General features: G+C 37.6%; 1 protein-coding gene across 2 annotated transcripts; it reads right to left on the bottom strand.

The window, feature by feature from the left end:
* Positions 1 to 34,211: 34,211 nt before the first annotated feature.
* Positions 34,212 to 61,875, bottom strand: LOC117377353 (solute carrier family 4 member 11-like). 2 transcript variants are annotated; one of them, XM_055224579.1, is made up of 20 exons: positions 58,209 to 58,305; positions 53,199 to 53,249; positions 51,690 to 51,749; positions 51,525 to 51,568; positions 51,222 to 51,441; positions 50,612 to 50,693; positions 50,416 to 50,539; positions 49,223 to 49,432; positions 44,830 to 44,914; positions 44,622 to 44,747; positions 44,428 to 44,541; positions 43,853 to 43,985; positions 42,519 to 42,592; positions 41,645 to 41,873; positions 40,823 to 40,929; positions 40,023 to 40,188; positions 38,299 to 38,472; positions 36,602 to 36,797; positions 34,660 to 34,829; positions 34,212 to 34,500 (listed from the first exon to the last, which is right to left on the bottom strand). In XM_055224579.1, the coding sequence occupies exons 1-20, from the start codon at positions 58,252 to 58,254 to the stop codon at positions 34,434 to 34,436; spliced, it is 2,478 nt and encodes an 825-aa protein (XP_055080554.1). In that variant the 5' UTR covers positions 58,255 to 58,305; the 3' UTR covers positions 34,212 to 34,433. The 2 variants fall into 2 exon arrangements, with proteins under 2 accessions (XP_055080554.1, XP_033829624.2); XM_033973733.2 differs by lacking the exon at positions 58,209 to 58,305 and adding an exon at positions 61,731 to 61,875 and having other exon boundaries at positions 34,218 to 34,500.
* Positions 61,876 to 72,089: the final 10,214 nt, after the last annotated feature.

Genomic DNA, 72,089 nt, shown 5'->3' with positions numbered 1-72,089 from the left:
CATTTATGTAGTTGCATCACTATTTCTTGGAGCTGCTGAACATATGAGTGATGTTGTTTGTCCCATTCTATAAATGGTGTATCTTCAGTGAATGAGCCTTCTGGTTTATGCATTTCTCTGCCTGTTAATAGGAGATGAGGAGAATATGACGTGGTTTTGTTCACGCTATTTCTGATGTCCATCAAAACAAAAGGTAAGGCAGTGACCCAATCAAGTTTGGTGGTTTTCCAAACCTTTGCAAGTTTTCTTTTGACAGTGGCATTCATCCTTTCACATACCCCTTGACTGGCCGCATGATAGACAGTACCAAAACGTTGGGTGATATTAAGAGCCTTTAGCACATCACGGACTATTTTAGCAGTAAAATGTGTCCCGTTATCTGACCTTATGACGTGTGGAATGCCAAATCGTGGGAAGACATCAGTAGTTAGGTGCTTAACTACTTCCTTGGCAGTTTCCGTCTTGCAGGGGAACGCTTCAACCCATCTTGTATACTCACAGACTATGACCAGTCATAGTGTTCATCCAAGGATCCATGAACATCTCTTCCTCCTTGATAGTAAGCTCCGACGTTCATGAGTCTTCCATTTGGAGGTGGGGGCATTGGACCGGCTGTCTGCTGTGGCATCATTGGTGGCTGCTGTTGTCGGTTGTATCTCTGCATTGGTTGCCTGTATTGTTGAAAATTGTGTGGCTCTTGCCTTTGTCCTTGAGATGCTAAGGGACAACTTCTTCTCCAGTGTCCTATTCCATGACATAGGTGGCACTGATCACGTCTTGGATTGTTCATGTAGCCAGTACCTTTGTTTCTTCTGGGGTCTCCAAAACCTCCTTGGTTCCTTGATTGAGGACCGTTGTAAATCATCACTGGCACATTTGGTATTGACATAGGCTGACCTGTTTGGGAGTTGGGTGTCACTGCTGTTGCTTGTGGTTGCTGTGTGTTCATCACCATCTTGATTGCAGTTGTTAGTTGTTTTGTGACAGATAACATGTCTTCTTCAGCAGGGTCTGACTGTATACTCATCACATTTGTGTTCTTATCTTTCTTCTTCTCTTTAACTTCAGTTTGGTATTTCTGCAATTGCAACTTCACAGTAGCCAGTTCCAACTCCTTCTTCTGGTCCTCAAACGCCTTCCTGTTTCTCTGCCACTTGTTTATTTCATGATTGCAATGTGCATCAAAGTCGTCTTCAGTCTTACGGTACAGCCCCATCACATTTTGCAAAGCCTCTTGAACCTGGTTAGGCATCCCCTTGACCAGAACAGACCTGAACATGACTGACATACCAGTTCCTGGCTCAATTGGTTCTCCAGTGACATCATGATATAGGCTTGTGGCACGTTGCTTGAAGCTGTAATAATCTTCAGTATCTCTCATCTGCATGGATAACAACTCTTCTGTCACAATGCATGGATATCGTGTCCTGAGTTCTTCTTCCAGGATGTCTCGGAAGATGTGAATGGCATTGTTATTCTGTAGCCGCATTCTCAATCTTCTTTCTATGGCTTTTCTGATGTTATCAGCGACTGTTTCATCGGCAGCTTTGATTAGGGCAGCTTGCATGTCTCCCCAACATAGTTTATCTCCAGCCGTCTGCTTCAGGAGAGCTCTCATCCATGGCACGCCTCCTTTGGTCAGCTTTGGTAGGGTGAGCATCAGGGCACTCCAGTCCTTTAATGTGAATGGCTGGTAGACCACTTGTCGGCCATCCGTCCTTATTGGAAAGACAGTTGCAGGTTCTCTTTGTTGGATGGGATTGATGGTACCGTTGATGTATGCCTCTTCGTATCGAGTCTCTTCAACAGTTCCGCTGAACGATCCATCAACTGAAAAGGGTTCATCATTTTGTTTCATTGAGACTTCAGCCATAGCACCTCTAGTTTCATCTTCTTCAGTCCTTGAGAGCAAACTTCCGCTTGTCTTCGTTGTCATCTCTTGGTCAGGCATCATTTCTTGTCTTTGCATGCGTCTCTCGTCATCACTTCGCTTCAGCTTTTTCTCAGTTTCAATAATATGAGCCAGTGCAGCTACTTGGTTTTGGACAGAGTCAATTTTTTCTTCTATTTCTCTTGAGCATGCTCCAACAGATGTTAATGCCAACTCTCCTCCAACTACCTTGTGAGTTATCTTCGGGGTCAAGCATGCAGCCAGGTCTGATGTCATCATGGAAGCAGAAGATTTCCTCAGCACTGGGTTTTTGCTGGTGGTACCTGAATATGGTGGGGGCAGAGCAGCTTTTCTGGACATCTCATACCAGCATTCTTCATCATGTGGGGATGGACTGGTTGCATACCGTAAAGTACTGTCGAGACGTGGAACATCATCATCTGTGTTGTCTTCATCCCATCTTTGTGATCTTTGATTTTTCTTTAGTACTTTACTGCCAGTCACTTCTTCTTCTTCATCAGAATTTTCAGGTTCTTCCCAGGACTTTCTGTGCTTAGAGCGTGTGGCATATTTGTGTGATGTTTTATTTTCTTCAAGGGTTGGATATACGCCTGCTGCAGGTTCGTTCGGTTTCTCTCTCAGCAGTTCTTCCTTCAGGGACACTTCCTTCTCCTTCGGCTTAAGAACCAGGATAGAAGACAATTCTTTCGTTTCTTTTATCACCGTCATCTCCTTTGCCCATTTATGCATCTTCTTCGCCATTCTCATCTCATTCTCGTACTTCTGTATTTTTATTTGACTCTTCATCTCATTTTTGTGCTTTTGTATCTTCAATTGGTTCACCTTTCTTACTAAAGCACTTCGGGTTGGGTCCAATTGGCACTGTTTGATCTTCTCCTTGTAGTAGTTTTTGATGTTCTTCCATTGTTCTTCTGTGGGGGCAATGGCATCTTTTCCACCATGGATCATTCCTTTTTTGACATATTTTTTAATAATGACTTGAATGATGGACTGGGTTTCTTGGGCCTTTTTTGGATCTGCCTCCTCCTGCAGGGCTTTATTTTTCCAGAATTCTACCAATTGGTCTAGCGTGATGAACTGGGACATTGTGATATATATTGTATTATAGTATTTTGTTAAATTACCCTCTCGGCTACTGTATAACAATTTGGATATTGTTTTAAATTTGTTGTCAAGTCTATGATTTTGGCAGAATGAGTCACTATTTAATGAACAGTTTGTCTTTCACTATCTACCTGTGGACTCTAAAGGGGTTTTGATCTCGAAGGGGGCGTCTTCGTTCTCACTTCCTGCCTTTAATTTGGTTTCTAAAAGAGAGAAAAAACTTAACTTAGAAGACTTAGAAAGAGCTCGAAATTCACCCAAAAGCCAGCATTATCCTATTTTAGTACTTGATTAAGATCATTTATTTTATTTATTCTTTATTTTATTTATCGCTTCCTTTTTTTTTTTTTTTTTTTTTTTTTAAGTTTTATTTTCAATTCAATTTAATTTTTTCCGATTCCAATTTCAATTCAAATTTTTTTTTTTTTTTTTTTTTTTTTTTTTTTTTTTTTTTTAATTTTCAATTTTAATTTGTATTATTTATTTAATTATTTATTTTATTTTTTAATCTTTTTTTTTTTTTTTTTTTTTTTTTTTTCCAATTTCAATTCAATTTTTTATTTTAATTTGTATTAGTTATTTATTTATTTATTTTTAAATTAAAGAAGTATTATTTTATTTTATTTTTTTTTAAGTTTTAAAATTATTCTTTATTATAAATATATTCTTTATTATTATTATTATTTAAATTTAACAATCCTGCTAATTATTATTATAATTTAATTCTGTTTATTTCTATTAGTATTATTTAAAAAACAGTTTTAGATAACACCTTTCAACAACTACACTTCACTCAGCCCCAACAGGGCACGAACAAAGATTCAATCAATAATGACTAGACCTGACCAATAGCGACCTAGGCCCAACAATCACTCAATCTCCATCCTAAATAAACATCCAACCAACAACTAACTGACCTGCGCCATGTGCAGCTACCCACACCTAGTCAATGATCAACCAACCACCAGCGCATGCACCTGCAAACGCACACCCAAGTATCAACCCAAATTGACACTCAAACATGCGTCCACAAATACACACACAAATGGCTAGCCAAGGACCAACCAAGCACAAAACTAGCATGAACAACTACACACAACACAAGCCAATAAATTCCAAATCAAGTGCTCACTTAAGGCCACAACCAAACAGTCCCTAAGCCCGAATCACCACCAATTAAGTACCTGCACTTCACTAAGGCCAAATAGGGTGCAGCCATTACAAAGTGCCACCCAGTTTTACTTCACATCCACCTAATAATGCAAAAATGTAAACTACAAAATGCCCAACAATTGTACAACAACAGCTTCACTTCATATCCATTAAGCCTTGCGTTTTCCTTCCAATAGAGTTACATTACAAATACTTTAAACTTTTCCCCAATTTGCATTTCCCAGCTCTCAAAATAAAATCTTAAAGTAACAATTTTTTTTTTTTTTTTTTTTTAATTTGGGGTCTATCTTCAATCTGTCTTCACACTAATGAGTTAATTACCAGATTAGTTAAGTAATTAAATAATACATTTTTGTTTTGGTTAGTAGACCCTACTTTAATGGATAATGTACAATTTTGGAACTCAAAACCTCCTGCAACTCTTAATTTCCACCACTGCATTGTGTTCGTTGGTTGTACAGTGATACAAATTAAGTTGAGCCACGTTATAGGAGAAACCTGGAGACAACTTGAACTTCAAAATATTTAATTTAATTTAATTTAATTTAATTTAATTTAATTTAATTTAATTTAATTTAATTTAATTTAATTTAATTTTAATTTAATTTAATTTAATTTAATTTAATTTAATTTAATTTAATTTAATTTAATTTAATTTAATTTAATTTAATTTAATTTAATTTAATTTAATTTAATTTAATTTAATTTAATTTAATTTAATTTAATTTAATTTAAATTCAATTTCAATTCAATTCAATTCAAATCCAATTCCAATTCAATCCAAATTCAATTCAAATTCAACTCAAACTCAACTTAAATTCAATCTAAATTCAACCCAAATTCAATCCAAATCTAATCTAAATTTAATTTAATTTAATTTAATTTAATTTAATTTAATTTAATTTAATTTAATTTAATTTAATTATTTTTTTTTTTAATTTTTATTTCTTAATTTATTTATTTATTTTATGAAATTTGTCAAAATGAATAAGTGCCTCAGTTTTGATGAAGAAATGAGTTCTGCTGTAACAAAGTTGTTTTTGTAGTCATAAATTATCCCAGGACAACACAAGGCTCAACCTTTCACAATGAGAAGCAAAACCGTCATCCCACAACCATCAAGCATCCAATAAATGCAAAGCAATATCCTTATTTCAAATACATTGAGCAATTATCCATAAACAACTAACAAATGTAAAACCATAGCTTCATTCCACATGCATTAAACAATTATCCACAAATAACCCAATAAACGCAAAATAATAGCTCTGTTCACATAAATCAAACAATTATCCACCAATATCTAGTAAATGCAAAACATTAGCTCCATTTCACTTAAATAAAACAATGATTCACACAACTAGTAATTGCAAAATATTGGCTTTCTTCCATTTAAGTCAAACAATTATCCACCACTAATCCAATAAAGGCAGAACATTAACATTATTCCACATAAATCAATTATCCAAAAATAACTAGTAAATACAAAACAATAGCTTTATTCTACTTAAATCAAACAATTATTCATGAATAATTCAATAAATGCAAAACATTAGCATCATTTCACATAAATCAATTATCCACAAATAACTAGTAAGTACAAATCAATAGCTTTATCCTACTTAGATCAAACAATTATTCACAAATAATTCAATAAATGCAAAACATTAGCATCACCTGACATCAATTAAACAATTATCCATACAATTGCCCAATAAATGCAAAATCAATCCTTTACCACATTAATTAAACAATTATCTATACCTTCTATTAACTTCCAATCATAGCAACAGTTTTTTAATTCTCCCGATTAGTCAATTTATTTATGTGAATATCATTTTAAAAGAACCATAACCCATCTGGCCACTACAAGATACAGCCACTAACAAATATCATCCAATAATATATCAGTTAACCATTTAAACTGTCTATTTTGTATCACAATCATCCCAACTTAAGATGGAAGCTGAATCAGGGAGATTTAATGCCATAATTTTAGTGGTCCGTGGCGAACACAAGCATAACAATAAAGCCATAATCAACACAATAGCCAGAGTTAGAAAAACAGCAACAAATGCAGCCACAATATAAATAACATTTCCTTTCAAGATATTTTTTAAGGCATCATACTCTTCTTTTAGATCTTTTAGCATTTTAGCGACATTTGCTGAGTTTGACGGACACAAGTTTTTGGTTATAATTCTAGCTTCGTCTATAATCTCTTTTACCATTTCATTCTTTAATTTCTTAATCATAGTCTCTATTTTTGTTTCTTGTGTGAATTTTGATTCAGAAACTGCTCCAATTGTAAGCGTAACCTTTTTCATAAGAGTGCCAATTTGACTTTTTATCATTTGGACATCAAACAGACTATTTTCACTAGCATTTTGGTATGTCACATTAAGATGCTTGCTATTTTTGACCGTTGTATTTACATTTCTTATTGTATTATTTTCACAAATATTGTCAATATTACGTAGTTCCTTACTACCAAAAGGATATGAGATGCAAACACAGCCAATATTAGAACGAATGGGCTGATTGTACCATGTACACTGTATTTTGGTCTGGGTTACATTATCTTTTTGCTTGGGGATATTGCTAATGAAATCACAAACTTTCGAGTGGACACCGTGTTCCGGCGAATAAGTTGCTATTTCTTGCTCCTTCCTAGTTAAGTCTACCAAGTTAATTCCATCTATTAATGCTTCTGTTTCACAGGGAATATAAATGATGCCAATCTGAATTATTGCCCCTTTATCAACTTTGCAGTAACAAGTAATTTCATGTTCATTCTGAGTAAAATTCATTTGAACAGGTTCGTTTGCTTGAGCTCTTATTATGCTAATAAATATTGTTGCCAGCATTACATATAGTTTTTTTGGGTACCACATTTTTATATAAACTTGATTAAAAAGTTTTGTTTTCTTTTTTAGTGTAAAGTTTTAACCACTAAATATATTTTTTTTATAAAACTTGCTTTTTTTCTCTCTTCGTGCTAAGCCATAAACACGGAAATGATTAACTTTGTTTCTAATCACACTTTACCTGATCAAAGTCTAAACTTGCTACTTATTGTTAATTCCTAGTGCTTTTTTTTCTCTCTTCGTGCTAAGCCATAAACACGGAAATGATTAAATTTGTTTCTAATTACACTTTACCTGATCTAAGTGTAAACTTGCTATTTATTATTAATTCCTAGTGCTTTTTTTCTCTCTTCGTGCTAAGCCATAAACACGGAAATACTTACTAATTTAAAGTTATAACAATTAATTGCACAGAATGTCCCAAGAGCACATCACATTAATTTAGCATTAAACCAATTGACAGAAATTCTATGAAAAAGGCCTCTGTCGTACCGTCTTTTGGAGCGCTCGTTTTTGCGATGTCTTTCTCAGGCGTTCTGTGGAGGAGAAGGTTCGCCCTTGCGACCAGGACTTAGCATCACGTCAGGGGTCACCAAAACTGTCAGTTTTCCTGGACGGCGAACTAGAAGCAGGAGTCGAGAAGGCCGGGCAGTTTCAAATCAGTCTCTTTATTCAGCAGATGCAGGCATCAATCGAATGAAACACCAACTGTCTCCTGTTTTACATCTCTACTGTGGCTCCTTATATACTAGTTAACACACGTCATAATTCCTCAATAATTAGCTAGAAATGTACAGCACGCAGATTGTTATCTGGGTTCAATGAAGACAAAGTGCACAAAAACAAGCATTTTTAGCTGATCTTTCAAAGTATCATCATATATGGAGGTTCAGGGTACATATACAATCTCATGCCACGTTGGCGCACACGTAAACAGGAGTACAAAGTATGATTTACCATATTACATGGAATAATAATCTCACACCTTCTTTCCCCAAGGTTGCTCCCGCTGGACTCAAAGTGTGTGGATCATAATTTTGACGTCTACTTTCAAAAACAGTGCATCTCACATAGTGCATATATCCCGCTGCACTCACTGTGAAAATATATAATATATCATCCAATTCCAAAACTTTCCAAGCCTTGTTACAAATGCACATCTATGGAAATTGCAGTTGGTGAACAGAAGAAAAAAACAGTCCATTAGCATTATAACGCCGTCACACATATGGTCTGTGGAACTATGTTTAAACATTGTGGAAGAAAGGAAATTACTTCAGTTTGAACAGTGGGGACTGTCGGCATTACCAATTGAGTCAAAATGACCAAATGTGCCGAGTGATGTTATTCATAACACTCACACGAAAGTCTCAGATATTTACTTTCCTCTGCACATGAAGGGGACAGTTCACATTTAAGCACAGCAGTCCGACGTGTAAGTCCAGTCTGTTGAAAAAGCAGCTTAGCACTGCATTATAATGAGAACAGTGTGAGTGATGCACATGATTAACATGGCAACGCTGCCAAAATAGCACAACATCACAGTGGAGAGCCAAGACAGTGGCTCATGAATTTTAAGGAGGACAAAATTACAATTTTAGCACAAATGGATGGACAAACAAAGCCACTAGTGATGACTTTGAAGCCATATGGTCTGCACAGTTACAGTCTGCAAACTACTCTATATGGTCCAGAGGGTATGTAATGGATAGAAGACAAACTCTATTTCCACTCTGACTACTGTGAGTTAAAGTCCTGTACCCATTTTTTCAAGTGTTTGTGCGAAATGTGTTTTGGCCCAGATATATTGTATAAGCAGCTCTTGAGGTCAGAATAAGTCAGATTTGTACTTTCTGAATCTATTTATAAAGCATTATATTGTCTGATAATCAAGAAGTGTGTGTGTGAGTGTGTGTGTGTGGGGGGTGGGTGGGTGTGTGTGGGGTGTGTGTGTGTGTGTGGGGGGGTGTGAGTGTGTGTGGGGGTGTGTGTGTGTGTGCATGTTAGTTGTTACCATTCCTGTCCCAGCAGAACTCCACTCTGGCGTCTGAAAGTGAAAGCTGTCAAACATGCTTAAAAACTCATCACGGTTAATAATTAGGACGCTCAGAAGGTACATGGTTAGTGAGGAATAATTTGACCCACTGCAAACTGTTTAAAATGAACTAGTGTTTTTCAGTAAACATCAGTTACAGCGCCTTTGAACTAACTATCTAACTGTCATATGTTTTTAATTCAGACTAACACATAAAAAATCAATTTGGCATTCAGTTCGCATTCACAGAATGAACCAATTAGTGGAAATACTGCTGCTTTTATCCAAAATATGGATGTGAAGGCTGTTTTCAGAAATAATAGCCCCAGGAAAAAGCACCACTGCAGAGACAGAAATAGCAAAATAATTAAAGAGCTGTTTTATAAAATCTAATACTGTCAAACTGTGGCTTTATCCCATCATTTCACAACTACATTCGCTCAACAAAATTAACAGTTTATTGCATCAGGCTCTCACCCAATTAAACATTTAAAATGCCAAACACGAATGAAAGAGATAGTACTGTCCGCATTTCAGGGTCTGTACAATTTGTTCTGATTTGCGTTTCTGCGGCAATCGTTTTAAATGATGATGTGTTCAAGTGCTCTCTAGCATGTACCTTTATCCTTCTGACCTTCATAGCTTTGGGATGGAAAAACTAAAGCAAATATTACAACTGAACCAGGGTTGACACGTTTTTTCTCAGAACCTCCAGAATTCTTGCACTGGGCTACAGAAATTGCACTAGCACTGATTAATGATTGGCTGTGGGTGCTGGGGTTTAGGGAGTGAAGATTCAGATCGGAGAGAGTCCTTTTAGGTTTAAACCAAGTCGATTTCAGCGCTGAAACTTGCAACCCAAATGAAAGACTCTTCTGAGGCGTTTTCTGATTCGATAATCGTCCAGAGAACCAAAACACCAAATTAACACATAAACAACTTTGCCATCGTGCACTTAAAACATTAAAATTGATGTCAGTAAGGTTTAAATCTGATTTGAAGATGTCAAACTCGTATCTGGGGACAGTTAGATCATGTTTACGTAATTTAAAACCAAAATCTTCCATGCAGTTTTCTGTGATGTTTTTTAGTCCCCTGTGATACTTTCTTTCCTTTCTCTTTTCCTTCATTTCCATATTTGTTTTGATATGGCCGGACTGTGCGTGTGTCTGATTGGCTAAACCACCTGTCAATCACGCCCATTTGAACTCAGGGAGATGCACCAATTGCTCTCACATCTTGATAAAGTATTTGTGAAGTGTGCATTCTGGATCCCAGGCAATCAAGGGCAGGAATAAGTGACCACTCAAGCCTCAGATACAGGACACTGAATCACTTTAACATGCATGAATCAATCAAGATCCAACTCTGAATATAAATATGATGAGGGAACGTTATTATTAAAAGCTCCAATAGTCAATTTCGCATGGTATGTCTCCTCCACAAAATGTACAACTTTAAATTCTCCTTGGTGTGCCCTTGTCTGGTTGAGAATCAGATTATTGACAAAACGAAATAGGGTGTCTTAGATAAGCTCTTTAGGGGAAGAAATCAGTGCTGGCTCCTCCAATGATTCACTGACCACGCTCACAAAATGAATGCTCTGTTTAGACCCAAACCTCCAGCAGCACCCGCTCCTCCTCAGACCACACTAAACCATTAATGAGAATGGATGAGAGGAAAAACTCTCGGAGCCAGGAGGAGCAGTGTGTGGTGTCTTTATTAGTGTGTAAACAGAGGGGCTTTAAACAGGACGGACCTGATCGGAGCGTTAGGCCTGAACACTGTCATTCCAGCACCTGTCAGTCAGGGCCCAGGGAGCACAGAGGCAGGTCACGTGGAGGTTAACAACAGCAATTAAATCAAAGCACCTGCAGTTCAAAGTCATTATCACTGTTCATAAATAACTCTGGACACACTGAACTGGTAAATTAAGATTGCGGTCAATATGAAGGACTTTACCCAACAGGGATTCTCACGTGTTACAGACATTATGGTCAGCAGTTGAGTATATTCTTCTCCTTTCAACACTTTCCTAAGCTCTACCTTAAAGAACACATTTTGTGCTTGAACCTGCTATATAGTTATAATCTACGACAGCCCCGGATCATTATGTTGGAATTTGCATATTTTAAATCACAATATTCATCTAAATCAACGAAATAAAAGACACAAGTCAGCTGTCTTCCGCTTTAGAAAACTGCAGTGCCCAGTGGGAGCTGATGTTGCCGTGACACGCAAACACAACAAAGAGTCGGTCACTCTGTAGCTGCAGATCACACCAGCAAGGATTTGTACCAAAATGACTACGCGATGATTCTGAATCCTACGTGTATCACTGTTTAAGGAAATAAAATTGGAGAACGAATAAGTAGAGAGCAATGGGGGTAAAAACGGGGACTGATTGGCAATATGGTGTTTTAAATAAGTGATTAACGCACTCTCTAGTGATATGATAATAACACGTTTTATAACTACATGCAGCCAACACACAGCGGACTTATTTTTTTACTTCAAATACAATATATCTGTTCGGTACCAGAAATTTTTCTCAAATACATGGGGAAAAATCTGGTACAGGAACTTTATCATACTTCTTTGGACACTTTAAAGTACATTATTAACTTCTACCATCTAATTCTAGATCTCCTGACCAGACAAGATAACACGCTTTTCCCATATGATTGATGGTTAAGCGGGAATCCCATTCATTTTGAGAATTTGAGAAGTTTTCCTGCTAAAATATGATATAAAGTAGGTTGACTTGTGTAAAATGTTCTATGTTCATCTAACCAACAAGTCAACAATGCACCGATTCTCTGGGAGACTTTAAAACGGCTCTTTAGTCCACATAGATCCTATTTCCTGTCCCGAATGACAATGACGGCGCCCACGGCAACTTCCAAAATAAGGTGAATGCAGTTATGTGTAGTGCAGTGTGCGTTTGAGGACTGAAAAACATCTCCGACTTCTGCAGAATCATCGAGCGAAACACTAACCACTGTTAATCTGAGGTGAGAGAAGTTTGATTTTGTTCTAAATGGCTGAGGACCAATGAGCTGAACTGTTTTTCAGGCATCACTGAACTAAACAAACCTGATGGCACGGCTCTGAGTGAGTTTGACTTGAGATGCAGGGAAGGGACTGGTTATTTAAAACACGTTACAAAAGCACCATTATGTTTGCCTGGGATCCAGAATACACACTTCATCAATACTTTACAAAGATAATGAAAGTCCGAAAATTTGTACATATCACTTCTATTCTCAAATCACTGCACTGGCTCCCTGTTTCATCCCGGATTTAATAAATGCATCACTGGTCAGGCACCACTGTATCTGTAAAACCTGATCACTTTGCAACCTTCCAACCGCACCCTCAGATCTTTAGGTCGCATGCTCCTTCAGGTCACCCCCCAATAGGCTTCGTATAATGGGGGACTGAGCCTTCTGTTCAGCTGCACCACGGCTCTGGAATTGCCTCCCTGTCCAGCTGAGAACCACACAGCCTTTTTCAGAGGACTTTTTTTTTAAGCTCATCTAAAGACCTTTTTATTTAGAAAAGCTTTATTGTTGATGTTTTTGTTTTTTAGCATTTAGCAGTTAGTATTGGTTTAAAGTTCTTGTTTTATTGTAGCACTCTGAGATTCTGTGAAATGAAGAGTGCATTATAAATAAAATGTATTATTATTATTTATTATGTGAGCCTGGTCACCGGAGAATGTCCAATCTTTTCAAATGGGGAGATTCACCGGTGACAGGTGGATTAGCCAACTGGGGGCCCACATGCTCCGTTCTTATTGGAAAAAATAGGGAAAAAAATTACAGGGGGCTGAAAAACATAACAAATTTCAACTGGAAAAAACCAGACCTGGAAGTGACATCACACTTAACAATCTTATATGGCAATAAATGTATCTACTGCAAAACATAACAACATTTCATTGGCGACAAGCATTTGGTGAACCCTCCAACTGAAGAATTACATAGTGCATCTTTTATTTCTTGGATACCCATTCTTATCTATGGAACCATTTTGCCTTCGCTTTCCCACTTTCCCACCACCCAGTTGGCCTCCGCCTTCCAACTCAGTCCAAACTGAACCAACTTTACGACAGCAGAGACCCAGGGTTCGATGGCCGTAACCTTTAACCCTAGCTTCCTCGTCGCCGCTCCCCTATTTTATTTGTAAATCACACGTGACCGATGAGCTCCTTTGTTTCACGGGTCATTGCTTGAGACGCGACAGGGGGCACAGGGACCAGACGGAAATCCCTTTGTATAAAAAACTACAGAGAGATATCATTCTGGATTTGCGTCTCAAAGTGGCGATCAGAAAATGAACTAAACTAAAAATTAACCTCTCAGTTTACCACTTAGCGCTGCAACGTGCCTTCAAAACGGACTCTAGAAAACTTCAGATCATTTGGAACAGTTTAGTCTGCTGCAGGAATCACGGGTGCAAAAGGTCAATGTTTCAACTCTAAATGAATCTTTTATGAAGCCCTGCGCTTTACTTTGAAATAAACTAATGCCATGAATTTTTCATCTGTGATACTTTCAAGGTCACGGAGGAAATTGTATTCCCCTCACAGAACACAGGCTTACATCCACATAGCCTCAGACCAAAAAGCTCAGGTGAAGAATATATAAAACTTGAAACTTTCAGAGACACTTCAATTTAATTCCACAATATTAGCACTGTCTCATCGTCTAATATTTGTCCTGCAAGTCTAGCTTTTTAATTGGTGAGTCTGCCAAGTTTTTCTGCGTTTGCTGTATCTAAATTGGTCTTCTACAGATTGTTTGATAGGTTTATGGTCAAGAGTTAGCTGGAAAAATAGTTTATTCTGCACATTTTAGGTTGATGGGGTAAACAGGAAGAACTGGAGCAAACTTACAAGGACACAGGGAGAAGATGCAAACTCTGCCCCGACACTTCTTGCACTGTTGGAAACTCAGCTGTGAATTGGTCATTGTTGAGTAAAAACACTGTTCTTTGTTTGCTGTGGAATTACTGAAACAAAAAAGATGTACAGTGACACAGATGGATGGACTTTTTGAGTCCCATCTACAAGTTTTTCTCTACTGTATTTGCGAGCGCTTACATATTTCTAGGGATGCGACAAGATCTTGTGAGACAAAACTGCCCCACATAAGAACAAAAAAACCCAAAACATCCCCCATCTTATCTGTTATAATTGGACACTGGTGGATGAAATACTCAATATGGTTAGTTAAGTAAAAGTACAGATACAGTTAAAAAAAAAATACTTAAAAAATTATACATATTTTGGTTAACAGTAGCAATATAATAAAAACATTTTTCATAGGAATTTTGTGTTTTTTGGGGGTTCTTTTTGCTTAAAACTGAAGCTTGAACTGGAAAACTTTTGCCACGAACATGGTAAAAATAACCCTTTAAATCATATAAAAAGTACTTTTTACTTTTCAGTCCAGTTAAAAATATGTAGTGGAGTAGTAGAAAAAGTACACATACCTGCTCTCAAATGTAGTGAAGTAAAAGAAAAAAGTAACCACTATAAAACTCACTTAAGTAAAGTATAGACACCTAAAAATTCTTCCTAAGCACAGTACTTTATTACTTGTACTTTGTTACCTTCCACCACTGCATTTGGATGAGACAAAAAAGAGGTTAAGTGCTGACAACTTACATTTCTTGAGAGGCTGTAGTTCTAAAAAACAAACAAAAAAACCCCACAAAACTGACAAAGCAAACAAAAATGGTGAACAGAACCTCAAAATTTGGTTGTTAAAAATCATGTCAAAATCTCATGTTGTCTCGTTCTCGTGGACTCTGTCTCGTGTCCCGTCTCATCTTGAGGAAATTGTGCCTCGGCCCTCCCTCTACATTATTTATAGTATCTGGTAAGTCATTATTGTGAGTTGTTATTAGCCTTTTCATTCTGTCTATTTCAAATGGTACTGTCAGGCTGCTCTGTCCAGTGGGAACAATGGGTTATCTTAGGATCCTCTCTGTTTAAAACCAACAAGTCTATCTCCAGATCAGTTAATAACATGCTACTTCTCCCCTGCTAGTTCTGTGAGCGCTTTGACTTTTACCACAAACTTCAAAGAGACACCAGGTCATTTCAGGTTTATTGTTTAATTAAAATGGCCAGTTCTTGTTGTTCTTGTAAAGGTTTATGAGCTGCTGCTTTTGTATGTGACACTTGGTTGCTATGCCGACAAGTTGCTGTAAAGGTTTTGATAATAAGGATGTAACAATAACAGAAATATTATGATATCGCATCGTCACAATAGTATTTTGGGCTCTCATTATATCAAATTACAAGCTCGTCTGCTTAACGGGTCCATATTATGTGTTTTTCTTATGTTATAATGTTGTTTCATCATCACAAACAGACCTGGAGTTGTGTTTTGTTTCATTCACACATGTTTAACACACAAATCCCGCATATTTAGGCTGAGTTCTTCTCTCAAACAGAAAACAGTCAGTTCCACCTTGTGATGTCATCATGTGGTAATACAGGAAGTGCTCCACTGTGTTTTTAAACTCCATATACCTTCACTAGAATCATTTAGATCATTTCAATCCTGGAGTTGCCAATCTCTACTGAACTAAAAGGTAAAAGGAAGTTGAAGCCTACCACTACATGACATCACAATGTGGAACAGAGCATTTTGAGGCATTCAGACATGTGTGAATGAAACAAAACACGACTCCAGGTATGTTTTTGGTGAGGTAACAATATTTTAATACGGCTAAAAGCTCACTAGGACCTTTAAACGCGTTGTTTATTGCAGCAACAACTAAAAACTGAAAAAACAACTGCATGCACCATGATCCTTTGCTCCATTTCTATGACGACATAACTGTTACAAAGCATTTTTATATCTTATTATGACAGTAATGATTTGCACCAAAGGCTGTCACGACATTTTAAAATTAAAAAGCAGCATATCTACTCTCCAAAATACCACAATAAATATAATTCATATCGTTTTAATATCGTACCATGGTATTTGGATATTGTTTTGTCACCACAGCTCTGTTCTTTTCAGTATAAATGGATAAATAGTGAAAAGATATATTTAGCCCAGTGTTTTCTGTCAGTTTGGCCCTAAAGTCATCCTTATCTCTTGTAGCTCTTGTATATATCCCTCTTGTGGCTCTTGTGGTGGATATAAAATATTTGTTCAACCATTACACCAAAATGTGCTTGTGATCTGGGGCTTTTTATTACGCCTATAAGTGCTTAAATGTAACAACTCAATCGTTTATAAATGAATCTAAAGAAAGATACTGTACTTAGGAAGCTGAAGTAGTAATCACAGGTTGGAGAGCTGCTTTTATCTGATCTCCAGTCTCCCGTAACACACTGGATCTGTATTGACGACATTATCCACTCATATATAAGTATAATTACGAGTTTGCATAACATGTTCACACTCACTAACAGCTGGTTCACTGCTGGGAGCGTTTAGACTGACAGATGCTAGACTTCAACACTGAAAGTAGCACTGGGACTTGATCAACCTCGAGTGAATAATGACCACTTTGAAGTATGAGGTTAAGTAGTTTTCTCACGTATTCTCTGTGATTGATAGACAAATCTGAACCTTGCGTCTGTGCAGAATTGACAGCTAGAAAATACAGTAGTATCAATATCCCAACCCACTATTCGTTTTGCTTTGCTTTGAAGTTGTTCCTCACTTACCTTATGTATTCTGAGCATAACTTATTCACTGTGATTAGTTAATAAGTGCTTTTCACTACTTTGAGACCAGAGTGGAGATATGCTGTCAAGGTAATGGCACGCGGCGGACATAATTTTGCTCATAAACATGGGAAAGAAATTGGGTACAGGGGCTTTAGTGTTTGAAGCTGCATGTTGTTGAAAATGTCGCCATTCCGCAAACTAAAACTCTTTGTGGAAAACTGTCAGCAGAGTGTAAACTAAGGGGCAAATGTATCAACCAGGTGCAAAACTATGTGTGCAAACTTAACATGTGCAAATGAGACGTAAATGAGAGTATACAGCAGGTGCAAAAGTGTGTGTGTCTATCAGAGTAGCCCACAGCCGTGTACAAAATTCTATGATGACAGATGATTTGACTGAGAATTGTTAAATGAGTAGATTATATAATACTGAATCATAATTAAGTAATGGCCTACAGTTTTCCCATGTATTTGGGCAAAATTTGTCTTGTCCTAGTACAGTTATATAAGCAGCTCTTAAGGTCAAAATGAGCCCGGTGCTGTGTGTTGTCTGTCTAATTAGTGTGCGTTAGCGTGCAAGTTGTTGTTAGCTCTACCGTCACTGGTGCTTGTTGCTGTGTCCTTGTACAAAACACTTACGCCCCATTGCCTAGTAAAGTGTATTGAGAGCCTGAAGGAGGTAGAGAAGCACTATATAAATGTGATCAATTTACTATTTTGCTTCAGGACCAAGGACAGCTCCATCACACAAAACAAAATTACAATGAATACAGGAGACAAATCTGCAGAAGCTCCACTTTGCTCAGTGTAAATACACTTTTGAGTCACTGCAGGATTTGCTGCACCTACAGATATGAGTGGGAGTGAAAACAGTGCTACACTGTAGTCATTATTCACTCATTCCATACTTTGTGGTGGTAAACTACTTTTGCAGACACAGTTGCCCTGGGGCAAATTGACAGGCTGCCCATCTGCACCATCGACCCCTCCGACCACCACCAATCATTCGACCTGTGGACTGGGAGACCACTGCTCTAACCATTGTCACACTGTTGAATTATGTAAAAACACACAGAAGTGCCTCTATTAGTGGAACTGTTGTGTTTACAAATGTAGAAAAATAACTTTTCTTCTGTGGAATAAAATACATTTCCCATTAACATTAACACTTTTGCTACTGAATAATCCCATAATGATATTGTCATGAACATTTTATAGTTAAAGGGCCTGTACCTGATTTCAAACCATGAGTGAGGAACATGTTTGAGCGTGAACTGTAGCCCCGCCCACTTAGTTTTACCAATTTGATACTTCACCATAACACAGAAATTGTCAAGGATGTAGCTGCTTCTACATGGTTCTCATCAACCTCAACCCATTTAGTCTCGTATTCTCACTGAGGTAAATCCCTGGGATAGTGTTGGGCAGTTGTTTCCCATGATTCTCAGCAAATCAGTGATCCTGATTGGATGAAAAGGTTACTCCCTGTTAGTCTAATTTCTTTCGCATTTACAATACACTGCAAAATATAAAGGCCATTTATCTCAACCAGAAGAAATTAAAATCAAGTACAAGTCCTTTAACACATTCAAACTTTTAAAGAAACCATTGGAGCTCATGTGCTGCAAAACTCACTACCTTTGAGAAACACAGAGGAGGTGTCAGGCGAATTTATGGACCGTGACAACAAACCTGCTCAGTCCCTCTCTGGAGACAAAGTGCGGCTGTGATTTTACCGTTATCCTGCTATTTCTCTCCCTCCTGTAAGAGCCGCACGAAAACTGGAAACAGCATAAGTTTGTGATGGATGACTTGCACAGAATGTGAGAGGAGGCCTGTGCTGCAGCGGGGGAAAGGGCCAATGAACCAAAAGAAGGAATAGACTGGCCAGATGCAACTACTGCTGATACTCAAGAAGGAAAATCAATGGGAAATAAGCAATGCTATATATGTATAATGATAGACACTTACACTTTGTGCTTAGTATTTTAAAGTTTTCAGATCTTACAGAATTAACAGACTATTATCGGCATTCCAAAGTCATTCATTCAACATATCTGGTTCTTCATAGCGATGAGTTTCTAAATATTTTTCACAAATCTCAAGTTAAAGTGTTTAACCAATAAAAAATACTTCATAATTAGATGCATAACAGTCTGATTTTGACCCTAAGCACGTCTTATACACTATACAGTATTGGGCCAAGAATTATTTCACTCTTCAACATAAAAGAAACCAAAATAAAACAAAATGTGTATACTGTAAAGCATTTTCTTGTGGCTGGCCCTCCTGCTTATCTCCATTGAAATGTTGTATTGCCTTGAATGTTCTCCAGTATGGCATTAAACATATCAGTCTCCATGGATGTATTCAAGACAAATTTTAAAGTATCTGTACTTTACTTGAGTCAGTTTTCCCACTACATTTGAGAGCAGTATCTGTACTTTCTACTCCACTACATTTTTTTAACTGGATTGAAAAGTAAAAGCACTTTTCATATGATTTGAGGAGTTATTTTTATCATGTTCGTGGTAACTGATTTTCGAGTTCGGTTTCGAGTTCAAGCTTTGAGCAAACAAAAACAAATGTACAAAATTCATAAGAAAAATTAAGAAACTGATTTGTATTGTTATTGTAAAATATGTATCATTTTTGAACAATAACACTTTATTAATAGCCGTGTGAAATACTTGTACTTTTTACTCTAAAAGTACATTTTTAAACAGGTAGTATACTTTTTTCATGTGATACTTGAGTAACTTTTTGCTTTTCTATATCTACTTTTGCTCAAGTGACAAGATTGAGTACTTCATCCACCACTGATGCATCTATAGTGGTTCTAAAATGGGTTTATCTGCAGTTCTGAGCTTTGGAACAATTACAGTCAGCATTTATGAAAAAGTCATTTAGTCTAAAATTGTGTATAAACCAATAGCTTATTTTACCACTGGTCCAAAGTACAAGATAGAGCTAAACGATTTGAGAAGAAATATCTCACTGTGATTTTTCTGACATGCACTGCAACTGCATTAGGTTTGAAATTTATCTAAAAAACATTATGTTCTAAGTTCATATTATAAATGCATCCAGAAAAATTGACACAAGTTCTGAAAGATGAACTGAAAAACTGATGCAAGGATTATGTATCTATTATGATTTTATGTTTGTAAACTACATGGTTCTTATGCAGAATAAAACTGGATATTTTGTTGAATAAAGAGAAAATTATGGTACTTAAAATATTGCAGCCTTTGCGATTTGATTATTAAATAGCCTTTGTGCACAATAGCTCCCAGCAACCTCACTGTTAGCGCTACTACTTCCTGTCCAGTTGTATCACTATGAAGTTTTTGCAGAGTCACATTAAAATGAATAAATAATTAAACATAAATAACACAAAATAAAATGCACAAAAACGAATGAAAACTTCACTGGAGGACACTCGTGCTTAGAAAAATAAATTATTGTGTCTCAATGCGAATGCTCATGCAAATTTTTAGGCATAATAGATATTGAAACAACACCACAAACTGAAGTATTCTACATTTTACAATAATAGTCTTTATTTTACTATTTTAATAAAACTGCTTTGCTTTGAGGCACAGTGGTCTAGCTTAGCGTGCTGCCGTGAGCCTAATGCGATTCATCTTTGTCTAGTACACGGAGAGTTAAAAGCGTGAATACAAGCCCAGCTAAGGTTCCTTTTTTATTTTTACTATACAGTATTGGTTAGTTCTTTACCCAACCTGCTACACTCCTTCTTTTTCAGTTCTTTCTGTCCTTGTTCAAAGAGTGAATAATGGACGTTGTAAGATAGATGGCTTATATCCCATGGTACATTTATTTTGCTATGTCCACTATATCAGGCCGATCCATCATAAGTGTAACCTCCCTTGTCACGTCCAGCTCTGTCATGGTTCAGATGTGAGGGATGGCTGCAGTCTGATTGGATGAACTGTTGAAATACAAAATGAGTTCAACAGGATACAAACTGCGAAGCATTACTCATAGAATCCATATATTCCGTCATCTTTTCCCAATCTATGTCCCTACATTTGAATAGTATAAGAACAAATAAATGGTAAACGGTCACATTTTTATACGGTGCATTCCCCCCTCAAGACACTGTATGTGGAATGCTCTGGATTTAAAACAAAAGCAATGCCAAAGTTTTCATAAATTTAAGTTTTTATATAAAGACATGATCTGGTCTGATACAGAGAGATGCCAGTTTAAATATAAAGTCATTCTGCACTTTTTCTGTATCAGTGTTGGTTCTACTTTATGCTTTTTGTTTCCTTTCCATTGTTGTATTCTTTTTCTTAACATTGTTGGTATGTTTTTTTCTTTCTGTTGCAATTTAGAAATGTCTCATGTTAGTTCACTAGTAACACTGTTCGTCGAAAATTATTATTAGTGACCTTTTGCTGCATTTATTGCCATGAAGTGAAAGAGTCTATGTGTATGTATGTGTGTATATGTATGTATATGTTTATAGGGATATATAAATGTGTCAAGATCCCAGTCTTTTTTCTGGGTCTGTTTTGCCCCTCACTTCTGTGTAAGAGCCTGGAGTTGGGTGGAGATTTAGGCTCCTTCCTTGCAAACCTGCAACTCATCTCTAATCAAGCTGCACCTGGGGAGGACAAAGGGACCAATAACCTGACACTCAGCGCCAGATCGTCTGCGTATCCACAGTGATACAGCTCTGCTTGGCTCAGTCTCATGTTTTGCATTCGTTACTTTTCTCTAAGTTGGATGTTTTTTGCTCCTCGTCAGATCCCACTCCCTGGACCCGCTCAGCTCCTCTGTCTCCGACCCAGCTCTCCACGACAGGTACAAACCTCACACCCTCCGCTCAAGGACTACTGCAAACAACCCTGCTCTTAACCGTCTGATCCATCTAGCTTCATTTGCATCTTATAATCTGTAAATAAACGTTGTTAAACTGTTACCTGAGTTTTGAATCTTTGGTCCCTTTGTATATTGTATTCTTTTAGTCTTTCTTTTTTTTTCAACTGAATGAGAGGCTCAAACAAAGCATTTAATTTATGTCCCAATGGAAGATAGGGGTGGGATTTAAGAAGTTTTCTTTCTTCTTCCCACTCCTTTTCGAGCTTAAATATGAACAAATTTGCGAAATGTGCTTTAAGTGAACCTGATACATGTGCTCGAAATAAATAAATGAAACAAAATAAATATGAAAAAATGAACTCGAAACGCTTTACATCAACGAACCACTCACCCATTCACACGCACATTCATCCACCAGTGCACGCAGACACCGGGGACGAGGTGGGTGAAATGTCTTGCCCAAGGACACAACATCAGCATTCATCTTCGGGAGCTGGAATCCAATCTGTGGTTAAATGGATCTGACCAGTGACATTTATATCGAGAGCAGGATTCAAACCGGCAGTCTTCAGATCAGTGGACAAACGCTCTACCGACTGAGCCCATAATAAAACCTAAAATGTTCATAAAATCTTGCCAATATGTTTGTACTCATGAGTATTATTCCTTGGAGAGATCATTAAAATTAATTGGGCATAAAGTTAATATATTAGCTGGAATCTCTCTACGGTTTGCGCACATGTAATAACACACTTATTTAATTGCATGCTTTTACAAGGATGTGCAGTTGGATGGGTGCAGTAGCGGGGACTGGCTCTGCACATATGGTCCATAGTGGGCTGTGGATCTTTTATAGTTATAGTTTTAAAAGGGGCTGTACTTGTTTTTTTTTTACTGTCTTAAAAATGTGAGCACAGCATTAGCTCATTTTCAACGACTTATTCCTCACTTACCTTATGCATTCCGAACATTGTAAGTATCCACCTCGATGAGTTTATAAGCGCTTTTCACAACTCTCAGAGACCAGAGCAGAGTTTTGCCGTGACAGAAAAGCCAAGAACAACTAGCATGCTAATGTGCAATTCCGATTGTGAGAAAATAAAACACTTTCCAATTAGATTCAGCAGACGCAGCAGACTTATTTTGACCTCAAGAGCTGCTTATACGATATATATCTGTACTAGGGCAAGACAAATACGTCACCATTTGTTAGAACGCTACACATGTCTCAATTCTCAAGGAGGGCAAAACATAAATAGTATTTTTCAGTGGCATCATGCAAGAGTGGATTAGTCTGGAATTGGTCCAAGTTACATCTATGTGCATGGGAGTGGATCTCTTCTTCACGGTGGTTCTACTCAAAATAGCTTTTCCCACTGGGTTTTTTTGACTTTTTCCTTGCCGAGAAGGAGGGTCTAAGGACAGGGATGTTCTGGGACAGTTGTATTTGCTTGTTTGCTTGTTAATCAGCTTGTCTGTTATTGACCAATGATGGTTTCACGGTTTGATTTCTTAAAGTTCCTACAGTATATTACATAAACCTGTCTCTTGTGAGATTTAAGTCACGTTAGAATGTTGTTACCTCCTCAAAATCATACCTGGAGTCGTGTTTTGTTTCATTCACACTTTTTTGAGTAAGTCTGCTCTGCTCTGTTCCACCTTGTGATGTCATATAGAGTTTTCAAATTAACAGCCACGTTTTACACTTTAGTTTAGCAGAAATTGGCAGTTCCAGAGCTGAAATTACGCAAACGATTGTAGTGAAGGCGTATGGAGTTAAAAAACACAGTGGAGCACTTCCTGTATTACCACATGACATCACAAGGTGGAACAGAGCCTAAATATGCAGGGTTTGTGTGTTAAACGTGTGTGCATGAATCAAAAATGCAACTCCAGGGATGTTTGTTATGGGGAAACATTATAACGTAGATAAGAAAATAATCTGTTTCTGGTTAAATCTACAGTTTTGTGAAGCCGTGTGAGGTGACTGCTGCTGTGATTTTGGGCTATGCAAAAATAAATTGAATAGAAATAGTCTAGGAAGTTATAAAAGTTATCAGGTATGACCGACCATCTAACAAAGAAACTCATGGGATTTGCTGCTGCGGAGTTGATGAGTTCATTCACAATGTTAATTAGCTTTTAAACATCTTTACTGCCTTAATTTCCCCTCTGCGTATAATGTACATCTGGTTCTGTGTCATAAAGCAGCCACAATTTAAAGCGATGGCCTCTGTGTTTCATAACGGGCTTGAAATGGGACCAAGAGTCATTGCTTCCACTTGCAAACTTGTGATAATAACTTTTCTCTGCAAGATGGGATGTATGTATAAGGTTGTATAGTTGTTATCATTTCTTGTTTTAGCTTCTTAAAGGAGTGGTGGGGGGTGAAGTACTCAGTTCAATCTATACACAGATACAGAGGTAAAAAAGTTAAATCACATGAAAAAATTGGTCATGTAAACCTATTTAAGTACTGGTTTACTTTTGCATTAAAAAGTAAAAGTATTTCTCACAAGTGTTGTTTATTTGTTAATGTGTAAATGTAGTGATATTGATTTTAAAAATGTTAGATATTTTGGTCAACAATACGTCAACGATACGAATCAATGTTGTAATTTTCCTCATGAATTTTGCATACTAATTTTTATTTGTTCAAAACCGAAGCTTGTACTCGAAAACTTTGTACTTAGTACTCTTTACTTTTCAGGCCAGTTAAAAATGTAGTGGAGCAGAAAGTACAGATACCTGCTCTTAAATGTAGTGAAGTAAAAAGTAAAGTAAAAACTATCCACTGCAAAATTTACCTATAAAAATATAGATAACTAAAAATTCTACTTAAGTACAGTACTTTACTACTTGTACTTCATTACCTTCCATCATTGAGATGGCGTTTGTTTTCTGGAGGTGGGATGTCACCTGCAGATGGAAATAGAAAAAGAAAGTTAAAACCATTCATCAGAACATTCTCCATTCAGACATATATGTTTTATGCCATAGTGAGGATGATTATAGCCAAAGGAACAACATTTCCATAGAAATAAGCAGGGGAAGGTCCTCCTCTAAATAAAAATCAGGTTTGTGGAGAAGCAAGCCCACTCACAGTAAAGACACATGCTTTGTTTTTGTTGCTTTCTATTTTTACTTTACTAAAATACAACTTATATACTGTGGGTTTAAAGACATAAAGACATATGATGCCTTGTGCTAGTAATAAACTAACATTTTGTTCATTGTAAACCAGAATATGGACTAAAAACATCTTAAAATAAATGGTTCAGTTAATGCCCTGATCAAACCGACAGAACTCATAAGCCCCAAGTGCAGTAGGTGGAGATAGGGGGTCGGTGAAAGTGAGAACATGCATGAATCAATCAAAATATATTCATGAGTAACCCGATTGGTGAGGAAATACCTTTATAACATGATGAGTGGCCAGCGTTACTCTCTCCTCTTGCCAATATGTCTTTGTTCCAGAGTTCTAAATTCATCTAATGATACAAATTTCATAGATGAACAAGTTTCAGGTCAGACCTTCCATTAAAGGCTATGGCCCATAAGGAAACAGATGGTTCATCACAATGTACTGCCTTAATGTGCCAGCAGAGCCCAAAGACGGGACAGGGTTTTACAGTGTTCCAGTTCTCTTATCCGGGGTAGCATTAACAACACATAAAATAAATGAAACCTTTCCACAATGTATTATAATCATTATTTAATCTTTTATTTTGCTTTATTATTATCTAGTAATGATTAAAAGTGGGACTAAACTCCACCCACAATAACATTTAAAAAAGAGCTGCTCAACTGGGATGAAAGAAGAGCGGGAGGAGGGAGGAGAGGGGAGTCTGGGGGGTATCATCAGGACAAACTTTGTCATCAGAAACACCTGACTGTAACCAGGGCAGCGTGACGATATGCAGCACCTGAGATGCAGTGGCCATCGGAGGCAGCAAGCTCCAAATGTACCCAGTTTGCACTAAAATGCAAACAAAAAGAAAAGACTAGGAACAGTGCACAATGGTATTAAAACACAAAGGGAAACATTTAGCTTCAGTAAAAAAGTAACTATGGCACTCAATTTAGCTTAAAACCGTACTTCAGAACATTTCATGCCATACTGTGAAATATTATAACCAAAGGAACAACACTTCCATGGAAACAAGGAGGAGGCCCTTTTCTAGACCAAATAAGAGTCAAGTTTGTGGAAATGTAAGCCCACTCAGAGTTACATCAACATTATTGTATTTTAGTCAATTTACTGTGGCTTGAAGCAGACCTATTGTGCAAACATTTTCAGAGCTTTTAAACCATGTTATAGTTGCCCCCCGCCATACTGTCAATCAATCCACCGGTACACACCCACTGCTCTGTACTTCATTCTTCAGTTTTACGTTCTTAACTGATGATACAAATAGCAATCTGCAGCATTGTGACATCATTTTAGTGGAAAAAAATCTGCTACTCGCTACTGTGATCAGCTGCCATCCATAAGAGGGGCTGATAAGTTGACTCTTTGTTGTGATGATGTTTACAGCGACCTTATCTCCCATTAAAAAATTAAACTAAATTGCGATTGTGTCACCAGCGTATCCAGTTTTGCTTTTTCTTGGAGTGTGTTCCATTTTTGTGAAGCAAAACAGCTAAAAGCCCTCTTTCCAGTCTCAGTCCTTTGCCTTTTGCTGTCATGTGATCTGGTATTAAATGTTCCAGTATCAGATTAACAAGCAGGTGAGGTATTCTGGGAGTTTTTGAAGTAGTCCCTTATAGATACATTTCATACAGTGCTTATTTGTTCATTGAGCATTGCAGTTTTTTTGACGTGGGCGGACTTGTTTCTTTTATGAAGTCGTTTTAGATGGATATTGCGATTTAAAATGTGCAAATTATAACGTAAAGTTCAACAGGTGTCATAGATTATAACTTTAGCACAGATCCACATGCAGTAGGTCTTCTTTAAGCATTTTTTTCACTGCTAGATATCTTGACCTTGCCCCTTTTTGCCTAACCTATACAACATCAAAAAAGCAACTGACGGTGAACTTTTCATATCTCTTTTGGAGCACCGAGGACTGAACGCCAAACGTAACAAGTGCGAATGGTGACAGATGGAAGTTGACTCGTTCAGATGTGGAGAGGACGGGTTGATGCAGACACTGAAGAGGAGTGGATCACACAGTTTGATGTCTGACTGTGACTTGTGTTATAGACAGCATGGAGACAAACAAGTGCCAACTCCAGCAGCACACACCAAAACAAGCATTGGTATTCATGTGTGCCGCCCCAGCACGGGTGAGAGATAAGGATTCTGTTCACATAGAAGCAACAACACAGTCAATTTGAAGTCGTAGCAGGAGGTAGCGGTGGTAAACAAGGTACAGCTTAGGCACTGAGCTGACAAAATGCCTGGGAAATTCTGTAATCACTTCGCCATGAAATTGTTTGAGTGGAATTTTAATGCAGAGAAATTCATACAATAGCCTCAAGAATCAGATGGTTACTTGCTTAAACAGATGGTAGAAAACAGCGTTGATTAGGCCGGTTTAATGAGTTTCTATAAAATATTCCAATGGGTGCAATGGGTTTATAAAAAGTAGGCATTTGTATCTTGAAGGTAATGCTAACTGGCATGCAAATCCACAATGACATCTCTCTGTATTTGTTCAAACAGATATCAGTCTGGTCCCAATGTTCTCAGTCGTGTCTTAAACCCGGTCAAATGTGACTGTGCAATTTTTTTTTTTTCAGTGACACACGTGAAATGAATGAGCTCATCTATAATCATCTATAATTTACAAATAAAATCACATTTGAAAACAGGAAGATTCACCAGTAACCAGACTCACAGCTTTGTAAAGTATTGAAGAAATGTGTATTCTGAATCCCAGACAAAATGCTAACGTAATCTAAATGTTTAAATATAGAAAACTTTATTAAAAATGCATCTAACAGCAAGTCGATTGTGTAAGTATGTGAGATCATGCAGATTGTAGCTCTATTTTAACTTGAACAATTAATTTTAATGTCAGTTAGCATTAACTTCGAGACACAAACACCTACTTTTATAAACAGTGAAGTTTCCTCCAGCTAAGTGTTTACATTTAACATGTTGTCTGTGATTATCCATCATCCATTGGTGTCTGCTGCCTGATATTTAAATATTAAATCCTGGATAATTCCCCATTGAGAATGAATGGAGTAAGTGAGGATCCACACTTTTGAGAGAGACAGAACTCACCACGCTGAGTGAAAATGACCTATGGTTAATTGCAAAGAGGCTGCATTTTAAGAATATTAAAGTGTTATTAAAAAAGGACACATATATAAAACTGGCATTTTTGAGCTTTTGATCAGGTTTTTACCACAACATGGAATCATTCAAAAACATACTGGACCTTTACGACACCGTCTAGACTCAGAAATCACTGAGGCTAGTTGTTTTTGGTAATTATCACTGTTGCCACATATTCTTGTGGCCTTTTATACATGCTTTCGATCACCCTTGGAAAATTAAAACAATGTCTACATTATATATATATATATATATATATATATATATATATATATATATATATATATATATATATATATATATATATATATATATATATATATGCATGAATTGTGAACACAATTTTATCTGTAATGCAACAATTCAATTCAATTTTTTTTCTCTCAGAGCAGGCCATTTTTGGATTAATTCATTAATTAAACATTGTGGTTTAGAATAAACAAAAAAATGTAAATGCACCTTTAGCACATGGCCAATACAACACACATGAAGCCTCCTGCAGCCCACAATAAAACACAATCAAACACAGACATATTGGTGGAAGCCCGAGCAGAGAGAGGCTCCATCTGTCCTTGTCTCATAGCGAACGAGGAAGAGTCTCTGCTGAATGAAGGCGGCCATTAAAATCCCATGTAAACTCATTATAGGCTGGTCCTGTCCAATATCCAGAGCCACACATAACACTGATGTAGAGCCCCACGCATCCATAAATGCATGAAGACAATCTCATGTCAGCAACTTTCTCTGCATCTCAATGTGAATGAGAACAAGAGGACTGAAGGTCCAAATCTTAAGAGCTTTTGCAAAGCGATGCATATTTGAGCTTATGTTTTCACATATGGATTGTGGAAATTCACCCATGGAACAAAAATAAGGAAATAAATAACTTGAATCTCATGTTATTTGATTAGAAAGTGAACTACAACCTACTAGCATGTAAACCTCTTACTGTACATGTTATCACAGGTTGTTATGCTGTAATGTGCAATGTAAAATAAAGCATCACCCTAAGCTGGGTCTTGAGCTGGGCCCCTGGGTGCAATGATGCACTCAGGGACCAAGCTCCACATCTTGTTGCTAGCCTTGGTCAGGACTGCCTGAGCTGGAGGATTACTATAACTATAGTGCATGTTGGGTCGATAGAGCAACAGAACAGAGTGCCTGAAGGACACTGTCCATACACAGGGGGAACATGCAAACACAGAAAGGCACAGATGGCCCTGAAGACAAATCCAGACACTTCTTGCTTTGAGATGTGCTAGTGCTAACCATTCAGCCACTATGCTGCTTTACTGTACCGACCTGTAATTTGATCTGGTGAGTCACCTGCTTGTTCATGGAGGTAAATTCAATGCCATAATATAGAACATTATTGGAAAAAAAACATTAGTCATGGAGACAAGCAGGTGGTGGACCTTCTATCAGAAAAAGTCACATAGTGCACTTTTAAAATGAAAAAAATGGCAGGCAAATATTCTAAATTTGGATCTGTACCAAAAGCTCCTGCAGAAGTGTGGTGACAACTGAATCTGTGGGGAAAGAAGTTGAAAGTGTTATCAAATTTAACAGGCAGACATGCTGTCAATCATTGACAGTGATATACTTCTATTAACATCATCCCAGGACTGCACCTTACTGAGAGCTACGTCGTACTAGAATCCCTTTTTGCTCCCTTTCTTACATACATTTTTGGCTCATGTAATCTCATTTATATTCTGTAGTGAAATACTGCAGGCGTGCAATACTAAAATGCTTGTTATGTGGACCCAAAGAGATTTTGCTTGGTGGTTGCAATTTCTGTTGAAATGGCTGCAGCCCGTGGCTTTTCTTGTCCAGACCATTTGGAGGTCACACAGTAAAAACCTCAAAGACCTGAGGCTTCTTTTCCCCATCTTAAACACACATCCTGTCAAAATATCTCACACGTTTTACTGCATACATTTCTGCTTGTGTCCAATTCTCTAATCCTGTGTAGTCTTTGCAACCTCAAACTGCATGCACATTTCGATCTTGTGTGGTCTTAATTAATGCTCTTAGGGCTCCTCTCATGGTCTCCAATGATGGCTAGTACTAATTAATTTGAAGTTATACAGACCTAAGGCTCTAAGTGAACTGATGTTGTAGGCAGAGACAGACATAGCTGCTGCCCTCCAAAATACTCTTGTAAAACTTGTACAGTGGAGAACTGTGTGTACAAGGGTGCATGTGGGGGTGTGCGGGGATGTGTGTGTGTGTGTGCACGTGTGTGGGGGTGTGGGTGTGTGGGGGTGTGTAGGTGTGTGTGTGTGTGTGATCTCAGAGGTACAATGTGACCCACATACAATGGACCAATTATTATATTGTTCATAGTGCAGAAGCTACATTCTTCTTTTCTGTATCTGTTTTCACAGGTTATACTGAGCAAAACTGACCATATTTACAACAGTAGTTATAATATATAATGATGTTATGAAAAAGTGAACGATGGGGTATAAATATAGCCTGTGCTCTGGTTACTTATTTAGAATTGAATCTGTGTTGACAATGGCTAAGTCTGCAGATAGAGGACACATACAGGTTTTTTTTTTCATTCTCAGCAATGGACAGGCCGCATGTGAAAGCTCAGAACCTCCAGAATTAATAATCAGCTCCAGGGGCTGCAGGTTAGTGTTAAGATCAGAGAGAGTCCTTTTACATATAATCAAACTGGGTTTTATTGTAGGAGCTGGCAACCTAAAGTGTGAGCTCCCATTCAAGTCCTAACCAGGCCTCCCCTTGCTTATCTTCTAAGATCTAAAGAGATCAGGCATTGTCAATCCGGCACACCCACAGGCTCTAAGATTGTTAGCACTTCATTTAAGCAACTATTACAACAGATTTTTCTTTTCACTTAAAGAAATAAAAGAGAATGAAATCCAGAATAGCTTGGCTTTCAAAGTAAACCTAAAACTGATTGATAACCATTTTATGTAACACCCCAATTAACGTCTTACTTCAAAGACAAGAAAAACAGATATTTTTTAAAATTCAGATATATTAAAATAAAATGCCTTCTGAAGCACTGAGGTGGAATGAAGACTGACTGTGGTCTGATTAAAGCCTGTCACAAAGTCTTAAGATCAGCGTGTTTTTAGAGCAAAATGGCAGATCTGTCGCTGAAAAATAGAACAATTTCCCCTACATTTGCTCAACAGTAAACCGTTCATTAGACCACCCGTCAACAAGACAAAGTCGATCAAAATATAAACACCACAACCAAAAGGAAAACCACTGGCCAAAAGTAATTAAACCTATTTTGGACCAATATACAATACGGAGACAATATAGAATGTATGTGCATTTCTGTTATTTGCTGTCATTTACTTCATAGTTTGTTAGTTTATTAGAGTCAAATTTGAAAAAAGTTAAAAACTGGCAGAAAATATGTCCAAACAGCCTCAAACCAGATGTGCAGATCTGTGCATCATTTGTCATTTGAAGCCTGTTTGGGGCCAAAACCTGACATGACCAAAAATGTGATTTGCTTGGCAGGTCCGGATCTGTCATTTGGTTCAAATTTGCCCAAATAGACCAAACAGCCTCAAACCACCACAGATTTTTTTTTATTTTTTTATTATTATTATTAATTTGAATAGAGACAGATACAACAAACATAGATTAACAATTCAGTAATCTGATGCAGGTGTCACAGTGTTCATAGCACTGGGTAATATGCAACCCCAGTCTCAAGAAGGGCTTTTAAAACTGATCAGATTTCACTAAAAAAGTGGTGTAGAAAAAGCAATAGATACAGTGAATTCATCAAAAAAATGAAAATCAAAATATTACACACTTACAAACTTAAACACTCACATTTTACTTTTCCAGGACTTATTCTGTTTAGATGTGCATGTCTTACCCTGTTCACCTTGTATAACTAGCACAAATGTTGCAAAAAGCTGCACATTTGGTTTGAATGGGTACAGTACAAACAGGAATTCAGTACACCTGCAAATTGAGTATTTACCATCTCCAAAACAAAAGCCAGTTCAAAGATTAGTAGAACTGCAGGTATTGTTAATAACCCCTAAAATAACTTAAAAGTCCAGTCATGACTAACGGCTAATCAGCGCCATCACACCCACCACCTGCAGGGGGCGGACACTGTTTGTTGTGAGTCATAAGGCTTTAAGTGGGACTACAGATGTGTTAATCTCCACAAAAGTAACAAGTACTTTGAGTATTTTGAAGAATGTAGTGAAGTAAACAGTGCTATCATCGTTAATCTTTCAAATGCACTGAAGTGTGTTTTATTATTATCATATCCCAGGAAAATGATCCAAAGATTTTCCCGCTGGCTCTAACCATTCCTGTAGTTTACCACAAATACAAATGAGTTAACTACTTCTACTACTACTACTACTACTACTACTATGCATGGTCGTGAATTTGTTCTTTTAAGTCCTTGTGTTGGTTGAAAGAGTTTGAAGTGTCCGTTTTCCGTTTTCTCCCCCTGCTGTTTCAGGGAGGGAGCTCTATCATTCAAGTTACTGAGTTCTGCTTTAGTACACAGCTCACATGTCAGAGTGAACATGTTATGCAGTTTGATGGATCTATCAGGGCCTTTTTTGTAATTGTTTGAACTCAATGTCAAAAGCAAATCTAGGTTTGAGAAATGTTACCTTTTACCTCATGAATACAGTACGTATAGGGAGGAACTGAGGATGAGGATTTTGTTTATTAGGACATATAATGGTGTATATTTGAAGAAATGCACTATTTGGTTGCTGTAAAACTGAACAATTGCTTAAAACATGGGGCAGTTCTTTGTATTATCACTATCAAAAGTATAGGTACGCATAGGTATAGGACAGTTGTATCATGGAAAAACATTTGAGACAAAAATATCAGAGACAAAGCAGCTACTCCCTGAAAATACAAATCCACACATTAACCACTTCCCAGATGAATTTTCCCTGCTTCATTGTGCCTCGGGATAGCTCGGAGGTGAGAAAAGCAGCATCCTAACACTGTTCTTCTGCGTTACTATGTGCCACTAGAGGGCAGTATGCTATAGTGCAAATAATCTCATCTAAGAGGGTGCTGAGGGCTTCCACGGGGATGCTTACATAACATAGTACAACAGTGGAACATCCCCTTTCATATTTACCTCGCTGTTCTAAACAATTCAATTCAGTTAGCGCTCTGTAGTGATTAATAAACCCTATGTGGAAAGCCATGTGCGCCCTGACCCTGCAGCGCCACCTGCCCAGATGAATCCAGCTCATACCAGCCTGCCGCTCCTCATCCTCATCTCCCGCAGCTCTATTTTTCACTCATAAAACATCACACTTTTGTCTGTTTAACTGTGTCCAGATTAAAGCTGTTGTGTCAAGCTGAGGCTACATGGGACGTTTAGTTATTAAAAGCTTCACGTCATGTTGGGTTAGTTTAGTTTATGGCTTTGCTTTTCACAATTTAATATGTGTAGACTTGCTGTACCAACATAAAAGACTTTGCATTAATCTTACAGAGCTAACCTTGCCCCCCCATTACCCTTATTACAGCCCGACCTGTCCTTGAAATCCTGCATTATTCTAGTGAGAGCATGTCAACAGATTATAATCTTCTACTGCCATCTGTTGGTGCTCTCTGCTTCAGTTCAGTCTTAAAGGGAGGGCCCATGTTACGCTTTTTACGTTGTTTCCTCATCCAAACGTACCTTTCATTCACACATATTTAGCACGAAAACCCTGCGTATTTAGGCTGAGTTCTTCTCTCAAACAGAAAACACTCTGTTCCACCTAGTGATGTCATGTGGTGATACAGGAAGTGATGCTCCGCTGTGTTTTTAAACTTCATACACCTTCACCAGAATCATTTGGATGACTCCCAGCCCTGGAATTGCCAATCTGTACTAAACTAAAGTCAAAAAGCCAGCTGTTAACGTGAAAACTACCACTTCATGACATCACAAGGTGGAACAGAGCATTTTGAGCTTTGCAGATGTAGACAGACTAATAACGCAGGATTACTCAAACATGCGTGAATGAAACAAAACATAACTCTGAGTGTGTTTTTGATGGTTTAGCAACATCATAACATGGCTTAAAACTCACAAGAATTTAGTATAATATAGGACCATTAAATATGAAGCCTCCACTCTCCAGTTCTTTTAAAATATTTGTTCAAATTCAATACAAAAAAAGAAAAAAACAGGAGATTTTGAGTACAATACTTTTTATTTACAGCAGATTTCCCAACTCCGTGTTACAAAAATACACTTTCATTATATGTGTCAATAATATGTGGTTAAATTTCTTACCCTGACCCTGACTAAGTACATTGTAAGACTTTTGATGAACTTAGACTTAACAATATGCAAAAATTACTCAAAATGCTATGGAATTTTGAAATTTCTTGTGCATAAAAGTAGTAATAAAAAATACAGGAATGTTGCACTGGTAGACAAAGACCGAACAAGCTCCTCATGGGGTAACACTGCAGTCCATTTTTTTTCTTCATCACCCTTGTCTACATGTGCTGGGCGTCCATGATATCCAGATATTTGGCGTCGATTAATCTCGGAAGCAGACTTGTCCTGAGAGAAAATGTGACCACAGTTGACAATACGTATGTTAGAAGATAAAACACATGCTAACTGTATAAACATGCTGAGCTTCTATGTACTGGCTGTGCACTGAGTATAGTCAACCGCTTTGTCTCCACAGTGCAATGGTGCCCCCTACTGGCCACTCACCTGACAGGAACGAGCAGGATCATGAGAAGAGGAAACACCATCTTCATATAGGGCAGAGGATACATGCCGAACCCACACAGGATTATCAGCTGAATCATCTGCACCCCAGTGAAGTAGTGCACTTTCCTCTGAGGGACCCGACGGATGTAGTGGGTGGGAGGGTATGACGTCTAGACAGAAGAAGAAGAAGAAGAGAGGAGATAAAAGTTAAAACAACAAGGTTAGAAAAAATTCTTGCTAGTTTTTTTTTGTTTTTTTGACCCTTGTCAGCTTTAAGCCATGTTACAATGTTGTTGCCTCCTCAAAAACAGACCTGGAGTTGTGTTTTGTTTCATTCACACATGTTTTAGTAATCCTTTATTATTATATGTCTACATCTCCAAAGCTCCAAATGCTCTGTTCCAACTTGTGATGTCATGAAACGGTAGATTTCAACTTAACCTTTTACCTTTCGTTCAGTAGAGATTGGCAATTCCGGAGCTGAAATTATCCGAATGATTCTAGTGAAGGTGTATGGAGTATAAAAACACAGTGGAGCACTTCCTGTATCACCACATGATGTCACAAGGTGGAACTGAGTGTTGAGAACTCAGCCTAAATATGCAGAGTTTGCGAGTTAAACATGCGTGAATGAAACAAAACACAACTCCTGGTATGTTTTTGATGAGGAAACAACATTATAACATAGATCAGAAAATAGTACAACATGAGCCCTTTAAATTATGGTGAAGTTTATCATTTGAGTTCCTGATAGGACATGGGCAGCTGATATACGTAGATGTAATTCCATGGCTGTTACCTAGCAACTGTAATGCTATCAAGGGCCAAAACATGTCTAAATTGTACGAGAGTTAAAATTAGACCACTGTTGTTAAGTAAATGTTTAAACTCCCTAAACTGTCTGTGCATTTTGGATTGGATTTTCTGTGTTTGTGAGATGCAGGTGTTCTATTTTAGAACTCACTGCTATTTCCTGTATTTTGTTCTTTCTTTCTGTACTTTCTACCTTTCTAACTGCCACTTGACTGATTTAAAACCATAATAGATATTTACAACTGGTACTATCTCACCAAATCGAGTAAAAATGAGAAAAACATGACAACCTGCCATATGTGCTGTAAAATGTATTTCCTGTTTCAGAGAGCAAGGATTTATTTGTTAAATTCTCAAATATTTCAAGCCAATTTGTGTTATATTCATCACATTTTGATATTTTAACCTGGTATAAAAACAAGGACTAAATTATATCTAATTATATGTAGTAAGCAGTGATGGAATGTAACAAAGTATAAGTAGTAAAGTACTGTACTTAAGTATACATTTTAGGCATCTGTACTTTTTTTTTTTTTTTACTACATTTTTAAGTGAATACTCTTTACTTTTTCTTTTTACTTCACTACATTTGAGAGCAGGTATCTGGACTTTCTACTCCACTACATTTGTTTAACAGTACTGAAAAGTAAAAGTATTTTTCATTACTGTTTGAGGCCTGCTGAAAAGGCTCAGGTTTTATTAACACGTTCATAATTTGAGCAAACATGCAAATAAAAATGATCAATTCAGTATTTTCTGTTGAACAAAATTCAGCACAAATCTTCACATTTGTAGCTGTATTAGATCTCAAAATCTGCGCAAAATACTTTTACTTTTTCTCTTTAAGTACATTTTTAAACTTTACTTTGTTACTTTACTAGATTTTTTCATATCCTACTTTTACTTTTACTTGTATTTTGTCTGCTTTGGTATCTGTACTTTTATTTGAGTAACAAAAATTAGTACTTTTTCCACCACTGCTAGTAAGACTCACAGGCCGTACTTGCACCAGAGATTGAGAATCACTTTCTATGCTCTTTCAGACGACAGGTAATAGAACTTTTTTTTTTTTTTTCAAAGTTTCAAGGCAAAGCTTCAAGGTGAAAAGAGTGTATAGTCTTTGCTCCACCTGCTCCTTCAGCAGTAGGGCCATGCGGTCCACCATCTGGTTCCCATCAAGTGAAGTGGCAGCGATGTAGAGGAAGAGGCCGTAGAGTACAGGCTTGGGGATCCACTGCAGGGGAATGGGCAGCATGAAGGCCGACACGCCGATCAGGATGTTAGCTACCAGCGCTGTTAGCCGAGTCTCCTTCACACTCACAATGCTGAGAGGAACACACAGGAACAGAATGCAGATTTTAACCTCCTTCAAAGACAGGCGCGGTTTGCTACTACAAGTCAGGAAAGTTTATTACGATACTTGTCCTTAAGTTGTCCTAAAGATACTTAGAAAAGGCACTAAATGGTAACAGTGATTTTGGAGTTTTACAGATATTGGTTTGCCTAGAATAATATCTCTGTATTTACATTACATTGTACAGAGAGATACAGTGGTGGAAGGTAACGAAGTAAAAGTAGTAAAGTACTGTACTAAAGTATACATTTTAGGCATCTGTACTTCACTTAAGTACATTTGAAAGTGGATACTTTTTACTTTTACTTCACTACATCTGAGAGCAGGTATTTGGACTTTCTACTCCACTACATTTCTGAACAGGACTGAAAAGTAAAAGTATATTTCTTTATTGCTTGAGACCTGCTGAAAAGGCTGAGGAGTTTATTTTGTAGTTAGAGTAAACAAAAATATACAAAAATAAAAACAGCCAGGAAAAAACGGGTACTTTAACACTTTTACTTAGTAGATTTTTCATGGGATACTTTTACTTTTACTTGATTTTTTTTTTTTTTTTTTTTTTGCCCTGGTATCTGTACTTTTACTTCAGTAACACAATCGAGTACTTCTTCCACCACTGGAGAGATATCAGTCTGGTCACCACTCCCTTCACCGCACCTCGAGCCAGATTCATACAGCACCGTCCAATCAGATTTGTTTATTTCAGTGACACGTGTGAAACGATGCTCACTGGTCATCTATCATTTACACTAAACTAAACTTCTGACCTCATATTAACAGAGCTTAGTGTTTTGTTCATTAATTCTGCAGATATCCTCAAAGATTTTCAGTCCCTTGTGATATTTTGTTACATTTTTGATTTCCTCATAAGCAGCCATATTTGTTTTGATATGGACAGACCATGCTTGCTCCTGATTGGCTAATCTACCTGTCACACCCATCTCAACCGGTTACCAGACTCACATTTTTGTAAAGTATGCAAAGTGTGCATATATTGGCCAAAAAAGAATAAATACATATCTGACCATCCCTGTCCCCACGCCTCACCAGCTGAAAATAAATACTCTAAAACACATATGTCAAACTCAGGCCCAGGGACCAAATCTGGCCCGCGGTGTAATTATATTTGGCCCGTGAGATCATATCAAATGTGCATTAGAGCTGGCCTGGCAGTATATAGCTCATGTACCAATAATACTACAAATCCCAGAATGCTTTGCTGATATGCTGGCGTGTAGTCGAGACCGGCAAGTGCCCCCCCTTTTCTTTTGACACTCATTAGCAACCAAGATACTAGTCACCTTGGCCAAATAAATTACTACAGAGATATTTTTCAGTAAATATTGAGTTTGGCCCATGAATTTGTCTCAGTTTTTAATTGTGGCCCACTGTGAATTTGAGTTTGACACCCCTGCTCTAAAACAAGTCATCATTGCCTGTTAAATTGCAAATGAATCTCAACTGTGACTTACGTAGAATAGACGTGTCCGTTCTCTACATGCTGCTCCACTTTGGCCAGCTGACGAGCGTGCAGCGAGGAGTGTGGGAAAGCGGCGTGCATCCATGGCAACCCCAGGCAGGACATGAGGATGTTGATGAGACCGGTCAGCACTAAGTCCCAGTGGAATGTGGTGCCCTTTAGCAGCCTGATACAGACACATGCACAGTTCAACTAGATTCAGAAAGTGTTCAATACTCAGAAATGGTGTTGTTTGATAATAGAAGGTGGTGGAGCGCAGTGGTGGAATATAACAAAGCAAAAGTAGTAAAGTACTGCACTTAAGTATACATTTTAGGTATCTGTACTTTTACTTTACTACATTTGAGAGCAGGTATCGGTACTTTGTAATTATTTTTGAACTGGACTGAAAATTAGAAGTATTTTTTTTATTATTGTTTGAGACCTGCTGAAAAGGCTGAGGGGTTTACTTTAAACACATTCGAAGTAGTTTCAGCAAACAAGAATATACATATAAAAACAGCTAAGAGAAAAAAAATCAACTGTTTCTATTGTTCAGCACAAATCTTTTATCAAAATCACTAAATTTGAAGCTTTATTAGATCTCAAAATATGTGCAAAATGCTTTTAGTTTTTACTCTTTAAGTAAATTTTGAAATGGGTATTTTTGACTTTTTTAGTAGATTTTTTATGATACTTTTACTTGAGTATTTTTTTTTTTTTTGCTTCAGTATCTGTATTTTTACTTACTTCATCCACCACTGGTACAGTCTCAAATAATTGGATGGTTAGCGGTACGGTTGTGTAATTAAGCTCATTTTAATTGAGATAAGAGATGTATTCATTTGTAATTGTTAATGATCAGCTTGAGTCTTGTTAAGTGAGACGTCTGCAGTCAATCCTCTGTCAGAGAAGCATGTAGTACAGAGTTCAAACTACAAAAAGTAAAAAATCTTGCTCCAGTGTTTTAACATTTGTTCATGTTCAGGAAGTCATTATAGAAAGCCATTTGTAGTTGTTTTAAATTAGATAAAAAAAGTAACTGACAAAAAATGTGACCAATATTATGTGGAAAAAAAGTGATTTTTTTTTTTCATATCGTTTTTTGAACATATCGTTGCATCCTGTCTTTGTGTCTTTGGGCAAAACAGTCCACCCACTTTGCCTATGCAAGTATGTTATGTGTTTGCATCAATGTGAATTTTGTGTAAATTCAGGCGACAGTAGCTGAGCTGGTAGAGTTTTAGTCCACTGATCCAAAGGTTGGCGGTTTGACTCCCGCTCTCGGCATAAACGTCATTGGTTAGACGGTCAGATCCATTGACTCACAGGTCGTTGTGTCCTTGGGCAAGACTTTTAACCCACCTCACCCCGATTGTGTGTGTACTCTGGTGTATAAATGTGTGTGTGAATGGGTGAGTGGCTCCTTGGTGTAAAGCGCTTTGCCTTGAAGGTGGAAAAGCACTATATACAAGTGTGACCATCCCTTTAAGAACCATCCAGGCGTCTTTAGGCTTTAGAAAGTTGTCAACTGATCAAGGTTTTTTAGGGTTAAGAGCACACATTTTCAGATATTTTCAGACAAGTTGACACATTTTGAAATCTTTTTTACTCTGTGTGAATGTGGCTAATTGGTGGTTGTTGGAGACTGTGTTGATGCTGATTGACAGTCGCAGGTTGCTTTGCTTACCACCACTATGTGTATGTTGTCATTTAGTACAGAAAAATTGGTCTTACTTGTGTTCAGGTACATGTGTGAGCGAAATAACGATGTTCTGATCGATGAAGATGAGCAAAGCGAGTAAGAATCCAAGCCCCACTGCACTAAGCGTGTTCATTCCAGTCAGCCTGTCAAACGGAGGGTAGTTGAAGATCGGACCATTGTGGACGCTAAACTGAGGAACTGAAACAAAACAGAAAGTAACGGAGAAGTGTAAATTGCGCCAATGGGATGCGATAACAACATTCTATAATTTGATGTTACGATTTCAGATGGAGAGCAAGGGCTTTTATAACTCAAATAAAGTGTTTTTGAAAGAAATAATCAGACAAAAATTGAATAAAAGGTGAAACTTATCATTTTTGTTAGCGTTGTGGCTTATAAGTGTTTTAAACTGATAACAATCTTGTCTGTGAATCTACTTTTTAATATTATAGTGAGCAAAATCTGTTTGGTTAATTAGTCCTGATAGAGAAGACATTTGACTTTGTGCCAGTGTTTTGTGCCAGTGTTTTGAAGGACACAGATACTAAACATAAATCAGGCCAACACATTTGTATTTCAGCAGTTTAAAGCTGCATTCTACCTAAGAATTATAGATTCGGAACTTGAAAATAATTTTATAACATCAACATTATCATTGGTGTTTTTAAGATTCAAAAGGTATAATTGACTAGACCCAAGATCTCATATTACAAATAAATTCTGCATTTAAACAATATTCATTTTATCCCATTTTATACCCATCTGTATTAAGTAATATCGTGATGTCATCTGAAACAAAGCAACAGGTTTTATTCCATAGATGTATACTTACGCTGAATGTCAATAAACAGGTAGGAACCAATGAATGAGAAAATAACGACCGATATGGGCAGAGCGCAATCCGACACCACTTCCCGCACTTTGGCATTCAGATACGGGCTGTGGGAGAAGAGACATATAATTACTTTGAGGACGAGCAATTCTGATGTAAGATGCTGTCATTTAAAGTTGAGAATAATTTGAATTAGCCAGACTGCTAGAGCTTACATAAACACAGTGGTTTATTACATTACCAACCTGGAGGGCGTAGCACAGAGATGATGTAACTGTGATGTAACTTATGAAGATTAAAAATGGTGAAAATTGAAGTAGGGGAGCAGAACTTCAGAAATTTCATAATTTAAAAACAACTGTTGCCATAGCAATAAAGAGCTAAAAATAGGTGGGTAATATTGCAATATTTGAAAAAAAATCCAATGTTGTTGTTGTTATTATTATTATTATTATTATTATATTATATTTTATTTTATTTTATTTTATTTTATTTTATTTTTTTATTATTAACATTATTATTAGTATTATTATTACCACCATCATCAACATTATTATGATTTTTATTTATTTATTTTACTTTATGTATTTCTTTTTTGGTAATCTATCAAGAATGTGCCTTTTATTTTATTTATTTATTTATTTTTTATAGATTATAATTTTGCACATCTCGAAAAATAGCAATCGCTGTACTATCCATTTACTTATATATTGATATATCTCCCACCTCTAATTCAAAATACAATATAAAATCTTTTAAACCAGCAAAAGTCCTCAAAATGGTGGCATTAACAGGAAACAGAAACCCATACAGATATCTAACCTTCTCTTGATCAGATAGAGGGCGTATCCGAGCCACAGCGTCCCGAGCATGAGTAGCAGACACAGGATGGGTCGCTCTCTGGTGCACATGACCAGAGACTCCGGCAGAAGGAGAAGGTTTGAGTCTCCAGTCTGATTGTTCGCCTGCTCCAGAATCTCAGTGATCTGCTGGAGGACCACTGTACTGTTGGAAGTAACAAGGGTAGGTCCGTAGTAGTAGTGGTTGAAAACTTTAAAAAGAGAAAAGAAATGCAAAATGAATACATGTTTCGCTAATTTTTCGAATGTAACTCTGCTCGAAGCCTCAATTTGAAGCCGTACTATATCACATTCAATGTATCTATCTCCATGGCGACACAGATCTGTGCAGAGGCGACCCCACTCCCATTACTACTACCACTTTTTCGATTAAAAACACAAACCCTAACACCTGTTATTAATAAATACAAGGTAGATAAATTTGATGTCTTCCATGCAAAGTGATAAGATCTCCATGGAGACAAGCAACAAACCTCAGAAAGGTTACGTAGTGCTTCTTTAAATTGATCAAAACTACAGGCCAATTGAATAGGTATTGATTCTAGGTATATAGTGAAATAAAATAAAAAACTTTCACTTTTAAAAATAAAAAAATGTAAAAGGGTGTTTTTTTTTCTAGTTGTTTAAAAAAAAATAGTATTGCATTTTATTTCCATATAGTATTGGCGTAGTAGTAGTTTATACCTTTTATCACCACAACAGTAAAACCAATATAGTTCCTCAATACAGATGGAACACCTTTTGTACCAACGCTGTTATCAAGCAGCTTCTTTATCTGCAACATTCTTCGACTTGTGCTTCGAAGCATCAAAACTGTGCAGTGTTGTGTGACTCACTTTTGACTGTGCCTTTTACCGCGTCGACGACAAATGCTATGGAGATGAACAAAGCAATGACTTCTTCCGTGGAGCTGCAAGATAACAGGAATAACACAACCATACAGAAATCATTCACATTTTATCAGCGTATTTTGCAATAGAACTGCAGACAAAATTGTGTTCAAGGCAAACTGATAGCGAGAGCCAGACTGTGTTTGAATAGTGGGAAGGATTTTGGTCCCATGCAAACAGGAAGTCAAAACAGGCCGGTGTCTGCTTATCAGTGTCCTCAGCTCTGTGCACACTCATCTAACGGGTACATTGGGTTTATTGCAGCAATACTAAAGAACACATATTATGCATTGTTCTGGCTTTAATTCCCTTTTAAACATGTTTTTGGAAGTTAGAATTTCACGTTTTCTAACTTGAAATAATGTCACACTTTATAAACTACACCTCTGTTTCCGGTGAGACATTTAGACAGAATGAACAGTGGGAAAATAAACAAATTAAGCCCTTAGGCACTGTGAATGCTATGCTAATAGAGCCATGCGTTCATAGTGTACACAAATTGACCACATAATGAGTCCAGTGTTGTCTTATGGCTACATATTTTTTACCTGTGATGCAACAATTCGGGCAAAATGCGAACAAAACATGAGCAACAAAACAAGTGCTCAGACAAGAATACTTTGGATTAATGGATCCATGAAACAGATGTGAATGAAGCAAAATACAACTGGGGTGTGTATTTGATGCGGAGACAACAATATAACTTTGTTTTAAAAGTATAATTGGCGTTATGTGTTCTTTAATATACAAGGTGTCCATAAAAACTCTTTACAGTTGATAAGATATATTAAATAGAGTTGTTCTATTGTACTCAGTGGTTATAAAAGTTTTTAACCACATTGCATTTTTGTATTTCAGGTATCCTGTTTATTAAAGAAGCAAACTTTTGAATGAACCTCTAAGAAATGGCTACTCCTCAATAGAAGATACAAAGTGGATCATGGGTTCTATGGGGCTATGTTATAGATATCGTGAATCGAACAAAGATATGGGACATTACTGAACTAAAGCAAAAGATAACAGACATGAAAGCAACTATTGATGAGGCTATGCTACAGCGAACATGGCAAGAAGTCCAGTCCCACCTTGATGTGCTTCCTGTGACTAATGGTGCCTATATAGAAGTGTAAAAACTTTGTAAACCTTTGAGTACAATAGAACAAGTCTGATTAAGATGTTATCAATTGCCTTTGTAATATGTTTTTTTATTGTAGCGAGACTTTAAGGACACCCTGCAGTAATGAAAAATATTATAGTCTGAGGTTGGCATAAATATTTACCGTTTGAAGAGCTTCATCAGCAGACTGACATTGAACAGACCCCCGAGGATAAGGAATAGACTGTTCCATAAACCAATGCAGGCGTAAAAGGCATCAAAGTCCAGGTTATAGTCATCACAGATGCCACGGATCACTGCCAAACACAACCACTGACATAAATGGACTCTCCTCTATTAATATTTTATACATTTTAATTCCGTATAGTCCTGTTATTTGCAACATTATGTGGTAGAACTTAACTTTACTCGCAACCACTGTAAGGAAAGTAAACAGGACATGTCTACCATTTTACTGGATTGCACAGCAGAACGTTACATAGTGAACCTTTAAGACTCTTGTACTTTGCTGTAATGGACCCCTATTATAGTGCCACGTGTTCTTTTAAAACCTATTTGGATAATGATGATTGATAATGTGAAAAATGGTGGATTAAAAGTCGCTGGTAAATTCAGGTGATGTGAAGTGATTGTTCCTATATGTAGAGCTCACACTGACTGTAATTAACTCCCTTATGACTGATTTTAATTGGATCCACAAATTTGCTAAATGTAGTTGTCACCTCTAGAAATACATACCACTAATGAAGATTGCAAGCGGTGCTGTAGTCAGTGGGATGACGAGCGGAGAGCCAGCAAACAACGCATATATAACTCCACCAATGCTCTGGCCGACTATTGTCTTCTGAACATCTGTGAAAGAAATATAGCTTATGCATAAATTGAACTTGTAATCTCAATCAAATATAGAGTAAATATAAATGAAAACTTACCAATTTCACCTCTTGTACTTTCATCATTCAAAGAGCCAAAAGCTATGTTTGGGAGCAGAATGGCGATATAGAGGAAAATGGCTGTGGTGGTGTACTTCAGTAATGAGCGATCGTTACCAGTAATTCCTATATTGATTGAAAAACATAAAATACATAGATTCATTACTGTTTCTTTAAGAGGCTTGAATAATGTTATAAGTGTTCGTACCATCTGTGAAGTCTGATGGGTAGAGTGGCAATCTGCGACGGAGGTCTTCATAAACACCTTTACCGGCTTTGAAGAAGTCCGTGCACTAAGGACAAAAGGCAGGAAAGTCAGTGTAGTGTAGGGATAACAGTTCAGCCTGTCAATATAAACAAAATCCATACAGCAAAGCCACATGGACGTTTAAAAAAATGGATGACAAGATGAATGACCATAATTTTAAGACAGATTTGAATTTTTGATCTTTAAACATGGCTATTTTAAAGGTGCACTATGTAACTTTTCTTTTATATATTAATGGAGCGGTAATGCTTGCCTGGTATTTTCCATAGTATGAAATTTAACTTCTCTATCTTACATTTATTCAATTAGAGATGCTGTTATCGCTAAAAAATACATGCGTTGTGACAGTGAGGTGTTACCTCTTCACAGATCTGACCTGTTACTTGGTCATGTCACATGTTTGTCTCCATGGATATAGATACACTTAATGCAATATTGTAACTTTCCATGCAAAGCAATAACATATCCATGTCAAATCAGTCTGGTCCCCACACACTCCGTTGCATCTCAAGCCCAGTCAAACGTAATCGTGCAATCAGATTAGTTTTTGTTTTGTTTTGTTTTTTCAGTGACACATGTGAAACATTGTACATGGTATGATTTGAATTATGTAAAGGTACCAACAGGTTTTGTTTGAAACTATTAAACTCTTGTGTGAATTCTGGGGCCAATGGTTATCTCCCTGGGGCTTGTTTAGTCATTTGTAAAGAGTATATATTCTGTACACAATGAAGTACTTAATAATAACTACAAACATGGTGGACTTGGCCTGTCTTTGAGTTTGTATCCCAGCTGCTGCTTTATCTGCTTTATTTTATGGCACCACATCTTTATATGCTTGGATGGAATGGGAACACATGAGGCAGTCTCCATATGTGAATGGATTTAATGATTATTGCTGGTTTTACATGCTCTGTACTATATGTTATTTAGTATATATTTGTACAACTCACACCTCTTTGAGACTATATACTTAGTAGTTACCGCATTTCAACACAATAAGCTATTTATTTAGTGTCCTGTATGGGCTATACGGTTTTGGAAAACAATCACTACCTTAAAGTATTAATTTTCTAAATTTAATTTAATCTAAATTTAATTGGCAATTGTTGTTTTGTGTATTTTGGGTCATAACTTAGAGCCTGGTAATGCAGACTGGAGGCTCTAAGTAACTGGACTTTGGGACAAATGTAATTTTTTGTGTGTGTTTGTTGCATTAATCTTGTTTTTGGTCACAATTTTTTATAGGCCACATATTGTTCTTTTGTTTGGTGTTCAGCGTGTAAAGCCCAAAACACTCTTTAGTTCCGTGGGTGCAGGAACATTCTACTGCGTCACTGTTTGGAGGGTTTTCCCTGTGGGAGACCTTCTGGGTCCTCTGTTGGCAAAATACAGGAAGAGCACTTTTGTTTATTGGTTGGGATTTCATGAGTGAGTCATACTCGTCGTCTGACCTACGTGTTCTCATCTACAGGCCGGTGTCCCAGTTAGGCACAGAGGTGCTGCTCTTTTGGCTTAGTTTATCTGTTAAAGTCGCTCAGAAGCAATTAGTGTTTGTTGCGCGAGTGCATGAACTGTGTTGTCTCGTGGGGGCGTCTGATTCAGACAGTCGTCCAAGCCCAGTGGTGGTGCTTTGGAGTGCTTAAAACCCCGCTGTAAAATTGTGTGAGGGTTGGGTTTATTAGCGGGGCACTAGGTCTGTTTATCCTCCCGGTGTGCATGTGTCACCCCATCATCTCACACTGATTTCTGACAGACTTGGGTGTTTGGTTGGAGAAAAATGATGAACATCTCTGACTTTTTTGAGTCTTCATCTGAGGAGTTTTTACTTCAATAGAATGTATTCTATTCTATTCTACAAACACTATGGCACTGAAATTGACAGTAAAGGATTGAAGGAAAATGTAAGGGCCATATTAACTGCTAGTTTGGTTGAAATGGGGTGCATGAGGATAAAGCACAGGTTTGTGTGCTCACTGCGAATGTCTCAGCACTGGTTGTTAGAATTCAAAATGCTATTTCAAAATGAACGATGAAATTGGAACACATTAAGAAAGGACGACAAAATGAAGAGGTGCACTGATCATCTGTTGCCTCCGATGGTTCTGACAGCACTTTCGATATTATAGGGACTTTACGTCTACTGACTAAATTTTGTGGGAACGACCCTGGTTCATTTTTCCTAATTTTTGAGCGTTTGGCTGCAGCGCGTAATTGGAACGGTTCTGCGTCTCGTTGTCTACGTCTCGAAGCCTTTTATGCATTGTCTACATCTGCCAAAGTAAAACCACCTGAGTTTAAGGCATATGACCTCGTGCCTGCGGCTTGTCCGCAGAGGTTGAGCGCGTGTGTAAAAGGCGCAGATCAGAGGCATTTGGAGTTTGCGCGTGACCTGAAAATATATTTTACGCGCTAGCGTCAGTCCGTAGGAGTTTCAACTTTTGAGCAGCTGTCTGAGTTAGTGGCTTTAGAACGGTTTAAAAACTCTGTTCCCGAAGCTGTAGCCACTTATATGTGTGGACAGAAAGCGTCCACGGCATCTGCATCTGCGTTTCTGGTGGATGATTATGTTCTTACGCCCAAGGCAACCTTTTGGCAGATCTGGTTTTGTCATTGCTTGGTGGTGACCGTAAAGTATCCGTTTGTATTCTTAGGGACACAGGCCGTTATTTTGGGTAATGATTTGGCAGGCGCGCGACTGTGGAGCTGTGTCGATGTCCACTGACACGGAGCTTTCAAAAATGCCCTCGCGTGCAGTTCTCCCAGTGTGCACTGTTGCGCGTGTCCTCAGTATTGGAAAAGCAGTGTCCGCATGAGCTTCACGTGAAGTCCAGCCGTGTGGGTCTGTGTGCTGCTTTTTAGCTGTGAGGTCGCGTGTGCGCGTGAGTTCATGCAGTGTTAGTTTCACAGTCCCAGTTTATTTACAGGCGTCTGGAAAAGACGACGGAGTATAAGGGTCACTTAAATAAAAAAAATATATATGCGGGCGCTACGAGAATAAAGTCGTAGCATTTCGACATTAAAGTCGTAATTTTACAAGAATAAAGTCGTAATATTACGACAAAAAAAAGTCGTAATATTACGAGAATAAAGTCTTATTTTTATGAGACTATAGGCTGGATGAGTGACCAGTGCGTTATGGAGAATTTGGAGCATTTTGTTTATAAACTTTCAACTGGGGTTTACGCACGATGAAATACTATGTATTTTAGCCCACCATCACCACACTATTATTAGTATAAGTACTTTGAAGGGACACTGCAAGCATTTGAGTTTGTTTAGTAGAAGGAACCACACAGATTTGGAAGAAACTGCTATATCAGAACAAAATGCTCCAAACTCTTCATAACGCACTGGTCACTCATTCACGCACAGCAGCCTATATTCTCATAAAAGTACGACTTTATTCTCGTAATATTACGACTTTATTCTCGTAGCGCCCGCATAATTTATTTTATTTAAGTGACCCTTATACTCGTCTTAGTAGTGTCTTTGGTGATAGTTCTGAAGCTTTTTGGTGATCGGGTTGGTCATAGCGCACCTGTCGTGGTGTATCTGTATAATCCTGACGGTTTTGGACTGGTGTCCTGCCCTAGTAAAGTGGTTGGATTATATATGTTCGTTTTATGTTGACTTTAAATTAGTGTTAGGACCTGTTAGTGTAGTGTGGCTGCAGAAGCACTTTACTGATAAAATCTGATCTGTGTCTTCTCTCGACCTCCTTTTGTCTTTTAAAAATGCTTCTTCGGTGCACCGGTTGCTGGGCGCGGCATGCGCCTCAGAACAGAGACTGGTACTGTCACTGAGGATGTCCCCTCCATATTTACGGGTCTTTATAGCCGTCTTGGCTAGTCCCTTATGTATTAATTGTTTTGGTCTGTGCAGGTGAAGCTGGGGAGTGGCTGTGGTCGTGTTTGTGTCAAGGGCCCGACGCACAGCACCTGTATAAGAACCGCCCTCAGCCACTCCCAACTGTACTAGTTCGTGCTGGTTCACTCCACTCCCAGCCCTGCACCTGTGCGCCCCGCACCATTTCGTTTACTTTCTCTAATTTAACCCACACCCTACAACACACAGGCACTTACACTCTGACATTTCCACACCTCATTAAAGGTGTTTCTAAAGGTGTTTCTCTTAAATAAAAACACAGCATATTTTGTATTCTATAAAGTGGACATTCTATTACCTAAATAATAAATACATCTTTATGATTTCATAATTCCGCCAACTCACATTAATTCATTTTGTTGTATCGTGCAGCATACTGTATACTTAAGGCTTTGTCAGCATGTTGTGTTATGGTTCTTATATTTGAGTGACTCTTAGTTCTCACCTGTAGGTCTTTGGCTCTCCGGGGATCAGAATCCACAACTTCCTCGATCACGGGCTTCTCTGTCACCATGGAGAGCTGCTTCCGTTGGAGGACCAGCTCCTGCTTGAACTCGTCCTGCGTCCTGGCCTCCAAAAGCTTCTGTCTGAAGGAGATGTCCGAGAACATCGTCGCAAATGTTCTACCGAGTTCAATCGCTGTCTTTGTGCTTTTCTGAGAGAAGTTTGGAGATGTTAAAATGGAGGTAAGACTGTAGATTTGAACAGATTTGAGGCTAAACAGTGAACCTTGTGTCAGTAATGAAAAGTAACAAAGTAAGTACAAAAAAAAGTACAGTTCTTATGTATCAAGGTATCAATACTTTACGTGACATTGTTTTTCAGTGGATACTTTTTGCTTTTACTTCATTGCCTTAGCCTCCTGAGACCCGAGCTCTTGCAGGACTTTATTTGCAAAAACTATTAACTGCTTGAACACAGACATTTTGTGTAAAAAACAAAACAAAATGAGAAACAATTTTGCCTCTAGGAAAAATGTGTCTCATTTGTGCTGCTGACAGGTGCAGGAAGACATATGCCTTTAAATACAAATAAATAAATAAATAAAATGAAAAAATACATTAAAATACAAAAAATACAAAATACAAAAAAATATAAAAAAAATAGATCAAAATAAAAAATATAAATTAAATAAATAAATATTCTAAACTCTTAGAAATATTCAAAATTGAACATGTTCTTGTTGCTGTTCTTCTAAAAATTTGCACTGTGGCCTAAACAACCCAAAATGTGTCGTCCACAGATGAGGACACCAGGTCTCAGGAGGTTAGAGTGCAGGTATTTGTACTTTCTACTCCACTAGATTTTTCAATTTGACAGCAAAGTACAAAGTATTTTTCAGCATGTTTATGGTGACATCCTGCCTTAGGGTTTTCAGTTCAAGTGCCATCTTTGAGCAAACTAAAATATTTAAATATAAAAAGAAAATGAATCAGTCGCTTCCATTGATCAAAAATCAAGATTTGACTTATTAATAGCTCTCATAATCTGTTAATTGTTGTCATAAAAGTACATTTAAAGGAGCACTTCAATACAATACAATACAAATACAGGAGCAAAAACATGACTGAAGTAAAGGTTTCACATACAAAAACCTACTTAAGTAACACAATCGGGTACTTCACTCTACATCCTTACCGTTCTGGGAGGGGCGAGGATTAGGACGACGTATCGAGCCTCGCAGCAGTTCACCCCCCAGTTCTGAGGCCGTTCTAAGCGAGTGATACAGACATGGCGCCTCTGCAGACTCCTCACTGTCGAGCTGAAATATTCCATAGTGAATAAGAAGGTACTTTTTTATGGAATTTTGCGTAAATGTCTGAAATATACTCACAGGATACAGAGCCATGATTGCTGATAGTGAACCCCAGTGGAATTCGCTGTTACTCCCTGAATGGTCTCTGTTAGAAGGTGCACTGAAAAGAAAAAAAGATGCACTATGTAGCTTTTCTGGTGAAGGGTTGGCCACCTGCTTTAGTCTCTGTCTGGAATATTGCCATTAAACATATCTATCTTGCATTTATTCAATTACTAAAAGACCTTATTTTGAGCAGGTTCGCCTTTTGATAGATCTGACCTGTAACTTGGCCCTACTCTAAACTATGGTAGTTTAATGACGTACTGAGGAACATTCTACGCAGAGCAAAAACGTCTCCATCATTACATTTCGTTAGGCTCATATCATAATGGAGCTCTGGATCTGCAAGGACATTTTCCATTAATTTTTTCCATAGACTTTCCAAAAAAATGGATGTTAGTTTATGGGAAAAAAGTATTAAAAATATACTTCCTGGACCAGAGTGGACTTCAAAGTAGTCAGGAGATTTTTCAAGGTTTTTGGGAAAATACAAAATAAACTGTCCATATCAATAAGATGACTAGATAGAGCTTTCTGATTGGTCGACGACACAGCCAATGACGCCTACAGATTATTTGAAACCTACCATCACAGTCCTGTCCCCCTGCGTCTGTGAACAGCGTGTTCATGACCTCTTCGGCGTCACAGCTCCCGTGTCCCTCTTGCACCAAATTGGTCAACATCCTCCGCAGCACCTCGTCCAGAGTGGCAGCCTTCTCGTCCAAGAGGATGCTAGCCTGGGCCAGGAAGCCGTCCAGGTCTCTGTGAGCTCGTACCTCCTCCTGGAAGTTCATTGGCTTCACATACTGAGGGTTAACAAGAAGAAAGTCAGATTATTGTGGAAAGGCACTGCTGCTGAATAGATATCTGGCTGGTGAGAGTTGGTTACTTTTCTGGTTGTATTTAAAAGTCCAAATCCGGGCCCTTCGGTGTCTGTAAGCAAAAGAACACATAATACATGGGCACATAACAAATAGTAAGATAGTTGAGCATCACTTTAATCAGATTTCACTGATGAATACTGTACATTGTGGTGAGTTGAATGTGTATATACCTGTAGTACTAACTGTAGTGTCATAAATGTGCCCCTCCTCCTTCTCCCCATCCTTGAGTTCTGTGGACATAAGAAAATTAGTCTTCAAAATTTGCTATTTCTATTTTGCAACAAAGACAATATCACTTTTTTACATTATAGTTTTGTCACAATTCATATACTTGACTTCACACACTTGGCTGCATCAAACTGTCTGGTCCACACTTAAGTCCTGTTTTGTTTCATTCACACATGTTTGAGTGATCCTTTATTATTAGTCTGTTTACATCTCTAAAGCTCAAAATGCTCTGGTCCACCTTGTGATGTAAGATAGTGGTAGTTTTCAAGTTTGCAGCTACCTTTTATCTTTTGTTCAGTAGAGATTGGCAATTCCAGCACTGCAATTATTCGGATGATTCTACTATGGAATTTAAAAACACAGTGGAACACCTATTTCCAGATGACATTTTTTATTTTTTTGGCTGAATTTACACACACACACACACACACACGTACGCATATATATATATATATATATATATATATATATATATATATATATATATATATATATATATATATATATAGCTAATCCGCTAGCCGCCACATGCCGAATGGGAAGTGCACATGGCCACACAGGCTCCAGTTGACTTTCTGTTGAAAAACTGCCATCCCTCGCTCTATAACTGGTGCTGTCAGGCACCTCATTTTGGTTTTAAAATCTTTGTATTAATCTACTCTACATGAACTTGGTGTTTTTATTTAGCTATTTTGTTCGTAAATCTAGAAATGCACATTAATAATAAACCAGTGAGGTTTGATTGACAGCATTGCTAAGTGCCTGTTCCCTGCTAACCTCACAGTGTGAACGCTATGGGTGATTTCACACTCCCTTAGTCCACTTCTGTGGCTATAACAGTCTATAACTGTCCTGTCCAATAAAATAAATAAAAAATCCATGTCATTAACTCAGATGCTTGCTGTTCTAACAACCTGCATCACTGCGTCATGTGCTACCCTGTACTGTACTGATGGAAAACATGCTCTGGTCACCACATGAACAGTATGTCCAGAAAGGGGCACTAAAATCCACCCTGTGCCATCTGTTGAAGAGGCTGAGGGCAAATAAAAACAAAGCACCCTCATATACCAGACGTGGGTAATATAACAATAGCAGCCCCTTGTAAATTCCTTCATTGTATAGAAGATAAATATGGCGCCTGTGTTGCGGCTTTTATGAGCGCAGAAGGAGCACCGTGAAATGAAGAATGAACCCGGAGCCATCATGTGAAAGCTCAGAGCGCAGATTACCCACGCTGCCATCACTGACTCACAGATCATCTGCCTCATTATTTACACTGCTAATGAACCTCTCCATACACCAGCAGAGGGACGGCCGGTGCTCACAAGCAGCAGAGATAAACTACACGAGAGCAGCTCCATATCGGTTGCATTGGCGTCTATATAAGTCAGTGGGTGATTCACTATGTATTTTTTTTACTATAGAACCTATTTATTTGAGCTACGCACCCATTTCTTGAAAAGCGTAGCCATTCTTTGACCTCCCAGAAGATGAATTGTCTGAGGAGAGAAGAAAAAACAGATCAGGGTTCACTGTGGCACATTAAACAAAGCTGGCGCCCACCAACAGTACTGCACCTCAAGTACTTACTGCATCATTAAGATTAAAAACAAAAAAATACATGTTATTTAAAAGCAATATACCCTTTGAGTGGGGCGGCACCTGGAGTGACCAATCAGATTTCAGGGACACCTTTTCAAACTAACCTGGGCATGACAGTGTGATTGGTCCTTTGTCGTGTTATTGTTTCCCTGCAGTGAGGAACCTTGGGGTGATTGTGGACTCGGGTGTGTTCACACTGGAGAAGCACATTAGCTTTGTCATAAAGTCCAGTTTCTTTTAGTTGAGGCTCCTTGTAAAAGTAGCTAAAGTAAAGTCCTTCCTTCTTCAGGCAGATTTTGAAAAAGCGATCCACGCATTTGTAATGCTTCCTACAGATTATTGTAATTCTTTGAATGTGGAGCTAGAGCAGGGCTTTCTGCAGCACTTACAGAATGTCCAGAACACTACCAGAAAACTCACAGCATAAATACTCAAAAATAGCAATAAGTAGAAACATTTGTGCAGAGAAACATGTAAAATATTTTTATTGAAGAGAACTGTTCCTTTATAAAATATTAAGAACAACCTGAAACTGTCTCATTTTTGTGCAGTACAACTCATTACAGTAATTTTGAAAAAAACAACAAATATTTAGATTTTATTAGAGCATGTGCAGATTAATACAGAAATGATTTGAACTCAACGTTCTGCACATAAAAAAAATAAATAAAAAAAAGATCCAGACCTAAAATCATCAGTATTTTACCTTTTTATTTTACAGGATTTAGTCATGCTTTGTTTTTGATACAGAAACTTGGCGTCTTTTTGCCTGCACAAGTGCATCAATATCATCATCATATCCTGAGTAGCTGCCAATTTCAAAATGTCATTTAAGTGCTTGTGTGTTAGCTTTGAGCGCAGCTTTGTTTTATTAAGGTTAATTATTACGGTTTCGAAGATGATGCTATTTTGCTAGCAATTAGAAAAATAAATAAATAAATAAATAAAAATTTCAATTTATGCTGAGTGTATTTTTATTACAAATCTGCTGAGGGCCAGATCAAGTCTGTAGGCGGGCCGGATGCGGCCCCCGGGCCGCATGATTGACACCCCTGGTCTACACTCAACTATAACTACTCAACTTAACATCAACCTTAACATTTTCAAAGACTTAGTAATTTGAGAAGTAAAGCATGAGGTACGTGACTGAATTACATCAAATAGAACCTCTTATTGAAAAGTATTTAAAGCCAGTTTAAGACTAGACTGAGAACCAACCCCTTTTCTCCCTGGTATTTAATACTAGCTAGACAGGATGTATTGGTGTTTTATTGTTCTTTGCCGATGTATCATGTTATCTGTATTTTTTTTTCTTTTTTATGTGAAGCACTTTGAATTTAATTGCCCACCTGACCGTATCATCTCTGAACATGACATCTTATACATTGTAGCAGAGAAATAGTGTGACGAATAAGAGAAGTTGCTAAATTAATTACATTTAAACTAGTATCTTTGCACATTTTGAACAGTTTGGCACAGTAAACAACCTGTAAAATATGAACCTGCTGAAGACACCAGACTCCATGTGCTTGACCCTCGTATGTTCTGTACTATGCAACAGTAGCCCCCCAAAACCAAATGCTGACACGCACTGAACCTGCAGCTGCTCCCCCACACACGCTGACAGATTTATGACGTACTAGTCTTGAGTTATATGTTCAGGATTTGTTAGTGCATCTTTATATCTGACTAGAGGCGACAGATATATCGGAAAAGGTATAATATATTGTTATTTTGCAGGAATTCAAAATTAGCATATTGAGTATATTTTCTAATAAAAGAAAAAACTCTTGTAAAAAGAACAGGCTTGCAGAGTAATCTTTCAAAACTAATGGTGTAAAGTGATAATTCTGCAGTGTTGTCATAAATTGTATTGACATTTTGTGAAACACTTGAACCTCAACCAAGACATTTACTGTCACCACTTCTGATGGATTGCTGTAATCTGGTGTGTACCAATACCATAATTAGGATAAGAAAAGATTTTTCTCCATTTTTTTTTTCTTTTTTCCCCCAACATGGCCCCCACTGCGGAAGCCCTGAGCCACAACCAAAAAAAATTAAAAATAAAAAAATAATCTAATAATAATCTGTTTCAAATATCTAAAACAAATAAATAAAATAAAATAACTAAAATCCCTCTGGTTCAAGTTTGCAGGTAAAAAAAAAAAAAAAAAAAAAAAATTGTACTGTTTGTTTTTTGTTTTTTTCTCACTGTTGGCAAGTACTTTCCATGTGTAGTTGTCAAAAGCACTAAATTATCCCAGCCTCCCACACTAATAGTTCATCTTGTCTATTAACTCAGTAGTTTCGGGGTCGAGTCCTGCGTAGGCATGCAGTATATTATCCCAGAGATATATATTGATCAAAAAACAAAAAAGTGCAAATGTTATTTCTTTTTTTTACCTGCAAGGTGCAAAAAATATTGTGAACTTCAAAAGTATTGCCTCTCGGGTCTTCTGTAACTAACCCTCACATCTGACTCGTCTTTATAAATCACAGTTGTGGGGGTTGAAATGTAACTGCAATAGCGAAGGCCCCCGATGCCCCGAGAAGCCGACTTTGTTACAACATAAATAAAAGTCCAGCTGTGTGTGATGTTTGGCTAAGCACTCATGTATCTGAGAGTGTCATAGCCCTGAGCAGCTCTGTCTGTCTCAGGTTAGATAAGAGACTGCATTCCCAGGCTTCCCCAGCGTCACAGAACATAAAACTGAATTCATTGTATTTCTTCACAGCGTACCTCTCCGTCTTTTTTTGTTTATCATGATGTCATATTTGTTCTGGTTTTGAAAATTATGGGTTAGTTGGTCACAATTTCCAATGGCTGCAGTTATGTAGGTTACAGAACGTCCTCTACAAACAAACTCTGACATGACTGTGATTCTTGTATTACAACAGAAGTCCATATTTCAGTGCTCCAGCGTGAGCAACAGCATCAGTTAATGTTGCATTTTGATTGGCAGAGTATTAAATGGACTTAACTCGGGCTGCAGAACAAAATGTATGTGTGTGAACATTGACAAAAGCAATATCTGAATATAAGTCAAATGCAGTTGTGGCTTGTATTTGAAAAAAATACAGTATATAAAAACTGACACTGACATTCAGCCATGAATTTGTTTTCTAATGTTGCCTTATTGGGCCGATTATTGGAAGTTCTGTCCAAAGGCGAGACACTTCACCCACTTTGTATGAATGTGGTATATGTGAGTGAGTGATTGGTGGTGGGCCCCAGGCAGTGGTGGAAGGTAACAAAGTACAAATAGTAAAGTACTGTACATAAGTGATTTTTTTAAGGTATCTGTACTTTACTTAAATCATTTTACAGTGGATACTTTTTACTTTTACTTCACTACATTTGAGAACAGCTATCAGTACTTTCTATTTTAATATATTTTTTAAATGGACTGAAAAGTAAAACGTACTTTTCACATGATACGAGGGGTTAGTTTTGACATGTTTGTGGTAACATCCTGACTAAAGTTTTGAGTTTCAGCTTCAACTTTGAGCAAACAAAAATATATATAAACTTCATAAGAAATAGATTCTTATTGCTGTTTTACTTTCCACTCTTAAAGTACATTCTTAAACGTGTACTTTAATACTTCTACTTAAGTTGATTTTTTCATGCCATACTTTGACTTGAGTAACATTTTACCTCTGTATCTTTAACAAAATTGACTACTTCATCCACCACTGGCCCCTGAGCGGTTGTGGCCAGTAGAAGCATCTCACCGCGGCTGTGTATAGTGTGTGTGCTACTTTCAAAGACTTTGACGAGCTTGTAAAAATCAATTTCAATGCCTATCATAGTCAGAATTAAAGCAAAAAAACATGTCTTTGTGGTGTAGCATGTCGTTGTTTATTTGTCCTAGCTCGGTTGAGGACCTTTAAGAACATCTCACAGTTTGTCCTTGGAAGAAACGAAATACAAAATCCTTGTTGAGTCTGGATAAAAGCGCTGCTCTTTATCTGCAGGGTTTTCTGCTTACAAGGTCATGCGGCAGTCACGATAAAACAAGCAGGCACTTTAAGAACTGAAGCGCAACAATGGAAAAACTAACAGAAGAAATATTAATCCTATATTATCTTATTACCTATGAAATTCTAGGCTTTCCTTGGTGGACCTGCATTTTCTCTATATTAAAATTACACATTACAGATTTTGTGAAGGCCTTCCCTCCCTCACAGGATCCGAACAGTCCCATGTGTATTCTATATGTCCATTTACACACTGATATATTTAAACAAAGCAAACAGCAGGAACAAGGAACTGCAGCTCATTCCACTTCAACACCTCAGACTCACGATAAACTGCATAATGTTTGTCCTTCCGTGCAGTGTGCCAACAGTAACCATGCACACACTAGTCTTTCAACAGCCAATATAAGTCCGATAATCGTGCCTTAAACATGTATCATCATTTTCTCGAAGTTTGATTTTCAGGAAACAAAAATGAATCAAGAAAACATAGTAAATATAGACTAACGTGCAGCACCAGATTAAAACAGTGGACATTCTTGTGAGTAATCTGCTTAATCTTTGACCTGAAATTTTCAAAGTATTTTTAATCCTTTTGTCCAGTACCTCTAAAAGTTGTTGGTAATTCCTATTGTGCGCTATTAAAACTATAGCAAAACTGCAACAGATATTGAATACATTTGGTAATTTTACATTTTTTCATAACTTCCAATTTGCACGTAACTTTTTTTGACCTGTTTATTACACGACAATCTTATCTAATAGTACAATTTGGTTACACATGCTTCAATTTTATGAACACTAACTATACTGTAAGTCCAATAGTCACATGGGCCGTTTCACCATAACCTACCCATCCCTGAGAAACTCACCAGATGGGACAAAATGGAGCTCCCTCTTAACCTCCATGCTGTCCATTTTTAGGTGAGTCGCTTCCCAAAGGTCAACCCATCCTCTCACATGCTCAGAGAACTGATCAGAGCCTTGTGTAACTCAGGCACACTCACGCTAAGGTAAAATCAGCTCGTCTAGAGGTACATGTGCTCTGAGAGGTGGAGGGGAGGAGGAGGCCCTTGTCTGCTGGGTCCCTGTGCCTAGGAACTTTATTCAGATATGCTGTGTTTGTGTGTGTAAACAAAAAGGATACAAACTTGCAGTTGCATTTCGACATTCATAGCGACTTAAAATCTGGTTTTGATCAATCAAATGTAAAATTAAAATAGTTAAATGTGTTTCCTTGGTCTGTAGATTTAGATTAGTGATAGATAGTGGTGGATGAAGTACTTGATTTTGTAACTTAACTAAAAGTACAGATACCAGGGCAAAAAAATACAAGTGACACATGAAAAAATCTACTTAAAAGCACTAAAGTACCAGTTTAAAAATGTAATTAAAGAGTAAAAAGTAGAAGTGTTTCGCACAGATTTTGAGATGTAATAAAGCTTGAAATATAGTGATTTTGACAAAGATTCATGCTGAATTTTGTTCAACAGAGCTAAATTCATTGTTTTTTCCAGCTGTTTTTATCAGTATCATTACTCTCAGATGTAGTGAAGTAAAAGTATAAAGTATCCACTTCAGAATGTACTTAAGTTAAGTTAAAGATACCTAAAATGTATACTTAAGTACAGTACTTTACAAACTTTACTTTGTTACATTCCACCTTTGAAGATAGACCAATATATATATAAAAAAAAGCAATAATAATAAGAAAAAAATATGAAGGAAAATATATATTAATAATAATAACAACAACAACACATACATACATACATACATACATACATACATACATACATATATACATACACACACACACACACACACACATTCATTCATACATACATACATACATACATACACACATACATATAGAGCTTTTCAAAAAGAAGCTCAAAGACGCTTTACATAAGCAAGAAAAAGGCACTAGATGACAGCAAAATGAAATAAAAATGCAATTATTGGATTTTATGTGATGTGAAACAGCTGAGTTTATAACAGTTTTTTGAGAGATTGTAGTGAGTCTGAGTTTGATTTGAAGGGGACATGGGGAAATTGGCCGACAATTGCCCTTTTAGTCTCCAGCACAGGCCCATATGTTGGTTCAGTCTACCACCAGACTAAAGGAAAGATATTAAGCTTAATTTGAATACTTTAATGCAAAGAGGGTACTAAAAAATGTATGTATGAGTTTAGTTAGTTGCTCTGGTTTCTAAAGTATGAGCATGAAAAAAACTGGATCAGTCAATCTCTTATATTCAGTGGGAGAACAAAACATATGTTACAATGAACAAAGTCTATATCTGTACATAAATCACCTGCAGATGCAGGTCCTAAAATAGTTTTACAATGTTGTGTCACTGAATTATTGTAAAAGATTTTATTACAAGTATATTGAGAGTGCTTTGCGTGCTCATGGGGGCAAAGGTCAGCAGTCTTTCTGATCTATATTTAGGACATGTCTGTCACTGCAGGTCTTCGCATGAGTTTACAGAAACAGCATAAGACTTCATGTACTGGTGCTGTATGTGCTACATGCTACACTCAAACTTTCACCACGGCTCACGGAAATGAATAAGTGAAATGGTTATGATTTGAGCGCTGGCACTGGTTTAATCTCTCAATAATAAACGTTCAGACATTTTGGTTTCTGTATAATCGCATTAAAAATGTTTACTTTGAAGCATATTAGGGAAGGCGGTAACTTAAGTTACCCCTTCGAGACAAATATTGTTGTGATTTTGGGCGTTACAAAAATAAATGAATTGAATTGAATTGAATTGAAGTGATAGAGTGGCCGTTTTCAAACCAGATAGTTTATGGATCCACCTGTGAGCAGCACATCACCATTTTGTGAAGAATATGAAATGTTGAAGTGACTTTGAGAAAAAAATGCATTAAACCAAAGTGTTATGACTTGAATCCCAGTTTAAGGCCGTGTGGATTTCACCTGAATTCTTTCACAGGATGTAATTACTATTTTATGTCTGAGCTTTTACTATTCTACATGTTACAAGGCCTGTAAAACTTTACAAGCTCTCCGTAATTGACATTAAAGCCAGTGTGTATATAAATGACAGAGTGCACCTTGGGAACTCGGTCACTTTTATTTGTGGGACAGTGATTACAGCGTTTATATATGATGTTTACAGATGCAACAAACTGACTCTAATCTTTGTTTTGCCTGGTGTCTTATTGAGGTTAAGAGGACATTTTCAGCAGTCTTCCAGCAGGTGGCAGCAGAGCACCGCACACAGACTTTTAAAGGTGTACCATGTAAGTTTTGGGTGGAGGGTCCATCACCTGCTTGTTTCATGAAAATGTTATTGACTTGCCTGGAATGTTCCACGTTACTGCATTTAGTCAACTTGATGTTGTTGGCAAAAAAAAATACTGGTGGAGTCATTTGCTTGTCTCCAAAGAGATTGCAAAGTTTCGTGCCATTTTGTGGGAAATAAACACATCTCCATGGAGGAAGAAAAAGGTTTCAGACCCTTCATCACAAAACTTACTTTATGCCTCTTTGACGTTGCTGTATTTATCCAGTTAACACATCAAACAAAAAAGAATATTATCAGATCAAACTCAAAACAATACTAGAATAGAATGTTGCAATGCTGTTTTAATATGTTAACTAGTGACCACTGCATAACTGAAGCACACGCAAAGTCATACAACATGCAGAATTAATAAAGTAATGTGTGGAGTTCAAACGGGTCATTTCAAGTGCACAAAGCACACACTGTCAAACATTAATCTGAGTCAGAGCTGGGGTCTCACAAGAGGACCACCAAAACACTCAGAATCAGCAAACAGGGATGATTCACTATTAATACGGTCACTGACCGTGGTGATGCTTATAGTGATGCTCATGATACATTTTGAATTAAAAATACATTAAACAAAGTAACAGGAAGTATGGTTTTCTAATGGTTCACCTCATGACATGTGAAACTGCTACTGAATATGACAGAGAATATTTTACTGACTGATGCCTATAAATGTGTAACAGGACATGCATGGTAAAGCACACAGCCTCCACACTGTGGTCAAACATTAAATGTGAGCACATGTGTCCACAGCCTCAGTAATGTAATTTATTATAACATAATACAGCACTGCTTCTGCAGCAGCAGGGACATAGTGTGTTGATGAATACACTGTGCAATGGCTTTTTATTTGTGTTGTGTTATATCTAGTGATTTCAAAGAGATGATTCCAAATAATAATCTATCAAATGCATCTTAAAGTTTCAATTTACTTAAAAACTTGACTTTATTTTAATATCATTATTATTATTTTCAAATTCAGTAGCCTGTAATAGAACATGGTTGTACCCTTGTAGTTGCTTTAAAAGTTGTATCATTGTTCTAACAGTGCATCAGTCGACTTACCCTCAGTGAATCGCGTGGCGATGACCACAGGTGTCTCTTCTGCGTCCTTCTTGATTTTCATGGTGATAGTTCTGCTGCTCTGTGACCATACAAACGGACTGAGCACAGAGGCACGTCTACAGCACACGTCCCGGGGTGTGCATAGTCAGTGGTCTAAGAGAAAGGCCCAACAGCAGACAGACACAACAGGGCCGGTCCCAGTCAACACCTTAATGTGCTCTCAGCCAATCAGAGTGCAGCAGACTTTGTGCTAAAGGTAATGTGGAAGGTGGGTTTAGGGGAGAGTACAGAGACAGGAGGAGATGTGATGAAGCAGTCTGAGCTCAAACTGTGACACTTTTGTCAATGTCAGCTGTTCTACATATGTGCTTTATTGTTATGGCAAACTGGACAATGTATGTCCCTTTTAATGCAATGTAAAAATCTATTTGATATGGTCGCTCTTAGCTGCAGTTTAGAAGGTACAAAAAAACAGACGAGTCAAAGTATTTGTTATGTTAGACTTACATGCATGAATCACAGCCGCGACCTTAATTTGACATGTAAAACTCTATGAAATATTTTAAACTGAATATTTACACTGCATTTTTATGAATTAAACTGTAATAAAACCATACACATTTAAAACATTTACTTTTTGATATTTTTACTGTGTTGACATGTTACCAGCAAAGAATAGTTCACCTGAGGCTCGAGCCATTTGGAATCCAGTGTTTTGTTTTTTTTATTTGTACTGTGCTTATGCATGAAGTCGTTTACAGGCTTGTACTTTACCCCTCCATTTTCAGGTCTCATGTTGCCATGTCTCGCTATTTGCGTGGCTATAATTTTAGTTGCTCTGTTATACATTAATCTACTTGAGTAACCTAGATTTTGTCTTATTTTCTTGTAAGGTCTTTGGCTTATAACAGGATTTTAGTATACATTTTAAAGTGCATATGACAGGTTAGAGTACTTTATCACTCTAACATAGTTAACATCAGTATATTTAAGATTTTACACAAAAAAAAAAAAAAAAAAGACCAGTTTTGTTATTGATCTTATTTCACCCTGCCCACTTTTGAAGTAAATGTGAGCGGAAATCCCATTCATTTCAATGGAGAATTTTGGAAAAGTTTTGCTCCTAAAACATGATATAAAGTAGGTAAATTTGTGTAAAATGTTCAATGTTCATGTGACCAACAAGGCAACACTGCACTGATTCTCTGAGAGGCTTTAAAACACCTCTGTAGTCCCTATAGAATTTATTTGCTGTCAAGATTGGCAGCCCATGCAAAATAATACAACCCCAATGACACTGGCGGTGCCCACAGAAACTTCCAGAATAAGGTGAATGGTAACAAAGTCCTTCTGTGCTCTCCCTCCTGTGTGTTGCTGCTGTGGATGTGGTACTCCTGCTTCCCATCTTCTTATGGGCTTTTCTCTGCCAGATCATTAGTCTACCACAATCTTCATGCCTCCCAACCTGCTCCAGCTCCAGCACTTAATCGTTCCAACCCCAGTACTTACCGACTTCGACTCCGGTACCTACCCACTCTGACACCTGTACTTGTCCGCCCCAGTGCCAGTACTTACCTGCTTTGACTCCAGTACTTAGCTACCCGCTCCGATACCTGTACTTACCCCCTCCAACGCCAGTACTGACCCGCTCTGACTCCACGCCCGTACCTACCCGCTCCGACTCCTGTATTTATCCGCTCCTATGGCAGTACTTACCTGCTTTGACACCAGTACTTACACGCTCCAAAGCCAGTACTTACACGCTCCAAAGCCAGTACTTACATGCTCCAAAGCCAGTACTTACACGCTCCAATGCCAGTACCGACCTGCTCCAATGCCGGTTCCTACCCGCTCTGACTCCAGTACTTACCCGCCCAAATGCCAGTACCTACCTGCTCCGACACCAGTACTGACCTGCTCTGACTAAATGCCAGTATCTACCTGCTCCAGCTCCAAACTCACAGCTTCTGCCACCATCTTGCCTGTAAAATAAACTAGATCATAACAAGTTTCATCTAATTTTTATATTCTGAATTTGACTTCCTCGTTGGACATAGGCAACAGATATGACATACATAGAGGTAATATCAGTTCTGTTACCTAGCAACCATAATGTTAACAAGGGACAAAATTAAAGACACATTTTTTACTTTGTGACACCTTTTTAATCTGTCAGAAAATGTGTTCCTTGCTCGTAAATTGTCTCTGTATTTTGTATAGAATTTTCTGTGTTGATGACATAAGTAGAGGGATTCCGTATTAGAACTCAGCTCTACTGTATTTTTGTACTTCTTAACTTTTGTCCACAAACTGCCACTTAACTTATGTAAAACTAGGATAAATATAGACCCCACATACTATCCCACCAAACCAAGTGATCATTAGAAAAACATGAAAACGTGTCAAATGTACTTTAATTAATGATGATATGGGAAAAAATAGACTCCAGTACTTTCTCTGATTGTCCTACAACAACACCAGCAGATACTTGAATTACTATTTCTATCCATTTCAGATGTCAAGACTCCAAAATCCTCCATTTCTGTCTTTATCTCTCTAGTTTTGGAGAAGGGCGTTGTGATAAGAAGAACATCACCTGGAGTTCAGCAGTGCCTTGGAAGTTAATAGACAACACTTTGGTAATGAGTGACCCTACTTCTCCTGAGATGCCACCACGTCTGTCGACAGGGCCAGTTTAAACAGGATAATAAAGGCACAGGAGGCTGACATGTGAACCCTGAGATAATTCAAAATGGCCACATAATGACAGAGATAGGTGACGTATTTTCTGGTTGAGAGGATCGGCGCACTCAGGCAGAGCTAATAAGATGAGTGGGAAAATGTGGGTAAAACTAGATGATAGGATGCAAATGGAGTACAGACAATCACCTAGTTTATGTGCATGTGATAAGACACAAACAGAGAGGCAACACTTCTGAGGACGACTGGCAGCTTAGCACCTGAAACTCCATAGATGCATGTGTTGCACAACTAAGTGCACTTATTGGCAATAGATTTTTAGGCCCAGGGGGACAAAGGTGGTCATGAACTCACACTGGGAGGTATGAGTGCAATGTATGGGAATTGCTAGGTCTTGGGACCTAATACCTGAACAGACAAGATGTGGCAAGGGGCTGTCTTGTAGTTCTATAGTTCTGTAGAGTACAAATATTGGTGAGTTTCTTTGTTCGTGGTCTTTCTCACATTGCCTCAGAGAATACCCAGACTCTGTCTGTGATTGACATATACTGATTTTGTAATAAATAGCATTACACTATCAGAGCTTGTCTTTTGGGTCATTTCCTGAATACATCCCAGTCCGGACCACCAGGCTACTACTAAAGGTGAGCTGCTACATGCAGATTAAACCACACTGTTTAAAATCAATGAAGTTTAATGTTACACATTTCAGCCAGTAGAGGGCGGTATAACCTTAGCAGATGCTTTAAGTGGAACAGGAGCATGTATTTAAATGAAATAACTGTCTCACTGTAATGTTTCGTATGTTATCACACAATTATTCAGTACAATTAACTGCAAGTTACAGTTATTTAACATCACTCCACAACACCGTTCATCTCTTGGTTCTGATTCAGCTCTCCAGAGTTTTAAACAGGACTAAAACTCCTTACCTCAGTGTTCTGGTGGGTCATCTTTTGATAATGCCAATTATGATGTGGCTGGATACATATAAATATACATGTTTAAAAATGTACAAATGCTGTCTTGTTTTTCTGTTGTTCCTAAAGCTGAGGAGCTGTTAGCTCTAGTCCAAAAAGCCTCAGAGGGATGACTGAATAAGACTAAGCTGGTTTGAGGATCTTCCCCGTAGACTGCAAGCACCAGCCCATATAAACAGTGCAGCACAAGAGCAGCAGTGGCAAAATGTGCCTGTGTTTTGACTCCTTATGTGATCTCCCTCTCTGATTTATTTTTTTTAAACCCTGTAATAGACTGTTCTAATGGCTTAGTCATTTTGTTTAATTTCTATTGTTGTTGTTCTAAATCTCCCTGACTTTACTTTTTAAATAATTTTACTACATCTGCGTTCTCTCTAGTCATCTGGCTGTTTCTTATTGTCTGAACAACTCTTAGTGTAGGAAAACGTGTATGAGATGTTGGTGGATGTGGTTTAAGCAGAGGGATGATTGGGGATGGCATTTCTCAAATGTCAAAAGGGTGCGAGCTGCCAGATGGCTTATCTATGTACTATTTCCCCCAAACACTGCAGAATCACACCTTTGTTAAGGTTGACTTTGGTGAATACGTGAATTCTATTTTTACTTTGCTTAACAGATCAATGGGTTATGTTCACAGTGTTGTTATAATTTGGTGTATTCTTTCTCAAGATGTTTATCCAATCAGAAAGAAGAATGGGTCTCTAATTTGGATTGTCAGTTCCAATACTGAAATCCAGTTGGTTAAAATCTAAAAGGACTCTCTCGGATTTGAATCTTCACTATCTAAACCCCAAGATCTGCAGCCAATCATTAACCAGTGCCAGTGCAACCTCTGCAGCTCATGAGTGAATTCTGGAGGTTCTGAGCTTTCACATGAGGGATTATTTTGCAAGACTAACATAAAAAGCAGTTGGGAATCACACAGAAAGAACATAGCAGTTTGAACAATTTGTACAGGCCTGGATGTAATTGTGTCTGGTATCTGCAATCAGCCATTTTGCACAACGTTAGGCTCTGTTGTGCTGTTCAAAGATTTCAGTATATTATGATATGATTGTAGACGGTGCTTTAAATCAGTGCATTACGGTAGGGGTGGGTAATATTGACAAAAATGAATATCACAATATTTTTTGCCGTAATCCTCATTGTCACAAGATATTTTAGCAGTCCAGCAGAAATGATCTTCAGCGTGTTGGTGTTTGTCTTGGTTGGGAATCATGCATCAAACAAAAGGAGAATGGACCATGATGTTAAACACACAACTGCTCAAATAACCTTTCTGTTTTATTCTCCATCTGTTCTTTTTTGTACTTTTCCAAAACAACAATTTCGATTCAGATTTTAGATTTAGATTTTTTTTTTCCAATGCAAGCCAGTAGTGTATCTTCTACTTCTACATCACAATAGTTTAAACATTCTTAGTGCAATGTGTGTCTGAAGAGTTACTGACATATCTTTACTTAGTCATGACTGCTTCACAATTTCACACCACAATGATATAGAAACAGCGCATTTGAGTGTCATTAGGGAGGGGTCCCGGGGTTACTGGCTCTGTTTCATATCTTGTAATCCACTAACTCCCCTGAGAGGAGGGAGAGCAAAGGCCAGGAGGCATTAGCGATTTTTTTGTTCTTACAGACCAGGAGCTGCTGGGAACTACTGGTCTATTGGGAATGTGTTCATTATCACCTCTGTATAGTCCAATACAGATTTGTGATGTGTTTTAAAAATTAAGATTAAGCATATCACAAATCTAATCCAAGTGTACAATAACAGTGTTTTGGAGGATTACCATTTGAAACCAGACCAAAATATGAACTAGGAGACTGGAAAATGAACTGCATTCCTATAAATCTATGGTATGGAGCTAGCAGGTTTTATAGACCCCACTGGATATTTGTTTTTTGCAAAGTAAATTATACAAATTTTGATTATTTTTTTTACAGCAATTGCGATGAAAAGAACTGGATGTGGCCGGTGCTCTTACGGTTTAAAAAAATCACAGCTGAACTTGGGTTGCCATTGTCTTACCTGCATATAGAAGACACATACAAGTTTTTTTCCTTATTCTCAGTATATGGACAGGCCCCATGTGAAAGCTCAGAGCCTCATTCTCACCTCATTCTCACCACAGGCTCATTCTGCTTTCTGATTGGATAATCATCTCGAGAACCAAGACACCAAATTAATATAAAAGCTCTATTCGATTTGAGCTTGTTTAAGGTCATATTTATGAAATTTAAAAGGAAAATCGTGATTCCTCAAAGAAGTCCTATTGTGCTTGTGTCCGCTCTGGTATAATCTATGACACCTGTGGATCATTATGTTATAAATGTACATTTTAAATCACAGTATTCATCTAAAACAATTTAACAAAAGAAACAAGTTCACTGACTTCAGTGTTAGAAAACATCATAAATCATCACAAGAAAGAATCGGTATCTCCAATGGATAGTTGCAGATCGTACAAGCAAGCAGTGGATTTTTAAAACTTTGTTACACAATGACTATGCAAACTGCCAAATCTTAGGTATATCACAGATTAAGAAAATAAACCTGAAGAATAAAGTAAGTACAAAGCAGTGGGTGTATGCTGGTGGCTGTGAAAACGAGAATTGATCGGCAATATGGCGTCTTGAAAATAAGCGATTAAAGAGCTCAAACATGCATGAATCACTCCAAAAACAACTTCGGGTGAGTAAATGCGAGGAGAAACAACTATAACATATCTAAAATCTCTAAAAAAGTACATTTTGCATAATAAGCCTGCTTTAAACTATTTTCAAAAATTCTTGTTGCGTGTCTTGTTTGAGTAGTGGTGAGCAGCATTTTATTCTAGCTGAGGCTCTGGATGTACTGCCATTTCTCCTCATAAAGTACAGTGCTAGTGACAATTTATCCACTTTGCCGCTTACATGAGACAGCGAAGTGCGCACAGTCAGATTACTAAAGGTACACTGGCTATGGGAGCCTAAGTGAACCTTACAGAGCATATTGGTGTGCTCACACTGCTGCACAGAAATGGACACAGCCATTACAGACGCAGGAACAGATGTCAGCCAATGTACTCCTCCGTGTTTCACAGGCACACGCATGGACAAGCACATTCCATACCAACAGATGTGAGATGCACACGTAACTTACAACTTTAGCTACTTTTTTGGCTGCAATTACTGCAACTTCCTTAATAAGCTACTTTAAAATGCATTTGGCAGGTTTGAATACTAATTTCGCTAAAACAGTTAATGCTGCATGGTGTAACTTTTCAGGTGGGGGGGTCTGCCAGCTTCTTGTCTCCATGGAGATGTTGGTGCTTTGCCTGGAATGTTCTACAATATGGCATTAATCATACTTCTCGCATTTTTTCAATTGCAAGTGTAATTACTGCTAACAAAAAGTATACAGGATCGCCTCTCCATTGATCTGGCCTGTACCTTGGCCTGGTGGTGACAGTAGCTCAGTTGGTAGAACGTTTTTCCACTGATCTGAATGTAGGTTGGAACATCATTAGTTTGGTTTATAATTTTGGTGAAGTTTATAACTTTACTTCCTGGTCGTATGCGGGCAGCAGATATGACATACATAGATGTGTGGTTACCTAGCAACCATGATGTTAACTAGGACCAAAACAAGTCTAAATTACCCAACAGTTATGATTTGACTAGTGAAAATACACAACAACACCTTTATTTTGTTAAATAAATGTTTAAGCTCTCAGAAAAATGCCTTCCCTGTGCATAAATTGTCTCTGCCCTGTGGATGAAATTGATGTAGAGATATTCCATTTCAGAAATGCTACAAAGTAATAATTTGAAAAAAACATTAATCTGTCAAGTAAAAAGTGTAAAGTTTATATTTGTATGATTTTATGATATTGCATATTTTGCTTTTTCTCTTTAATAATTCTAGATTCATTTTCAAGTTGTTGTTTTTTTGAAAGTTTTATTCACAAATCACTACTTGACTGGTGTAAAATTATGAGAAATATTCACGGTGCGTATTGTTCCACCAAAAGGAAGAAACAGAAAAACAGAAAAAGCTCTCTTGTGCACTTTAACATTGAGTAAATGGGGGTGTGTGGAGGTAGAGAATAACTATAAATAATAGCTCAGTCTTAGGTCTATGTGCACAACAGGCTATTTCTGACAGCACTGTAAATGTTATCCTGCCATGTGCAGTGTTGAATGTCACACTGCAAAAGAATCACCAGTCTATTCTCTCTATGGCGGCAGCTTTCTTGGGTGTAGACGTGCAATAGTTGAATCCTGTAATTAAATTTGGGATGCTATCGGATAACAGTAGAGAAAACACATTTGTACATCATATAATGTGTATGGTTTTTTCCCCCGACATTTATTGTAATAGTATGTACCGTATTTTCCGGACATAGGTCGCTCTGGAGAATAAGTTGCACCAGCGAAAAAAATGCATAATAATATAGAAAAAAAACATACATAAGTCACACTGGACTATAAGTTGCATTTTTTGGGGAAATTTATTTTACAAAATCCGAGCCGAAGAACAGACATTTTATCTTTAAAGGAAAGTTATAATAATAACAATAAAATAGAGAACCACAGGCTGAATAGCAGCCTGTGTCTGGTATGTTAATGTAAGATATTAACTGTTAATGAGATAACTAAAGCATAAAGTTTACTCTAGATCTCACTCCAAATCACTAAATTCATTGATTTCTTCATCCTCTGTGTCGCTTCTGAGGTAGATGAAGCGTCTCTTCTGCGTGGCTGTCATGAGACTCGAATACGATTTTCTTTTGTTCAGTCTTTCTCAGATGTTTTTTAAATTACCGTAATGTTGACATTTCAAATTTCAATGGTACAGGAGTAGTAGATACTGGTACACAAGCCTAGAGTGCTCTCGCTTGCTTGTCAGTGTTACAATAATGAACATGTGAAATTATATATTTTAATAATTTCACATATAAGTCACATAGAAGTATAAGTCGCACCCCCTATGAAAAAAGAGTGATTTATAGTCCAGAAAATACAGTACACTACAGCAAATTATTCTTTCTGTGCGACATACGTTGTATATATGATCAATGATGCTAATCCTGACCCAATACAATTATTTTGATTTATGACTAGCACTATTGATTCTATACCACAGAATCATAAAACTACTATTGCAATTAAAGTAACCCAAGTGAACCAAAACAAACATAGCGACGTCGACAGTTGTATTATTTTAGGATAAGGACTATTCTGTTTGTGAAAATGAGCAGAAGGTAAGCTCTTTGTGCTTTTGTGGACAGAGATGATGTTTTTGCTTTTCTCTCAACTGTATCAATGAAAGTCACATTTTTTCAGCTTGTTCTGCTATTGTGATGCTTCGACCAATCAGATTTAAATATTAGACCTGCCTTTTCCTGATCATTTTCACCAAGATTGATAAAATTGTAGAACTTAATCCCAAGTGCTACACGTATCAGTATAGTGTGAGCCAGGTTACCATTGACCAGTGACCAGCTTGAATAGGTTAGGAAATAAAACTCTCCTTTAGAATGAATGCAAAAATAGCTTAGCATTATCATTAGCTCAGTATTATCTAGGCCTACCTCGCTCCCGAAGTAGCAGCAAACATCTTCAGCCATTGATACAGATAAATAAATGCTATTACTGACTCAATGCGACGATTACCACCCAAACATGTCCATTTTAAACGCATGCACAAGCATATATACCAGGGGTCTCAAACTCAAATTAACTGTGGGCCGCAGGAGGCACAGTCTGGGTGAAGCTGGGCCGCATCAGGTATTCCACAAAAAAGTTGTTCAAATCTTCTCAAAAGTCATTGCTATTTTCAACATACATGAGGAAATATGCCAATTCTTGTGGATTTTATGGATGCACATCATTATTTGTTGAATCTTTTGTTACAGGAGTACACAGCGCGAGTGACACGTGTTTATCGATTTGGCGGAACCTTCTACACGCAACATTGTAATGCCACACTAACATTAAACTTTCATACTGTCCTGCGGGCCACAAAATATCGTCTCACGGGCTGCAATTCGCCCCTGGGTTTGAGACTCCTGACATATACTCTTTGTAATTAAACGGCAAAACAGCATAAAGCTACGGTAGAATGAAGCTTGTGACATGAGTGCACTGTGTTGATAAACTGCAAGTGTATCGGCTCGGAGAAGGATGAGAACAGGATTGAACAGGCCGCAGCAGAACGTGAGTGTTGTTATTGATCGCTGTTACCGTTGGAGACACCAGTAGCAGGAAGTATCAGTGAATACGGTGTAAGCCCTCTTGAGTCGATCACTTCAAATGATAGTCTTTAACACAGCAAAGAAAAAAGACAAAGATAACAAGCTAAAGCCAGGACACATGAACGAGTCCTTTGCCGTGCGTAGTGGGCATCAATAAATAAACCTCAAACCATATCTTCATACCTCTGTGGTTATATGAAATCGTTAACCCTCAAAGTGGGTCATGGACAAATGTAAACATTAAAGAACATTAAATCTGAAACGGAATTTTTGAAAGGCTGTCATCAAAGCCCCGGCAGGTTGTGATCATAAATTATTGAGAAATCCTTGAACTGGCAACGTAGGGTCATTCTTGTGTAATCTTATGAAATATCTACTGAGAGTCTTTGTGTTTACCGTTTCATCTAAGATCAATGCAAATGTCCAATGGTTTGTCCA

The sequence above is a fragment of the Periophthalmus magnuspinnatus genome, chromosome 10 (assembly GCF_009829125.3).
Source record: "Periophthalmus magnuspinnatus isolate fPerMag1 chromosome 10, fPerMag1.2.pri, whole genome shotgun sequence".
Taxonomy (NCBI): domain Eukaryota; kingdom Metazoa; phylum Chordata; class Actinopteri; order Gobiiformes; family Gobiidae; genus Periophthalmus; species Periophthalmus magnuspinnatus.
This window is presented reverse-complemented; position numbering and strand designations above follow the sequence as displayed.

Coding starts and splice junctions, on each gene's coding strand:
- LOC117377353 (XM_033973733.2), bottom strand. CDS start 61,791: ATGAAAATCAAGAAGGACGCAGAAGAGACACCTGTGGTCATCGCCACG. Junction 50,540..50,611: donor CAATCATGGCTCTGTATCCT/GTGAGTATATTT, acceptor GGAATATTTCAG/CTCGACAGTGAGGAGTCTGC. Junction 44,542..44,621: donor AAGTACAAGAGGTGAAATTG/GTAAGTTTTCAT, acceptor TTTCTTTCACAG/ATGTTCAGAAGACAATAGTC.